General features: G+C 37.3%; 2 protein-coding genes across 3 annotated transcripts; one reads left to right on the top strand and one right to left on the bottom strand.

The window, feature by feature from the left end:
- Window positions 1–12,498: 12,498 nt before the first annotated feature.
- On the bottom strand, window positions 12,499–47,256 carry LOC123718171 (glutamate receptor ionotropic, kainate 2). 2 transcript variants are annotated; one of them, XR_006754932.1, is made up of 21 exons: window positions 47,118–47,256; window positions 42,132–42,244; window positions 39,632–39,793; window positions 36,587–36,718; window positions 34,739–34,870; window positions 33,822–33,985; window positions 32,913–32,966; window positions 31,260–31,421; window positions 30,848–30,991; window positions 29,056–29,268; window positions 28,156–28,359; window positions 27,166–27,270; window positions 25,558–25,694; window positions 24,425–24,548; window positions 22,788–22,985; window positions 21,910–22,110; window positions 20,576–20,759; window positions 18,310–18,437; window positions 17,158–17,265; window positions 15,845–15,983; window positions 12,499–13,002 (listed from the first exon to the last, which is right to left on the bottom strand). XR_006754932.1 is itself a non-coding variant. In XM_045674594.1 (20 exons), exons 2-20 carry the CDS (start codon window positions 42,202–42,204, stop codon window positions 15,936–15,938), a joined length of 2,673 nt encoding a protein of 890 aa, XP_045530550.1. In that variant the 5' UTR covers window positions 42,205–42,244; window positions 47,118–47,256; the 3' UTR covers window positions 15,794–15,935. The 2 variants fall into 2 exon arrangements, 1 of the variants encoding a protein (XP_045530550.1); XM_045674594.1 differs by lacking the exon at window positions 12,499–13,002 and having other exon boundaries at window positions 15,794–15,983.
- A 710-nt stretch (window positions 47,257–47,966) lies between these two features.
- LOC123718116 (complex I assembly factor ACAD9, mitochondrial) lies at window positions 47,967–57,996 on the top strand. Its single transcript, XM_045674508.1, has 9 exons — window positions 47,967–48,735; window positions 49,585–49,746; window positions 49,995–50,138; window positions 50,575–50,725; window positions 50,919–51,070; window positions 51,636–51,751; window positions 52,840–52,997; window positions 54,461–54,532; window positions 56,468–57,996. The coding sequence occupies exons 1-9, from the start codon at window positions 48,081–48,083 to the stop codon at window positions 56,679–56,681; spliced, it is 1,824 nt and encodes a 607-aa protein (XP_045530464.1). The 5' UTR covers window positions 47,967–48,080; the 3' UTR covers window positions 56,682–57,996.
- Window positions 57,997–72,089: the final 14,093 nt, after the last annotated feature.

Raw genomic sequence — 72,089 nt, 5'->3', positions numbered from 1 at the left:
CATGTCAGAAGTGGATCTTCTTCTTAAATGAATTACTACGAAGGTAAGAGCCCCAAAAGATGATCATGTACCAGTATATGATCACTCCATGTATTTGTATATCTGTATTCACACTGTATACGTTACGCGACAGTTCTAATACGTAAAGTACACATGTCAGAAGTGAAACTTCTTTGTAAATTAATTATTACTAATGTACAAGCCCCAATAGATGATCATGTACCAGTATATGATCACTCCATGTATTTGTATATCTATATTCACACTGTATACGTTACGCGACAGTTCTAATACGTAAAGTACACATGTCAGAAGTGAATCTTCTTCTTAAATGAATTACTACGAAGGTAAGAGCCCCAAAAGATGATCATGTACCAGTATATGATCACTCCATGTATTTGTATATCTGTATTCACACTGTATACGTTACGCGACAGTTCTAATACGTAAAGTACACATGTCAGAAGTGAAACTTCTTTGTAAATTAATTATTACTAATGTACAAGCCCCAATAGATGATCATGTACCAGTATATGATCACTCCATGTATTTGTATATCTATATTCACACTGTTTAAACACTGTATACGTTCTAATGATAATATAAATAATAATCTGCGTTTACTGCAAAAGACTACTCTAAAGTTCTAATATGTAACTACTAAACGAATACATCAACCAATAGAGTGTATTTCTCTCGATCTCCCTTTCTCACTCTCTCTCAATCGGTTTCAATCGCTATCTCCCTCTTCTTCGACAAAAACGCTGCAAACCTTCGTGACGTTTCCGTAGAAAATTTACCCTCATACGCCTAAAGAAGTTTCACTACAAAAATATATACTTAAAGCCTTCCTTATGGATCAATATATGGTATAAACAGTACTACTATTTCTTCGCTAGCTTCTGAGTTAAGCCCGTTCATACATCTGCGACTGAACGATTTTAATAACATAGGCGTCTAGTTTCTGACGTAGCAATCAATCCATTCGTTTAGTACAATATCTGTGGCACTTATCAGTTATCACTCAACAATATCGTTCGTATATTATATTTGTTTCTGTTTCTGTATTATGTTGTGTCTATATGCGACGATATTTACCACGGAGAGTTCAGAGGAGTTGTTCGGCTTTATACCAACAGCTGACATTCATCAGACATCGAGGACATGTCCGTTTCACAACTGAGCATTATTTAAGGCAGTTTCTCCACCACTATCTGGATCCAACTGCCCACTGGTGTAGTTTTATGCCAATTCAACTTGGGTACAAACCGCCCATGGACGCAATGACAGACGGCTCGTAAGCTCTACGACTCTAAGTCAAATTGGTTCAGAATTATTTCAGTAGTTAGCTGTTTATACAGTGATGGTAAAACTGCATACAACTTTATTCATATAGGTAAATAACTACACTTATAATCACCAGAAAAGAAGTTAAACTAATTGTAAATTTACATTTAATACCAGTTCGCAAGTCAAGGGCGTAGAGCTGGCAAAAGAACTGGCAAGAAACTCTCCGCCACTCTTATTAAGCGCTAAGTTTTGAGGCATACAATTACACTTGTTAGCTGTTTACACAGTGATGGTAAAAACTCCTTAAAAACGCTTAGTTGTGTCGGACGTCGGTGTAATTTCGTTTTCCTTGATGTTCGATGACTCACCTGCAGGTATTAATCCAAACTAATAAACTAGTAAATGTCTTATTTATTTATTTATTAAGGAACACCAACAGATTACATGTATACATTTTCTAATTAACAATATTGGGTTTTATTCTAGCATGGAATCTAATAATAGGTGTACACAACATTGACTCTAATAAATGATAGCGGACAGAGTTTACTTAAGTATTTGTATCTTTAAACATAAATAAATTGAAACGTGGAAAATATTACATGACTTATGACTGAGATGACTGAATTTTTTTCTTAAAACTAGGCAGTGAGTCATAATACACGTCAATACCATATCTACAATGTCTTGCCGTTATACATATATATATCTAGCAAATATCACTGTTCGGCTGTAGTTATCTCATATAGACAAACAAAAAAATAATATACCAACGATAATATTTATAAATAATAATGATAAGTGTGTGTGGCATTGTACTAAACGAATTGACTGAATATAATGTTTTATAATTTGTTAATTTTCAAGCCTTAGCTGTGTTGTTCCAAGCCGTACGGAAGTACGGAATAAGCAGTGATGGCTCAGTCATATAGCAAGAGTAGCAAATGCTACGGGCCTCGCGAATTTGGGGGCCCCGCTGTCCAACGTACCCGTAATCGTAATAAAAAAGTATTACATATTTTGCTTCACCACTGAAAAATCTAAAGCTACAATTTCGTCACGTTAATTTGTAAAAATAAGTAAGGTATTTTACAATATTTTAGCGTAATGTTCTAATGTTTTATTATACTCGATATAATGTCTAATAAATACCTTTCAAGTGGCAAGATTTTTTTTAAGAACATCTTTGTCATCTGACTTTGTTGAATGTTGAGCATGACTTGCTTAAACAAGTCTATATTGTAAGTGTTCAGTTTGCCGATTTCGGAACGGTTTTGTTTTATTCAATATCCTAAACTTGAGAATCTAAAGCAAACCAAGGGCCTCTTGATAGAATTGGCTACAGGCCCCGCGCTGGCTTAATCAGCCATTGGGTATAAGTTTAAGGAATTAAATATTATTTAAATACAAATGGTAACTTTCACCAGTATAATACTCGAAACAGAACCAATTTGAGTGTACGACCAACGAGGCTCCAGAAGATAAACCACTCCTTATATAGAAAAAGACTCCTAAGCGACATTAAAGAATTATCATTGAATAAATTCCTCAGCAAGGCGAGACGGTACTTCACTCCGGGCCACCGCTTGCAACTCTATAAAGCGCAAATTCGGCCCCACATGGAATACTGTTCTCACCTCTGGGCGGGGGCTCCCCAGTACCAGCTCCTTCCACTTGACCGTATCCAACGAAGAGCGGTTCGAATCGTCGATGACCAATCCCTCTCCGAGCGGCTCGATCCTTTGGCGTTGCGTAGAGATGTGGGGTCACTCTGCATCTTCTACCGCATTTACCATGGAGAGTGTTCAGTGGAGTTGTTCGGATTAATACCTGCACCTGAGTTTCATCATCGGACGTCGAGGCAGAATACAAAATTCCAACCGTATCACCTCGACGTCCGCCGTTCCACAAGGCAATTTTTGCCGCGCACCACCGCTATGTGGAACCAGCTGCCCATTGAAGTATTTCCGTACCAATTCGACTGAGGGTCCTTCAAGAAAAGAGCGTACAAATTCTTAAAAGGCCGGCAACGCACTCGCAAGCCCTCTGGCATTGAGAGTGTCCATAAGCGGCGGTATCACTTAACATCAGGTGAGCCTCCTGCCCGTTTGCCCCCTAATTTATTAAAATAAAAAAAATACACTTTTTGACGTCTACTGCTGGACATATGCCTCTATATTTCCAGTACGAGCGATTCCACGTGCCGAAAGATGTATTATTTATTTTATCTCTTTTTTTCTTCTCTATCAATTATCATACAAGGACAAATGTTTGAATAGCGTTTAACTATAGTGGAATGAATGCTTAGAGAAATTGTGTTATGTGGAATGTTTGTTTAGAGTGAATGTTTAGAGCAAAAAACATAATATTTTTAAAGGGATAAATTGGAATTTCGGTTTTTCATTATGTTTTAAAATCTTATTGTGATCCGATGACAATTTCTTCCTTAAAATTATCGTTTAAGTTTCTTGTAAGCAATTCAATTTTAGATATTAAAAATAAAAAATAAAAATGATGTATGTAGGGACTAAATTATAAGAATTTTAGAAAGGCTAATGCACAAAATAGGTCGTAGAGAGTGATTATCTTGTATATTATAATTACGCCCGCATCGTTGATAAAACATTTAAAATATATAAACAAATTTGCAAACACATTTTTATCAGTGTAATATGTATCGCTACGCATTCGTTTTGTTTCTGCTAATAAATGACGGTAAGGTTTTAAAAATAAACATTTTTTACACTTCTTTCACACACATAAAGATCTTAATTGCTTCTTTTGAAAAAAAAACACACCTACTGGGTAGGTTTGTACGTCTAAGTGTCTAGTCTAATATCATTTAAAACTAAAATCTAAAAAAACACAAATTTGTGATGCAGCTTTTTCTTTTATTACAAAAAGAGAAACCTTTTCATTCTGGGCTTCATATCTGTATCTGTTTCGTCTTTTTTGAATGACCAGTCTTTTGGGTGCTGCTTCCCTCACGATGTCTTTCATCACCGTACGACTGTGCACCTAGAAAGTCCATTGGTGTAGCGGTGGTTCAGCTACGATCTCAGAGAAGAGTGTTCACTTAGAGTCAAGGAAAGACCATGGTAATTCTGAAAAATCCGGCTCACCAGCTCTCCGTCATTGGAAAAAACCATGGTATGACTTGACATTAGGTGAACCTCCGGCCAAAAAAAACTACGCTTGCTTATAAAATAATAAATATACAATATACAGTGACGCTACAACCTTTTTAGGTGTGGGCATTATATAGGTAAGTAGATGACCTCCTGTGCCTGACACCATCGACTTGGTCTGAAGCTGGTTTCCTTACGATGTTTTCCTTGACCGTTATGTTAGCGCATAGAAAGTCCATTGGTGCAGAGCCAGCGTTCTACGACTTCATGGATGAGACTCGCACGCTGTAGCCTAGTCCAGCACTGGATACTGTTGCAATTTATATCTTGTTTTGTATTTCAGATATATTCGGAAATGCAATGTCAAGACAGAAACGGTTAGTTTAAGTATATATTATCATGTATTTGCCCTAAATAATATTTTATGTATTTTAAATAGTTATATTCCTCAATAAGATTTTTTAGATTATCCTTAGTCTATTTTGTGTTAACAAATGTTTCATTATATTTTGTTTCTTAATAATAATAATTAATTGCAAGAATATGATACAAAAATCGTGGTACAATAGTAATTTCGCATATTCTGCCACATAAATTGGCGCGCATTTTACATTATTAGTCATATTAAAATTAGTCTGTGGAACGCTACTATTAATTGTATATGTATATGTTGGTCATTTTTAATTTGAATTTAAGCTTTTTTTGTCAGTACATGGATTGATTATGAAAGAAGTCATACCAAAGTGATTTTCAAGTGAATTAATAAACTCTTTGTTTTTAAAATACATATTTTTGTAACACATTTGAGTTTCATTAATTGACTTCAGTGATGGTTTGGTGGTGTAGTAGCTATGAAGGAGTGACTGTGTCATACTTTTGTGAAAAAAGTATCAAAACATCAGCACAAGTGTATGAAAATACGATTCTTCAGAAGGCACTGAAGTCCCTTAACAACACCATGTTCAATAACCAAGAATGGTCCTTCCGGCAAGACTCGGCGCTGGGGCATAAAGCTCGGTCTACGCAGTCTTGGTTGGAAACGTACGTTTCCGACTCCATCAGAGCTGAAGACTAACCGTCATTTAATCCCGATCTTAATCCGCTGGATTATGATTTCAGTCAGTTTAACAGAGTACGGCTTGCTCTAAATGCCATGATAATTTGGACTCCCTAACACAATCCGTACGATTGGCAATGATTATTCCCATGGAAAGAGTGCGTCTTCTATTGATGGCCTCAACGTTTAAAGGACTGTATTGCAATGGAGATCAGTTCGAATAAGCTTTTTGTTTTAAATTGTTTTATATTTAAGTATTAAACCAATACACTGTAAAAGTAAAAAATGTTATTTGCAATAGAAAAAATATATTTTCTTTGTTTCAGTATTTATGGCAAGACTATATATATATATATGGGGCCGCGTCTTGTGTATGAACGCGATAAGCAACGGTTTTGATAAAATGCTTTTAACCAAATTTTGAAGCTTTAAGTTGGTTGAATATGTCTGTTTTCAATTAATGGTATATTTATTTATTAATTAACAGTTTGAAAGAAAACAATTTTTTAAAGGGATTAAATCTAAAATTAATTTTAAAATTATGTAAATAATTATAAGTTTATAATAATACAATAAAACAAATAGTTAACCAAAGACAATACTTTATTAACAGTTTATTAATTAAATGAAAAGGAAGGCAACTGGCGACCTTATCGCTTTCGAGCAATCTTTTCCAGGCAAGTGAGAAAAAAAATTGAAGCTACAAAAAATAATTATTTGATTAAAAAATAAAAGGCGGTTTATTTAGACAAGATGCCTTAACAGCAGTGTTTGTAGGAAGTCGATAACTAAATTTGTATGAAAATTATTATTGTCGACAAATTTTCATTTTTGACTTCATACACTACTGTTAAGGCATCTTGACAAAGCCTACAGCACTACTACCCGAAAGATACGGCTTTGGCTCTATGTACAGGTGTATCGTGGTCCAGAAGCAATCAACAGGTGGCGGTGACAGCAGTTCAGAGGACTCTGACAGGCGATCCAGTCACCGTTATTCAGACAGACGATATGAGCGATTCAACCGTGATTCGGAGGTATTTAACCTAAAAAATTAAAAATGCAAAAGATCGGAAACCAATATTTTTGACGTTAATGAATTCCGTGTTGAACAATTTGTTCTTGTTCCTTATCAATTCCACGTGTAATCATAAATTCAAGAAGGGGCGTACCAATTCACTCCGCTGGCTCTGCGACCTAAGGGAGTGTTCAAGTATTACGTAAAGAATTTTTCTCCTCTTGTAAAACGTTACGAGGTGGGGCGGGGACTGAATTACGCGTTATTGATAATATTATTTTCTACTTTCCAGTACATTACACCACATAATGGTAAGTTTTAGGTATAAAGAGTCGCTGGGGTTGGTCACGAAACGTTTTACTATTGGATACAGAAAACGTTACGGTGCGTTTCATGGGGGGGGTCAGGAATCTCCAAAAATTGCGTGACGTAATACTTGAACGCTCCTTAAAGTGAGAATCTTCGTTGTGGAACACATGGGCCAAGATCGGGCGGTGATGGAAGCCTGAGTCGTCTATAGTGGTGGGAGACCAATACGTCGGTCCAGGTCCGCTCAATATACAGAGTGGATGAGGATTAGCAGCAATTAAAAGCCAGCAATCGGGAGGTAGCACGTGGGTGTCTATGGGTGGCGTAATCAATGTCGCAGTAAAGTAGTTAAATCAGAGAGTTAATTGAATCTCTAGACAGTTAATTAAATGTCAATTCAATCAAGTCGCGAGCATTTTGTTGTAAATAATGCAGCGTCGAAAACGTTTAACTAACTATCTAACCGAAAGCCAGCGTGTTGATTAACAATGTAAAACAATTTTTTTTCCCGACGTTTCGCGTGCTTTTCAGCGTGCGTGGTCACGGTGACCACGCACCCAGCACGCACCACGCACGCAAGTTAGAATTATGTAAATAATTATAAGTTTTTAATATAGCATATATACATAGCTTTAATCCGTTAAAAAAGTGTTTTTCTTAATGTCTAAAAGCTATTTTAACAAAAGACAATACAATGTAAAACAAGACTCCGCCATGTTTATTTCATTTGTTATTGTTATTTCGGTGTGATGATGAAGAACTGAGAGCTTGGATATTCCGTGATTTGCTTTATTATAAATGGTTAGGTTAAGTTAGTCTCGTTGCCTAGGAACGTTTAGGAATATCGTTAAACGTTTCGTTCACTCACTTGTCTGACGGAACTTTAGCGACTTGATTGAATATCGATTTTTAATTAACTGTCTAGAGATGTAATTAACTCTCTGATTTAACTACTTAACTGCAACATCAGATAAGCTTCCTGTTCGCCCCGTATCCTTAATAGGTATATTACATAGTGAATAGTTCAGTGGCTATGTTAATATTGGTGAATCGTTTTTGACATCTGTCAGCTGTCAATTTTGTGTCTAAAGCATGATGTACATCGTAGTATGTTTGTATGCCCTATATATTTTACATTGAAAGTTTAAAATCTGAGCAAAAACGCTTAAGGGTATAACTTGGTTCGACTTAGTCGAAGAAAAGAGCGTACACATTCTTAAAGGGCCGGCAACGCACTCGAGGACGCTCTGTTACTGAGTATCCATGGGCGGTGGGTATTTCTGAACCAATTCAACTTAGGGTCGTTCAAGAATAGATAGTACCAATACTTCAAAGGCTGGTAACCCACTATTGGCTATGTGAGTGCCTATGGGCGGCGGTTTCACTTCACATCAGGTCAGCCTGTTTGCCTCTTATAAGATAAAAAAATCGACTTAGGGTCCTTTAAGAAAAGAGCCTACTAATTATTGAAAGGCCGGCAACACACTACGTGTGTACACTAGCACACTAGTGTACACACGTAAGTGAAACTTCTTTATGACCTTATTTTTCGAAAAACGATCTACTATATGAACTATAACTTTACAGAAATTGGTTGAATAAAGTTTAACAAAAGGCTTTTTATTATCATAGACATGAATACAAATAATACAATTATTTCATTTTACCTTATTACGAATAAGATTATTACAGAATGTCATTAATTGTAATAGATTTATTACTATCATTGTTATAGGATATATTTTTGTTATTAATGGCTTCGAATCAACCGTAGTAGGGACAAGAAAAGATGGCGCGTAACGGGAAAATGTGACGCGTAACCCAAAAATGTGACGGCATTATCTTCCAACGCCGATAAAGAAGTTTCACTTGAATCCTTATAAAGTTTTGCGCGTGCCCATAACTTTTTTGTTGACATACACGTTCTTCACGTAATTTCCTTCAACTTACGACTGGTTATTATTGCAGATACTCCCGCAACTCCTGAACTTCAAAATGCCGATAAAAAACATCCAGGAACTATTCAAAATAAGGAAATTCATTTAGATATAATAAAACAATTGAACACGTTATTTTTTTATTAAAAACTTTTACAATCACAAAACACCAAGCCACACCGAAAGTGATTTCTCAATTGTCATTGTCTAAACCTAGTCTGTGGCTCAAATTTCTGATGCAGAAGATGTGATGATGTTTCAGGAATTGTCAATCTAATAGGCAAGTAAGTGATCAGTCTCTTGTCAATCTAATAGGCAAGTGATAAGCCTCCTCTGCCTGACGCCATCGACTTTTTGGCTCTATGGCAAGGTTCCTCATGATATTTTGACGGGGTTGACAGAAAAGTTGATGACAACTGAAATACCAGCCTTCTCTTATTCATATAAAACAATTTAGAACGATTATTCGTGAGTAGACATTTATTTAATATCACATTTAAATGTTTTAAGAAACCGTTTAGCAAGCATAGCTGCATGGTCATGGTAATGTCATTGTGGTGACAGTTAACGCTAAAGTAAACTTTTAAAAAGACTTTTGACTAATAGATCCTTACATTTTACTGTGTCAAACTGCATGGTCAGGTAGGCTTTAGGTAATTACTGTAACTGACTTTAGTCAGTCAGAGGTATAAATGTTACCATGTCTCAAACTGCATGGTCAGGGCAGTGTCATAGCAGTGACAGCTAACTATTTAGGAAGGCCCTAGAACTGACTTTTAAAATTCAGACCATGTTTAACATGTCTCAAACTGCATGGTCTGGGTAGCGTAAATGTCATTGCAGTAAAAACTAACGCTTTAGGTAGGTACTACAACTGACTTTTAATTGATCGACTATATCTCAATAAATCTGAACCAATGATTGTATCTCATCCATGACCATGCAGGCTATAAATATAAAACAGGATAGATCTAATCCGAGACAACTGTAAATCAAAATAATTGAAATATATTGGGACAATGTGCAATGTCTGATAAGTACATAACATACATAGAGCATTATCAAAATATATAGGCCCAGCTCTAAGAGAAACCTTGGTTTCCTTAAACGTAGTCAAAGAACCTTTGTTGCCATGCTAACGATATCATTAAAACAGACCTCAAGAAGGCCATATTGTTAACCAAGCTTTTAGCTCCTGGGCATTAAATTACGAATTAAATCTGACACCCATATTAAAACCATACTACCGAATAGTTTTCGTGTAGTAAATGAATACTATAGAACCTGTGTTGGTATTGCCAAAGACATTGTATCTGTCGGAGCAATGACGTTAGTGTCAGCTGTCGTTGTCATTGTGTCACAGAGCTCTTAAATTATCAACATCAGGGTGTAATCAGTTTAAAACAGTTAATAGTTTGGCGGTTTTTCAATTTGCCAAATAAATGAAAAAAGGGTTGTCGAAGAGTTTATTACCAGTTCATCTCGTCCGTTCTACGCCCTTGATTTGAGAACTGGCGGTAAATGTAAAATTAGAAGCATTTAATGTATATTTCTTTATTGACGTTCATAAGTGTACCTATATGAATAAATGATTTAGAAATTCAATTTATAAAATATTAACCGATAAAAAGGCTTTCACGTTAATTTACGACCTCTGTGACATATGACACTGACAGCTGACACTATCGCCATTGCTCTGACATTAATAATAATGACATTACTGACATTAATAATAATGACTAGAGGCGGTCAAGTAGTTGTAGTTATCGTAATATTGACAAATCGAATAAATGACAATTGTTAATTTACGAACTCTGTGACAGCTGATACCAGCGCCATTGCTCCGACAGATGTTTTTGGCAACACTACAGGTTGTATAGTATTTTACTATACGAATACTATTCGATAGAGTGAGGTTAAGGTGCTATGTTAGAAATTTGGCACACTGTTTCTTTTAAAGTATAATTAGTCTAAGCAATTACTTATCAAAACCACTTAAAACATAACTTAAGTATAAACTTACTGGTAAACTTAATGTTGTACGCAAAATAACACTGTTCATTATTTGATGACTAAGATTCCTGCGCATCATTTTTTAATTCTAGTCCACAATCACCTGGTTCACTACGCATATTATAGTTACGATAACTTGGTTTAATTTGTAAATGTTTTCTTGATTTAACGGAACTTTCTGCTGTTAATAAGGAAACATATCTATTGCTTAATTATTGCTGTCCCTTCAAAAAAAATGAATCGCAAAGTGTGGTAGACCAAAACTCGAAGGATTTTTCCAATTCCAGTTATTCCTTGTACTCTCACGAAGGTATTTATGGAGAGAAAAATTAAAAAAAAAAGGTTTTTAATCCGGAGAACCGATGTCTATGGCGTAGCTAACATTCCATAGGATGGTATGCACTAGAAACTTACGATAAACTGGCAAAATATTAAAAATCTTATTATATTCATAAGTATTCTCAATAAAACCTTTTATTTTGTTAGAATTATGAATGTATGTTAGAAGGTTTTTATGTAGTTTTTTAAGACAGTTTTACCACCAGATGAAACCAGGTACCCACTGAAGTATGTCCGAATCAATAATTCATGGGTTTTTCAGAGCGTACCAATTATTTAGACCCATTTGCCTCCTCTTAGAGAAAACTTTGTACCAAAAAAATCTTGCATAATTAAAAAATAAACTGAAAGAAATAATGAATATTTTTTCGCTTTTTTTTTTACTAACACTCAAGGTGGAGTTAATAGTATATACAATTAATTATAAATATATATTACGCTTAACATACAATTCGCTTTAAATATAATATATTTGTGAAATGATCTATGAATATACAATATTTTTGAGAATCCATTTTAAAAGTATTGTACTTTTAAAAAACGGTCCAAAAACCTCGGTGTCTAAGTCACAACAGTATATATTTTAAAAATACAGATTGTATAATGAAAAAATTAAAACAGTTCGCAGAACAATTACATTGCCATAACTGTTTTAACAGATTAAGGTGTGTTATTTAAAAAAAAGTATATTTTTCCTTGACACTAATTTGCTACAAATGGCGGCAATTTTGTACGTCAATTGTCATGTTAAATATTGTACTTCACAGATCATAGATACGTATAAAATCTACAGTTTGTCAGTGTAATTTTAACACAGACTACGGCGAGCACACAGTACTCGTAAACGACAAAATGACATTTCAATTTTGACAGATAATCCAATTTATGTGTACTTAAATATTTCAATGCAAAACCAAGTCCAAGAAATCATTTACATATAGTGCAACAAAGTTATTACAGATAAGGTCTGAAGGGTACGTAGGCATAGACAATAGTCTATACAGTAGACAATATAGAGTATATTTTACATATAGTCTTCCTAAAGTATTTTGTCAATGCTCAGCACAGACAACAGATAGAATGACAAATATTAAATAAAGTATATTTGAATTACGGCAATATATAAACATACTTTTCTTGGCCAGCGGCTTAAATTGGCACTAACGTCGCCATTTTCGTTCGTACAATAAATAATTTAATTATCTACTAACATCTAAAAGAAATCCATCGAAAATGTATTTATTTGTATTCCTTGCATTATTGTAATTATAATAATGGCAAAGTTGTAATTATCGAACGATTCTGATTTCTGTGTATCTTAAAAGATATTATTAGTACAGATCCTACCTATCATATCAGTTGTTACTAACTTTGTGTCATATTTATACTAGATACTAGTATACATTTTTTTCTCAAGGCATTTCAGCAAATTATAAGTTAAGCCTTATAATGATTAATTTTTCTTTACTGGCAATACTAATATCCATGCCAGCGAGGTTACCGGCCAAGAAAAGTATTTGACACTGTACGTCCACAGCGTACAACGATTGTAATGCACAGACTATAAAAAATTAAAAAAATAGCCTGTGGCTTACAATAGGTCATCTGTATCGCTTCGCGCTTTTGGCGCCATTCATCTTTCATAGTTTTACAGTACAAACTCACTCATCTCATGTCTCTTTTTATCGCAGAGTCAACACAGTTTGTCAGAAAGAGACGAGCATACTTTAGTTATTGTATTGTCGAATATATGGAATTCCCTTCAAACCTTTTTTATCTATAGATTGAATTTTTATTAATAAAGGCTGTAAAATTACACTTTGGTAGTCTAAGCAAGTATTTGAACGTGTTTTTTTTCACGTGGTTCCTTTAGTACATAGGACGAAGTTCGCCTGAGGGTAGATGTTGAATCTGGAAGAGAGAAAATGTAACATAATTTTCACTATCCTATTGAAAGCTTTATTCCACTTAAAAAACAGCAAGAATGTCGTCTTCTCTTGTATAAAGTCCCACTCACACTCTAAGATAGAAATTTATTTATAGTTTGACAATTTGCTAGAGATGGAGGCCATTTTTGTATGTCAATTGTCAAATTAAATTATGCAAGTTACTATCCTATTATCTATCTTTTTATTATTATTAATTAACAATTAATTACTTAAGATCTGGAACGTGGTGTAATGGTTGCAGCCGCTTAGACATATCTTGTAAAATAAAAAAGTGCGTACGTACAAAGTACGCATGTCAGAAGTGACACTTCTTTGTAAATTAATGATTACCAAAAGCCTCAATAGACGATCGTGTGACAGTATATGATCACTCCTAGTATTTGTATATATTCAAACTGTATACGTTATACGACAGTTCTAATATGTAACTACTAAACGAATACATCAAACAATAGCATGTTTTTTTCTCGATCTCCCTTTCTCACTCTCTTTCAATTGCTCTCTCCCTTTTCTTCGACAAATGCTGCACATCTTGGTGATGTTTCCGTCAAAATTTTACACTCATGCGCCTAAAGAAGTTTCACTTCAAAGAAACTTGGCGATTGATTGACGGTATTGCAAGGGTTTAATTGACTGCCGCGACTTATTGTCGCTTTTACTATTTCACACCTCTTCATCATACAATACAAGGCAAACCCAACTATTCCAGATTCCTCGGTCTAATAAAAACTATTTACGTAACTCAGCCATGTATGTAGCTTTACATTATAACACAAATTACCAGCAAATAGACTTATTTAATGTGACTAAAAAATGCTTAAAAAAATATTAAAAAAAACTCTAGTACCTTTTATTAATAATGGCTTTGTTATTCTTCATTTATATTAAACAATTATTATAACGATCAATGAATCTTAGAACTTTTAATCTAGAATTTAGTATGAACATGAAAATGATTTTGAATTTGAATTTCCCATTACTAATCACATTTGTGCTCGATTAATGACCTTTAAATGGGAAAAAACTTTGACATACGAACAAGGTTACGGAACGAATCAAACTGGTATTTCTAGGTACCTCTGTAGATGTCGCAGTAATGTAGTTAAATCAAAGAGTTAATTGAATCTCTAGACAGTTAATTAAAAATCGATATTCAATCAAGTCGCTAAAGTTCCGTCAGACAAGTGAGTGAACGAAACGTTTAATGAGTTTCCTAAACGTTCCTAGGCAACGAGACTAACCTAACCTAACCATTTATAATAAAGCAAAACACGGAATTTCCAAGCTCTCAGTTCTTCATCATCTTGTTTTACATTGTTAATCAACACGCTGGCTTTCGGTCAGACAGTTAGTTAAACGTTTTCGACGCTGCTTTATTTGAATCAAAATCCTAGCGACTTGATGGAATATCGACATTTAATTAACTGTCTAGAGATTCAATTTTTTTTTATAGAACAGGGGGCAAGCGAGCAGGAGGCTCACCTGATGTTAAGCGATACCGCCGCCCATGGGCACTCTCAATGCCAGAGGGCTCGCGAGTGCGTTGCCAGCCTTTTAAGAATTGGTAAGCTCTTTTCTTGAAGGACCCTAATTCAAATTGGTAAGGTCTCTTAAGTGATACCGCCGCCCATGGACACTCTCAATGCCAGAGGGCTCGCGAGTGCGTTGCCGGCCTTTTAAGAATTGGTAAACTCTTTTCTTGAAGGACCCTAATTCAAATTGGTAAGGTCTCTTAAGTGATACCGCCGCCCATGGACACTCTCAATGCCAGAGGGCTCGCGAGTGCGTTGCCGGCCTTTTAAGAATTGGTAAGCTCTTTTCTTGAAGGACCCTAATTCAAATTGGTAAGGTCTCTTAAGTGATACCGCCGCCCATGGACACTCTCAATGCCAGAGGGCTCGCGAGTGCGTTGCCGGCCTTTTAAGAATTGGTAAGCTCTTTTCTTGAAGGAGCCTAATTCAAATTGGTAAGGTCTCTTAAGTGATACCGCCGCCCATGGACACTCTCAATGCCAGAGGGCTCGCGAGTGCGTTGCCGGCCTTTTAAGAATTGGTAAGCTCTTTTCTTGAAGGACCCTAATTCAAATTGGTAAGGTCTCTTAAGTGATACCGCCGCCCATGGACACTCTCAATGCCAGAGGGCTCGCGAGTGCGTTGCCGGCCTTTTAAGAATTGGTAAACTCTTTTCTTGAAGGACCCTAATTCAAATTGGTAAGGTCTCTTAAGTGATACCGCCGCCCATGGACACTCTCAATGCCAGAGGGCTCGCGAGTGCGTTGCCGGCCTTTTAAGAATTGGTAAGCTCTTTTCTTGAAGGAGCCTAATTCAAATTGGTAAGGTCTCTTAAGTGATACCGCCGCCCATGGACACCCTCAGTGCCAGGGGGCTCGCGAGTGCGTTGCCGGCCTTTTAAGAATTGGTAAGCTCTTTTCTTGAAGGAGCCTAATTCAAATTGGTAAGGTCTCTTAAGTGATACCGTCGCCCATGGACACTCTCAGTGCCAGGGGGCTCGCGAGTGCGTTGCCGGCCTTTTAAGAATTGGTAAGCTCCTTTCTTGAAGGAGCCTAAGTCGAATTGGTTAACTCTCTGATTTTACTTTACTGCGACAAATATATTAACAATGAATAAAAATATTTTGGATTAATGAACGTTTATTAAAATATCAAGGTATGAGTCAAGATGAGCAACATCTAAACAGCTTCTCAATTGAATTCGGTTTATAGTTGAAAGTACTAAAACACAGTTTAAAAAGTCGAAAGGCGGGGGAGCTATTGTTTATGAAGTACCAAGCTAGCATAAACTTACTGCAGTAAGCGGGCGGTCGCACGCATCGCGGCAGGGAGTGCGAGGGGCGGCGGGGGGAGGAGGGCGCGGACGCCCCCCTCCTCGCCCCGCGCTACGACCAGCGCAGTTCCTTTAGCTCCACAGTGCTTGACGCGTCTGCCTGAAATATATTCACCATATTACTGCTAGTACTACACGCTTCCGAGGAGGAAACGGCAAGGCCATCTGCTTGATGGAAGATCTATGTTCAGCTTTATATAGGAGACCAATGGGCAGGTGGCTCATCTGATGTTAAGTGAGGCCGCCCTCAATCACATTGCCAGAAGGCATTGCCGGCCTTTTAATGATTGGTACGCTCATTCCTTGAAGGACCATATATCGAACTGGTTCGGAACTTCAGTGAGCAGCTGGTTCCACATAGTGGCAAAGCTCTAAATTTTAACAGCTAAAGGTGCATAGACCAGCAGATCTCAAGAATAATATCATGTATAGATACTGGCAAACATCTTGAACAAATGTCCATGCCTGCGCAGAAGCAATTTTTAGGTATCAGCGCCCCCCCCCCTGTGATGTGTCAATCGCGTGATTGGTAAATTACTTGACATTTGTGTCCAGCGCTGTGTACGATGCGCAAACTTTCCCCCCTCCCTTGTTTAATGCTCAAGAAGTTTGCCGGTATCTGTATGTTTTATAACAATAAATCAGATTTGAATACTGTCTTCTCGCTTCACGCCTTGTCGCCTCTCAAAGCGGCGAAGACTTTCCAGCCCTTAATTATCGTGGTGATGCCCTGATACGATGAGCTTTGAGACAATCCCACCACCTTGAACCTCTGATCCTAGCAGGACTCCGTCTGTTACCTCAGGTCTTTCGGTGCAGAGTTCAAGTACTTATTTATATATAAACTATTTATGTGGTAGGATTTTTGGGTTCATATGCCTCTGTTTAGTTATCCAGTACAGCTTGTACACATATACACATACATTGTTTCGCAGTACAAGCAAGGCAAGCTGTTCCTTGTATAATTAAAAAAGAATCCCAAAATCTGATAAAAAAAACTCGAAGGATCAATTTGAGTATTTTTTCTATTTCTTGAACTTAATTTAATTGAGAATTTTTTGGACAGGAAAATTGCTCGAAAAATCCCTAAAAATGTTTTTTTATCCCGGAAAAGCGAACAGTCTGGATAGCATAGCAAAATATTCCATAAAATTGGTAAAATTACGTGGAAATCCCAGCTTAAGCGAAGTTTTTTAAATATTATCAAAATATAAAAACACTTAGTTTATAATCTAGACACTTTCTCAGTTATCTGTGGCTGAAAGAAATCAAACCTCATATCTAGCAGGTGCAGGTGGAACGTGAGTCGCCGGTGAACATCTGGAACAACCAGGCTTCAGTACGGTCCGCGAGGAGCCACCTCGCATCGCTGTACGCAACTCCTGAAAACATTATGAATGGTGATAGTGGTGGTGTAGATTGTAATTCTACCAAATAATCATACATTGTGCAAAGTATCCTAATATGGAATTCCTTACCAATTGATAGTAGACGAACTGAATCTCTAAATTTATTTAAAAATCTTCTTTTTGAAAGAAAATTATTTTTTTAACCGGATTGAAGCTATGTATTATTATTATAAACTTATAATTATTTAAATTATTCCGACGTTTCGCGTGCTTTACAGCGTGCGTCACGGTGACTGAAGACAAAAGGTGTTGAATGTCAAAGCATCACAGCTGTAGAGAAAGTTGTATTATCTGTATCTATTTTCCCGGAGTTGGTATCGACTAAATGATGAAGGGTTTTTGCAGAAATGACTCACGGTGTCCTCTGTTTTCGCGGATTGTTTGTCATGGAGTTGTCTTGAATTTAAAATTATGTAAATAATTATAAGTTTATAATAATAATACATAGCTTCAATCCGTTTAAAAAGTGTTTTCTTAATGTGTAAAAGCCATGTTAATAAAAGACAATACGACATGTATCTCGTTCGTAAATAAGTTTCTCATGTAAATAAAATTCCTTTAATTGTAATAGTTGGAATCATTACTAGTACAAATATTGTTAGAACAATCAAGTGGGGTCGTTTGGACAGTTCGTTCAGGGAACGCAGCACTGATTGAGGATTCAGTGGGAGCATTGTCGTGAAGAGGTTGGACCAAGTTGAGTCTAGAAGAAAATCTAAATTAAATTCGAGTCTTATGCTCGCACCTTGCGGGTGCGTTTAAGTATTACGTCACGCAATTTTTGCAGATTCTTGACCCCCCCCCCCCCCATGAAACGCCCCCTTAACGTTTTCTGTATCCAATAGTAAAGCGTTTCGTGACCACCCCCAGTGACTCTTTATACCCAAAACTTACCATAATGTGGTGTAAAGTACTGGAAAGTCAATAAAATTATCAATAACGCGTAATTCAATCCCCGCCCCGCATCGTAACGTTTTACAAGAGGACCCCCCCCCCCCAAATTCAAATATTGTATACCTGTCCCATCTCACTGCACAATGATTGTCGTCCCTGAGACGCTGTCTTTCTTGTGTTCCAACAAAACTCTAATATCGCCACAACTATAGCCAGGACCAGCCCACAAAGTAGGGTCACGAAGACACCGCCTATAAGAAAATCTTTTATTAAAAACAATATGCCATATTAACAAAATAAATAAACCCAGTGACGCTACAGCCTTGTGCGAAAACCAAAGTTCTAGCACTTGAAAGAGCTCAGAGAGCAATTATAACAATAATGTTACTGAAAAATAAAAGTTTTCCAACTAAAGAGTTGTACAAGTCTTGCAAACTACTGACCATACGCCAGCTCTATATTCTCCGTTGTGTCCTCAGGAGAGACGTAACCTCTCCACATACAACAGACACACCTCAAAAAAGGTACAAACATAATATAATAAGCTACACAATTTGCAAGACTACCTTTGCACGTAATCAATACAACAATCGCTCAGCTTATCTCTATAATAGTTTAAATAAAACCCTTAGCTTCCATAATCTTACATACAACAAATGTAAAACAACTTTAAACCATTGGCTCGGTACTCCCAACTACAACAAAACAGAAGCATTGTTAAATAATCTAATATAATTTTTCCTTAATCCATCTTTTCATGCAACACGCGCACACATTTGTTTCGTCTTTCACAAACACATTACATAGTCATCATAATATATTCATATATTTATTTTTTTATTTATTTCTTTTTAAAACCAATTGTGTTGGTTGATGAAACATTGTAAATTTAAAGAAGAGCGAAGCTTCCCTGTGACAGGTCTCTGACTTACTAGGGAGGCCTCAATCTGAATTCTATTGTACATATATCTGAATAAATAAAGTTTTTTTTTTATTTGAGATCTGGCCAGGCCTCAGGTGGCTCTATCAGTTTCATCATATGTCAATCTAATCGGCAAGTTGGTGATCTGTACCAGACGCCATCGACATCTAAGACAAGCCGGTTTCCTCATGATGTTTTCCTTTGGATTAGCGAATGTTAAATGCGCACATAGAAATTCCATTGGGGCAAATCCAGGGTTCTACGAACTCAGAGATGAGAGTTGCTGAAACCACTAGGCCAACAATGCATATATCTAATTCATTAATATTATATATTGTATTTTTGTCTATGATAGAGATTCACGTGCTACATCCAGGTCATATTCCAGCTGATAAAGTCGTAAGTTGAGTACACTGAATCCATATGGATTCTAGACCTAATATGTCTGAAAGAATTGGCACATAATTATTACATATACAATTTATAATATTAATTCGATTATATTACAAATTGTATTTTTTTGTATGATAGAGATTCACGTGCTACATCCAGGTCATATTCCAGCTGATAAAGTCGTAAGTTGAGTACACTGAATCCATATGGATTCTAGACCTAATATGTCTGAAAGAATTGGCACATAATTATTACATATACAATTTATAATATTAATTCGATTATATTACAAATTGTATTTTTTTGTATGATAGAGATTCACGTGCTACATCCAGGTCATATTCCAGCTGATAAAGTCGTAAGTTGAGTACACTGAATCCATATAGATTCTAGACCTAATATGTCTGAAAGAATTGGCACATAATTATTACATATACAATTTATAATATTAATTCGTTAATATTGTAAATTATATTTTTTTGTATTATAGAGATTCACGTGCTACATCCAGGTCATATTTCAGCTGATAAAGTCGTAAGTTGAGTACACTGAATCCATATGGATTCTAGACCTAATATGTCGGAAAGAATTGGCACATAGCCGGTAATTGGACGTATGACTACTGCTGTGCCATTTCTTCATCTCGAGAAAAGAGTTACCAACATACTAGGTTAGAGCACTTTGAAAGAGCACATAAGATGAAAGAGAAGATGACTGCCCCAACTTTTCAATATGTACCCTCTAGGCATAATCGCTCCAGGTCCCTCAGAATATCCATAGTTACTTCCCTCACACTTGTACCTTCTAGATACCCTAGGAATTCTCGTCCCAGGTCCCTCAGAATATCCATAGTTACTTCCCTCACACTTGTACCTTCTAGATACCCTAGGAATTCTCGTCCCAGGTCCCTCACAATGTCCATTGTTACCCTTTGAAACTAAATTTCCTTTATATTTTTTTAATTAATGTTAAAACATTAATTCAATATTAGGCATTAAATGCCTAATATTGTTAAAACTAATTTTCTTCAACAAATATGTCAAGCGTCAGAAGACAAGAGAATACAAAACTTACCAATATTCTGCACTCCAAGAGGGCTGGCCTTGCTGTCTTTTCCGTCTCTATTGCAGACGTCACCAGTGTTCTTCCACCACTTGTCATATAATATTTGTATCACCCCTTTCTCCTGAAGTTCCAGAATAGCTAAAGAGATCTTATCTCTCCAAGGGCTGCCTTTCCAAGTAGCTATTCCATAACCCTATTATAACATTTATATAATAATTATATTTAGCTACATCTTATTGACAGACAATTAGAAGGTTGGATCAAAGTAAGCAGATACATGAGGGGGCCGTTCAAGCATTACGTAAGCAGATTGACTGCAATTTATCCCCCCCCCCCACTCTTTCTCTTGACAGCAAAAGTAAGCAAAGCTCTCAAAAATAAAATCCTCGAAAATGCATTTCGTTTTTCTGTGTAAAAAAGTAAATAATTACTGTTCACGTAATCACCAAATAAGAAAATCAAAGATCCCCCTCCACCCTATAGTGCTTACGTAATACCTGAAAGGTCCCATGGCAGAGAGTGGCACAGTGCATACTGAGGGGGGTTTTGGAGGATGCCTTTGCCAAAGGGCACACAGATATTTATGATGAAAGAGATAGAGTTCTAAATGTGTATATGTGTTTAAATATCTGAAATAAATGAAATACCACTGTCAGGGAAAAGACCAAACAACCTTTTCCACCTTATTTCATTTTTTGCCGTCTTCAGCTACCCTATCAATCTCCTCCATCACTCTTTTGGTCTGGAAACTACTACGTCCAAGTTGTTAATAAAATCACCTTGGTTTAATCACCTAAAAAGTTTTTAAGTCCCAATCTTGTTGTACCGAGCAGAGTTAGCCTAGTCAGCGTGGAACTCTCATTCCTGAGGTCGTAGAACCCCGACTATGAATGTTCTTTCGAACGGTGAAGGAAGACTTCGTGAGGAAACCGGCTATACCCAAAAAATCGACGGGATATCACAAGCACAGGAGGGTGATCACCGACTTGCCTATTAGATTGACAAACCATGTGCACAGAAATCTGAGGCCCAGACCTAAAAAGTTGTAGCGTATGATGTATTATCCTGAAAATGAAAGTAGCCTGTAGCCGACGTTCCGCGGTCAGCGTGCGGAAAAAATTAAATTTAAAATTATGTAAAATAATTATAAATTTACAATAATTCAAATAGCTTTAATCCTGTAAAAAATTGTTTTCGTTGAATGTGTAAAAGCTGTGTTAACCAAAGACAACACTAGCCTGTACGTTACAATTTCGTGGTAGGAGTGAAACCGCTGTAGAAAAGAAGATACATTTTCGACCCATCTCCATTATAATATTGAAATTAAAGTCATAAATTCTCACCTTCGAGTCCAAGAGCCCACCGATTTGCGTCAAATTGCAGTCCCTCTGGACCCTGTGGTCCAACATGGTGGACTCCATTAGAAAGGCGTAGTTTCCCCCTAAAACCCGCCTGACCCCTTCTTCATAAGACGACACCAACGCGGGAGGAGTGGCTGATGACATATGCTGCCACATACGCTGGTAGATATCTATATTCGAGTCCTGGAAAGATTTATGCCATCAAAAACATAACTGTACAATACTAATAAGACCAGACACACAAATCAAAAGTCAAAGTCAAAAATAATTTATTCATTTAGGTAACGCAATGTAGTGTACATATATATGTACGTCAATAATGAAATACAAAATGCTTCTTTATTGCCAGTTCTTAAATCAGGGGCGTAGAACGGAAGAGAAGAACTGGCAATAAACTCTCCGCCACTCTTTTGTGTGTGTCCATTCGATTTTGTAAAAATAAAACCACGGATTATATATAGTACGACGAATATTATATCAAAAACCGTGTACTAATAATTTAGTTTGCTGCTGTGTGTATGGGTGGGTGTGGGTGTGTGTTGTGTGTGTGGGTGGGTGTGGGTGTGTAAGAGTGTGTGTGTACGTATGTATGTGTGTGTAGTCTTATAAGTACAGTCAGTAAATAAATGCCAAGGAATAGGATAATTTAAAGTCAAATTTATAAAAAGCTTTATTGATTAATTTACGTTTAACGAGTTGTTAATTTATTCAGTAATAACTATCTTATTTCGCTTGAGAGTTTTGTTGTAAAAACGAATACAATTTCCATATAAGAAGTGGTTTATCTTCTGGACCCTGGTTGGTATGCCCAAGTTGGCACCACAGACTACTACGCGAATGAATTTTGACACTGTACTTACCCGAAAGAACGTCATCGTCGAACCGCCATTCAAAGTGCCATACTGCACGCTGTTCTGTGCAGCCAAATCTGCCGCGCTTTGTATGGGCAACACGGTTCGTTCCACTGTGAGGAACGCAGCCAAATTGGCAGTGTATGAAGATAAGATTATCAGCGTGAAAAACCACCAAATACCACCAACTATACGGGTCGAGGTTGCCTGAAATATGGGCGAAATTGAACGAAAGAAATCTTTTAATTTCAATTGTAGAAACTTTTGATAAAATAGCAGTTGTTGAATGTTGGCATCAGTGTGACTCTCATTAAAGAGGTCGTAGCATCGAACCATTTTTTTAAAGGGATCTCATTGTTGGCCTTAAGGGCCTTTACAGCTCAGCTCGGGCTGTTTTGTCCCGCGGCTAGCAAAAGGGCGTCTCCTGTGAGACTCGAACCTCGGCTTGGGCCGTGGCGGGGTGGTCAATCGCCTCACGGGCAGGATGAAAGCTCACTGGAGTGAGCGAAGTACGCAGTAAAGGTTCACCGGTGAAGGCGATTTTTTACAGTAATCTGTGTTTGGCTATTTTTATTATTATTGGGCGGCTTTTAATCTATTGTTAGCTCAATTTATAGAATGTTCAATCGGAGGTCAGTCATTTTTCTAGAGGACACTTCGATACCGCGTTTTATAGACAAAGTAGTGCCATCTATGGATCAGTATTGGTACTACATTATTACGTTATCAAATTCACATTAATTATTATACGCCATCATTAATAGAATATTTTTTCCAAAAGTAGTAGTAGTATTAAGTCGATTTCAAAAACTAGTATCTATCTTTAAATGTTTTTCGTAAATTATAAACCTTGATACAGATGTTATTGCTATACAATTCCAGATTCATTTTTGTTCTCCTACTTCCTGTTGACTTAAAATATTAATACTTTTGTATAATTATACATATTAGAAGCCTAACGTTTAGGCCGAACGTGCCTCTCTATCGCTTGTTGCGCGCTCTCGCTTGCACGCTCGTCTCAGGCGGAATGTGACAATTGAGTCATGTTACGCTCGTCTCGGGCGGAACTTGACAATTGAATCATGTTACGCTCGTCTTCAGGCGGAATGTGACAATTGAGACATGATACGATCGTCTCAGACGGAATGTGACAATTGAGTCATGTTACGCTCGGCTCTGGCAGAATGTGACAATTGAGTCAAGTTACGTTCGGCTCAGGCGGAATGTGACAATTGAGTCATGTTACGCTCGTCTCGGGCGGAACTTGACAATTGAATCATGTTACGCTCGTCTTCAGGCGGAATGTGACAATTGAGACATGATACGATCGTCTCAGACGGAATGTGACAATTGAGTCATGTTACGCTCGGCTCTGGCAGAATGTGACAATTGGGTCAAGTTACGTTCGGCTCAGGCAGAATGTGGCAATTGAGTCATGTTACGCTAGGCTCAGGCGGAATGTGACAATTGAGTCATGTTACGCTAGGCTCAGGCGGAATGTGACAATTGAGTCATGTTACGTTCGGCTCAGGCGGAACGTGACAATGAATGCTTTTTCGTGCGTCGGCATACAGCAATTTATAAGACGTTATCACGTCAAAACCTGATGTATTATTTTGGAAAAAATACTACAAAGGGACACTTACTTTTGGATTCAGCCCCGAACCCTGCCTAAGAAATGTTCCTGTGATGAACCAAATGGAGTTGCAGACACTGAACTGATTTGTCAGCATTTTGGTTTCGTGTCCACATACGTGTGTACTACTCGACCTGAATAAATAAAAAAATGTGTGCGTGTATAAGTGTACACACGAAAGAAGCGAAACTTCTTTATGATCTTATTTTTCGAAAAATGATCTACTATATGCATCTTTACAGAAATCGGTTAAATAAAGTTAAATAAGATAAAGTTTACCAAAAGGCTTTTATTATCATAGACATGAATACAAATAATACAATTATTTCATTTTATCTTATTACTACTAAGATTATTACAGAATTTCATTAATTGTAAGAATTATTACTATCATTGTTAGCGTTATTATATATTTTAGTTATTAATGGCCGTGGTCGGGACACGAAAGAGATGACGCGTAACGGAATAATGTGACGCGTAACCGAAAAATGTGACGGTAAATATTTTACAACGCCGATAAAGAAGTTTTACTTCAAAAAGCCTTTTATTTCTTGCAAAATCAATAAATAACACGCATTTCTGTACAGTAATCCACCTATACCGGTTTTTGGTATAACGCGAGTTCCGTCCCCCGTATAACGCGGCAAGCGTTACTTTGGCAACAGTTTCAATTCTGTCGTAAAATTAAAATAATAACTATATTAAATTCGTGTCCCTAGTTTTGAATTGAATTTTTTATTCAGTTTTAATTTGTGTCGTACATCATTTGTAAGCTGTAGTATTAAGAAAATGATAAATACACTTGAACAAATTCTACTTTAGTCTTTAACACAGACTATATATATATACTATACTCTTTAAGGCTCACAGATTACTAATATAATGAATAACCGCCTGCTGTAAGCCAACCTCTAAACTTTACAGTAAATTTATAATAAATACTTTTATTTCATTTAAATAACTGTCAAGCAATACTTGTCGACATAAAAATGGACAGCAAATCCTCAATTGAGACAACGGTCACTGCACAGACTATATCCGTATACTCTTTGAAGTTGACAGATAGCTATTAGAATTAATGACAGTGTACATTTATTTATTCTGTGAAATAAATGTTTCCTTTATTAAAAATATACAACTTACCATTCGTAAGGCGAGAATCGGGCCATCACAAACAACGTGAACGATACTAATATATAGGCCGCCAAGACGTACAACCATATCTCAATAGCAAGTGGATTTAAAAAGCTAAAAAGTCGGGTTGGCTGCGATGACGGTACCTGGAATAAACTTAAAATTTCACTTTTAAATTTAATAAAAATTTTATGAATAAAATTGAATCATTTTTACTGAATCATCAAATGCATATACCAATCGAGTGCAAGAGATATGGCGTAAACGTACAATGAGCGTAACGGGACAATGATCGTAACTGGACAGTGAGCGTAACAGGACAATGAGACAATCCCCGTTAAAGACATAGCCTACTGAATGCTGTCTCCAACTTCTGACATCTTTATAAGTGAGCTCACAGCAATATTCTGTATCTCATGTATTCAATATTATATATTTTTCGACATTATCATATTGGCTCAGGTTATAGCGTACATTTTATTTACACATACTCTTTTATTGCGTAATTTTTAACCAGTATATATGTCACAGACAACCAGCTTAGTCAGCAATTCAATACCAGCCTCTTTGCTGAACAGCGCCGTTCAGCTTACGGCTTGAAAGAAAGGGCTTTACTTACGAAGAAAATAAAAAACAAATCTCTATTTAAGATCGCAATTACTTGGGCTAGAGGCTAAAGGCCATACTGGACTTTGCATGTGCGCATTTAACACATGAAACCATTGTAAGGAGATTAGACCTAAACAGTGTGTGTTACTGATTCTACTATTATAAGTATGCCATCAATTATAACGTACGTATAACCAATTGTCTACCAAACGTATTTTTATACAATGTATCGGCTTTATAGCATAATTTACCGGTTTTTATAGTTCACCAAAGATAGTGTGATTGTGAGGAAGGTTATATATCTCTATATATGTACTTTTTTTTTAATCCCTTTTAGTTTTGTCTTAACCAGTTTTTTTCCTGTTTAATTTTGACTCAACTTTTTTTTTCCTGTTTAGTTTTGTCTCAACAACTTTTGTTTTGTTCCAGTTTAGTTTTGTCTCAACAACTTTTTTTTGTTCCAGTTTAGTTTTGTCTCAACAACTTTTTTTTGTTCCAGTTTAGTTTTGTCTCTACAACTTTTGTTTTGTTCCAGTTTAGTTTTGTGTCAACAACTTTTTTTTGTTCCAGTTTAGTTTTGTCTCTACAACTTTGTTTTGTTCCAGTTTAGTTTTGTGTCAACAACTTTTTTTTCCTGTTTAGTTTTGTCTCAACAATTTTTTTTTCCTGTTTAGTTTTGTGTCAACAACTTTTTTTTTCCTGTTTAGTTTTGTGTCAACAACTTTTTTTCCTGTTTAGTTTTGTGTCAACAACTTTTTTTTCCTGTTTAGTTTTGGCTCAACAATGTGTAATATGTGCACGTCTTGCCTACCTTATCTACTTAAATACATTTTTTTCCCTTCTCACAGGGGTTGCCTAGAAGAGATCGCTTGAAAGCGATAAAGCCAACATTTATTACATAATTTTATTATAATCAATTTTTATATTGTAAAGCAATGGATGGATTATTTTACGGTTTTATGTAAATTGTCTAAAATACAAGGGTCATTGCTGAAGATATCTTCTAACCTTGAATAATATTCCTATTCCCAAGTTCATGAACGGTTTCGTGAAGTCAATGACAACTTCCCTGGCGTAGGATATCGTCATGGAAGCCACGGCGATGTCTGCTTTCTGAAATACACCATATATACAATAAATTCACCTGATGTAAAGTGATACCGCCCATGGATACTCAATATCAGAAAACTCGCGTGTGCGTTGCCGGCCTTTTATAAATTGGTACTTATAGAGCAGGGGCCTTATTTAATGTTACATGATACCGCCCATGGATACTCAATACCAGAGAACTCACGTGTGCGTTGCCGGCCTTTTATGAATTGGTACTTATAGAGCAGGGGCCTCAATTAATGTTAAGTGATACCGCCCATGGATACTCAATACCAGAGAACTCACGTGTGCGTTGCCGGCCTTTTATGAATTGGTACTTATAGAGCAGGGGCCTCAATTAATGTTAAGTGATACCGCCCATGGATACTCAATACCAGAGAACTCGCGTGTGCGTTACCGGCCTTTTATAAATTGGTACTTATAGAGCAGGGGCCTCAATTAATGTTAAGTGATACCGCCCATGGATACTCAATACCAGAGAACTCACGTGTGCGTTGCCGGCCTTTTATGAATTGGTACTTATAGAGCAGGGGCCTCAATTAATGTTAAGTGATACCGCCCATGGATACTCAATACCAGAGAACTCGCGTGTGCGTTACCGGCCTTTTATAAATTGGTACTTACAGAGCAGGGGCCTCATTTAATATTGAGTGATACTGCCGCTGTTAATGCCAGATGGCTCGCGAGTAAGTTGCCGGCCTTTGTTAATAAGTAACAACTCATAAGTTGGTACTTATAAAACAAAACGGGAAGTAGGCTCAACTGATAAGTGATGTCACCCATGGATGCTTAATGCCGGAGGGCTCGCAAGTGCGTTGCCGGCCTTTTAAAAGTTGGAATACACAAACATAATTTAGTCAAATGATATTTTACAAGTATTTTACTCACTCTATCAATTAGTTCTCTTACGATGCCATTCCACTGCCCCGTCTCCGGGTCCCATGCCCCATACATGTTATCCGGGACAAGTCTTAACCGGTAATCGAAGCCGGCTCTTGCTGCTACCCGGGCGAGTAGGTCGATACAAAAGCCCTCGAACCTGGCGTTGCCTTGAAGGTTCCAGCCTTCTTTCACCATCACGTATGGCTTCTCCTGAAATGAAGCCTGTAATGTCTCCGAACCCTCTGGTCGTGTATTCGAATGTGTATCGTACTAGACATATGTATGTCTCCAAGTAGCTGGTACGGTGAAGGTTTACTGTCTTAAGCCGGAGTCAGGAATAGAGTAACATAAGACAAGCCTAGTAGAATGTAAGCAGCCACTGGACTTTCATCTTTTAAAAGGAAGTTCTAAAGAAAATTCTAAATGTTTCCTCATGATGTCTTCCTTCACCGTATGAGCAAGTATAATTCGAGTACACTCGAATACACTCGGTATTCGGCAGGCGACCCAAGCCGGCAGCCTGAGCCGAGGTCCGAGTCTCGTAGGACAAAAAAACCTTAGACACTGAGGCCTTGAGACCAGTCAGTGGGAAAACTGTTCAAGGATCCTCCAAGTTCGAGGAACTGTTCACCATCCTTCCTCCAGAGAAGAATATAAGATTCCATTGATTATATTCAATAGAAAGAAACTTATTTCCTCTTGATGCCTTCCCTAAGTCAGTCTTTATTTTTGTATTATCATCAGGTTTAGACAAGTATGAAACTGCAGAACATTTCTTTATTCACGTCAGAACTAAAAGGGGCAGGAGGCTCTGATCTGAAACATAGGCAGCTACAGAACAGCACTGTTCTGCGACACGACGTGTTGTCTCGTCTTATAGCTACTCCTCCATTAGGATTTCCTTACCTCAACGGTGACCACTGTAAGCGTAACATTCGGCGGTGGATCCCGTCTGTACGCGGCCGGGTCTGTGACTTCCAGCCCTTCGTCGGGACTCCAGGTGCCAGACATGACCGTTCCTCCATCTTCTCCTCCCACCAGCCTCATTAGCTGAAGGTTGAAGGTGGTACGGACGCCATTTGTGAATTCTATGGGACCTGTGAGGCCGTGTGCTTGGACCTACAAAGTTTTTATTAAGTTGAAGACCTGGTGAACTTCGTATTTACATATATATTTGTGTCAAAACTTAACAATTTTCTTTTAAAGCAGACTTTTCCCCAGACGGATTTTTCCCAAGAACAGATTTTATTGATAAAATATATTGTCGCTCTTAGTATTTTTCTTTTCTAATCATAATAATAATTAAATATAATAAGTAACTGAAGACATCTTGACATGACTCCAAGTCTTCGTCGCTGTCTTCGCCGTATTCTGGGTATCCACTGGCTCGACAGGATCTCTAACGAGCAACTTTTGGAGCGCTGGTGAGTAGCCCCGACCAGCCAGCAGATCAAACGACGTAAGTGATAATGGACAGATCATAAACTCCGAAGAGATTCCAATCATATCCCAAGCAGGCGCTTGATTGGAACCCCCCTGAAAGCGTGGCCGTCCCAAGCAAGTCTGGCGTCGTAGCAGCTGAGGCAAGGAGAGCCAGAAAGCCAGTCTCAATGTGGACGCCCTCTGCCCCATCTAAGGCTTATAGGACTTTAAGTCAAAGTATCAAAAACTGTTCTGGGATCTTTTACTCTTACTGTTTTCTTAAATTAGGGTTGAGGAAGAGATCGCATGACAGCCATAAGGCCCACTTTACTAGCTCAAAGTTAATTATTAAGATTATTTAATTTCGTTAAAGCCTTTTTCATTCAGACTTATCTTACTTTCTCATCGTTGTCCCTTATTTAGAAGAAAATCAGTAGGATTTTCCAAATCCCCTCACCAACCTAGAAGTTCAGGTCCTCAAAGTCTATGCGAATATGTCAGTACTATCACTACTCATCCAGAGCTCGATTTGGTAGTGGATCAATTAATTAAAAGGCTTTAAGTGCCTCATACCTTCGCTGCTTTGCTGGTAATTTTTTGTAACATGTAGATAGGGGGGGGGGTCTTTGGTCTTCTCATTTGGCGATTACGTCATCAGTAATTATTTACTATTTTACACATATTACTCACACATAGTCTATGCTGGAAAACGAAAGAAAATCGCTTGTCTGTAAATTCGGTTTACTGACGATAGTTGAACTTGACAACGTCATAAGAAAATACTGATGATGGGTTGCTTTTTCAAAAGAAAATTTCAATATTATTTGTTTGATAGAGATTTTGAATGGATATAGAGAAGTAGGTAAATGGAAATCACAATTGATTTGATCAAGTTTAATTTATTTGTACGCATAAATACAATCGATTGTGCCTCTTTGTCGCTCGATCCGCGCTCTCGCTCGCACTTCAAGCCTTGAATGGAAGGCCTCAGAGCGAGGTAACGCTGTATGAGTCAGGTTTCAGCGTGCAGCCGGCTCCATCGAATTATAAGACGTTGTCACGTCAAAAAATGTATACGCTTATGTACTATTATTTTTCAGAGCTTTGGTTACTTTTGCTACTTTGGCTGAAAAGGGGGGGGGGGGGGGGATAAATCTCTGTAAATCTAATTACGTAATACTTGAACGGCCCCCTAACATTGTTTGAACTTTAATAAATATGAATCAAGTTGATTCAGCGCCTAACTACTTACACACACACACACACACACAAATACCTTATGTATATTCTGTAACAGCGTCGTGCCATGCGCCAAAGGCACCTCCGTATCACAGGAAACGTTCGTCTTTTGTTCATCCTTTGTCGACGCCAGCGCCAATGCCAGCACTTGCACTGCGTCGTATAGAAGCGCTGGATCAGTCTAGAATACACCCATACACTGGTAAAAAGATCGAGATTTTCGTCCTTCTTTTAATGGAATCCTTCTGTGGCTAAGGGCCGTTCAGCTCTGGCTGTTTTATCGTAATTCTGGCGGAATGGGAATTTTCACCGGGTAGTCCAAGGCAAGACTCGGACCTCGGCTTGAGCAGCCGCAGGGTCAAGCAGCTGAAGGGCAGGACGGAAGCTCACTGGATCTCACCCTGGTGAAAGCGGTTTTTTACCCTAATCTGATTTTGTTATATGCAAACCTTAATATATCCACCAGAGAGTATAGATGCTCCAATCGGATGGAACTTCTCCATCACTTGCAACGCGTCCTTCACTTTATCAGAGTCACGGTTCACGAGACGCCATCCACTCATGTTCACGCGATTGTAGTAGAAATCTTCCAGATCAAACAGTTCCATATCCTGTAAATTTAGTTCAATTGAAAAAATCTAATAAATAGGACGGCAACGGTGAAGCTTTCGAGCGATCTCTTCCAGGTAACCATGTGAGCAGAGAAACAAATAGAAAAGGTGTACAGGAATCAGTCAATAAAGTAATTAAAACGGATAGGTAAGCCTTTATATTTACGGCCTAAATTAATATTCAATCTCAATCCAATTTTAGCCATCTTAGATCGACAATTCAATCCATTTCTACAGAAAAGTATGCCAATATCCATAGATTCAGTTACCAATCTAACTTTTCAACCAATCCTTCAGAGGACCGATCAGAGAATGAAGATTGCCCTCTGTATAAAAAATAATGTTTTGCACATGCCAATAACGTATCTGTCGCTTTTTACAGTTGCTTAGATTGGCCAAATCAATCCCGGATCAGAGAAATTTATAGGGTTATGGCTTATGGATCGGGATTACGAGCATCCAACTTTATATTCATTAGTAAAATGTGTTCATTTTGGTCGTCCTCCAGTTCTAGTGATTTGGAAGTTTTAACGTAAGTTTAGCCATATCTAACAACGGCTACATCCTGCTTCGATATCGTACTAATGTGACAAAAACCATCGTCTGACAATAGAAATATCAGAGTTTAATGGCGTTCATATAACAATCATGGTGACGTGGAAGGAGAAGCGAGAGAGGTAAGACCAGCAAGTGATAGGCAGAGATCATGCATCTCCACTACGATCAGAGGATCTACTAAAGGGCTTTTTGTGCAGCCGATGGCCCCGTGGATGCATCTCAGAAATTTTAAAAAGTCAATGATACGCTTGGTATACATGGGATCAATCAACCCATGTGCAATTGAACATCGTCTCGCGTCTTTTGAACGGAGTCGATCATTTTCGGTCGGTGTAGTTTTCGCGTGTTCTTCTCAGTAATTTTCAGTAATTTCTCAGTAATGGCGCAGAGCCCATAAATTCTCGATCCGCCAATGACTACTGCCCTCTACCTCTCCTCAGGAATGTAGGAAGAGAATAATTTTGGAAAAAAGTTAACGCTCAAAAGTGCCTAGTACTGATAGTATATGACAATGAATGCTTGGATTATGAGGAAATGGTACGAGTAAATTTTATTGTTGCCCAAACACTTCCTTTGGGATTCCTTATATTTATTTATTTCTAGACGCTTGCTAACGCTGGACATCCTGATACCTGGATACAGTTTCATTCTGACAAGCACTTAATCATAACGAAGGGAACAAAAATGCCAAAAAAACTAAAGGAAAATTGATTTCAAAGTGTGTTATTAAAAAGTTCAATCTCGATATTGTGGACGTCACAACACCTTCTTCTAAGGCACAGATGGGATGCACAGATATCCTGAATTTAAATTCAGTCAAAAGGCTGGAGCAATCAACCTGAAACCATTCAAATCGGCCCAATCGTTTAAGAGGAGTACAGTGACATACACGTACAGTATAATTATACATATAAAGATATATTATATACTTACAAAAGATGTAAAAATATAGTGATAATTTTCGTTGTTCATTTGTAATTGGAGAATCTGTAAAGAAGTTTTTTTTTTTTAATTTTCTCACTCTGACTAACTCCATGGCTAGCGGCCGGACGGGATGCCGTTGATCCCTTGGAGGGGACAGGCTTTACGTGATGTTACTTGTGACACATCTCAGCCCCGTCTCACCCGTAACAGGCAACCACAGAGCAGGCGGAAAAAAAGGGCTCAAATATCAGTCTTTCCTCCAGCTTCGAACTTGTTCCCTTTGGAGTAGAGACTCTTGGGCCGTGTTCAAGTGAACAGCTTATTAAAGATTAAGGGAGCCAGGTAGATAGTACCGGTGACCTCAGAGCTGATGCTTTCCTTAACGAATAAGTATAGCAACGCGAGGAAATGCCAACCTTAAAGGTCTGTCACAGATCAAACCTTTTGAAGTTGAAGTTGAAGAACCTTTTGAAGAAAAAATTATCGTCACATTTTACTTCCATCTACTTATAACAAAAATATATACGATAACAATAATAGTAACAATTAAAGAAATTCTGTAATAATCTTAGTAGTAACAATTGCCATTTCTCCAACCAGGAGGCAAACGGGCTGGAGGCTCAACTGATGTCAAGTGATACTGTCGTCCATGGACACTTTACGAAAAGGGTCACAAGTCGGTCGGTCTTTTAAGAACTGGTACGCTCTCTTAAGGATCCTAAGGAGAATTGGTTCGGAAATACTTCAGTGGGCAGCTGGTTCCACATAGTGGTGATACGCGGCAGAAACTGCCTCGAAAAACGCTCAATTGTGGGACGGACGTCGAGGTGATACGGATGGTATTTACTGTACATTGGCTCCCACGTTCAAGGACTACATCAAAGGGAACCAAATGATTAATTAATAATAAAGACTTACAGCTCTAGCCAACTGCCGCAAATGCTTTGGATCTGTATCGACAATGATCCGGGAGATACCCTGCGCCTTGAGCTGCGCAAGCGCACGCCTGTACTCGTGTGACGTACACCGCACCGCGTACATGTCCCTACCATCGCTCGCCATTCGCAGCACGTTCAGTTCACCTGCATTATATTATAATGGTGGACCTCAGATTTCTGTATCTGTGTCATGATTTGTCAATCTAATAGGCAAGTAGGTTATCAACTCGATACATGTCGACTTGTTATGTCTAAAGCCGATTTCCTCACAATGTTCGAGCGAATAGAAAGTCCATTGGTGAACAGCCAGGGTTCTACGACCTCAGGGATGACAATTTTTACAAATATATATAAATCTCCTGTTACGATGTTTGTCCGCGATGGACTCCTAAACTACTTAACCGATTTTAAATTAAATTGGCACACCGTGAGCAGTATGGTCCAACTCAAGGATAGCTTAGATCTTTAATTATAGTCGCAATTTTATTTTATTGCAAATTATTTGTCTATAATTAATTGACAGTCACAATTATCTGTTAACTCCAAAAGATTCTAACAGATGTCGATACTTTTCGACTGTATTGAGTAAGTAATCAATAGATGGCACTGCTATGGTAAACCGACAAACGTGTCATATAAGCCACAATTCAATATCATGATTACCACGTGTTATTGAGGCTAAAGTATAAACTTTTTTGATTTTTGGTGTTAGCATAGCCAACCACGTGTTACTTAGACCGAAGTGTAAATCAAATTCAAATTATAGTGACGATAATACAGTGAAATTATTCTTTCGTGTCACGGTATTAAGGCTAACTAAAACCACATTATGGAGAAACGAAGTTCGCGGGGGAAGCTAGTATATATATATAATATAAATTATCGCTATTAACATACCAAATCCATAGTCTTCATAGATAATTCCCATCCTTGTCCAATTTAAATACGCTGAGAGGTCTGTAAATGCTACATCCAGAAGTTCCCTGGAGGGATATAAGTTCAGCGTGAACGATGTTGTGCTGTTAGACGCTGAAAATATATTTATGAAGTGAAAGTTTACTAATTTACCGTCACATTTTTCCATTGCGCGCCATCTTTTTCATGTCCCGACCACGGTTGATTCGAAGAGATTCGAAGCCATTAATAACAAAAATATATAATAACGACAATTAATGAAATTCTGTAATAATCTTAGTAGTAATAAGGTAAAATGAAATGAATTTTATTATTTGTATTCATGTCTATGATAATAAAAGCCTTATGTTAAACTTTATTTAACCAATTTCTGTAAAGTTACATATAGTAGATAATTTTTCGAAAAAATAAGGTCATTAAGAAGTTTATTGTGTACACTAGTACACGCACACATTTTTTTGTGATCCATCAACATCTGTCAATTTTTATTGACTCTGTATTTGCACCTTGATTTCGATGAGCACTCACAGTAAACAGTTTACAATTAATAAAGTTATTGTTTTTAAAGTTGGCCTGTAGTATATATGTAATACATGCCTCACTTTTATCGTCCATTAGCGGACTAGACAGACGTTGTCCTGTTTTAACTATGAATAATAATTTCGAATTGGTATAAATAGCTAAAAATGCTTTATGATATACAACATTCTTTGTTTGTTTTTCTATCCGACATATAAGTGGCTATGTGAAAAACATGGATTTTCAAGATTAATGCCACAAACAAGTAGCGACTGTAATTATTTTATATGTATTGTATCAATATAATAACTCAGACTAATTTTTCTTACATCCTCTTTGACAATATTTGCAACACGTATTCTGTCAATGTTATGTCAAACGCCATAAGGTTACATCAAAATAGTATAATTTATAATTTTCCGCGCAATTTTCTTAATTTTTTCTTTCATAACAACCTTCTCCTGACAATAACAAACGCAACAATTATTTAGCGAAATCGGTCCAGCCGTTCACGCGTTATGCCGTGACCAAGGGAAATAGGTATTAATTTTCATATATATAGATTACGAAACACATCTGCTCCGAACGATCTTCTGACTACACTTTCAATTGAATTGAAGTCCAACCAGTTGATTCAATATATATTGAGACAGATATGTTGACATTGGATCGCGATACTCATTGTGACTGTTTGACCAGAACAGCCACGAAAATGGTTAGAGCAATTAAGCACAAACCTCATAACTACCGTCCGAAGCTAGCTGAAATTTAGAAGCTCTTTATTTTAAGTGAGAATTGAAGACCACTCGATAATACAAAATCCCTAAAGAACTTTCTAGCAAAACGTGTATAAGCCGACTGGAACAGGCTTCCGGAAAGTCTAATTGATTTGAAATATTTTCAAAACAAGTTGAGTTACTCCAAATCCGTAAAATTATCATGCTGCTAGTATGTGACAAAAAAATGCTCAACCTGGATATCGGTGACGCTGAGGGACAAATAGTATGATGGGATGCCATAGAGGGAACACCAGATACAGTTCATAATAAACTCTCTTCTGTGTTAGAGGTATTTTTGACGTACAAGCACACCGCCCGCAGAATGTTTCAATTCGTAATCCAAATGTACGTAAGGAGTATCAACCCGGGTTGATATCTGAGTCACTGTAAGTCCAGCTTCGCAGTCTCTAAATGGTATTGTGTAGTCCAGTTGCCTTTGTTAGTTTGCTCTGTCTGCCCAGAGATCTTTAAGAAAGACATTCATCTCCTCTATTTCTCTGACTCTGAAGGTACAAAAACTGAGTTCACTTACGTGTAAAATAACTAGGATCTATTGTGAAGTGTGGTGTATGAAGTGAGTTACTCATTGCTGACAGAGTCGAGCCGAGCAGTGGTCCAGCGTTGCTGAATATAGCTACCGCGCCCGATTTTATCTGGATACAGGCTGCAAGAATAAACAGACAGTAATAAAAACAGCCCGAAACTTTGACTTCAGATTTCAAGTCTCATTTGCAGAAGGCTCGCAAGAGCCGGCCTTTCAAGAATTGGTACGCTCTTTTCTTGAAGAATCCTAAGTCGAATTGGTTCGGAAATACTTCAGTGGGCAGCTGGTTCCACTTGGTAGTACAAAAACTGCCTTAAGAAACGCTCAGTTGTGGAACGACAAACGTGGATTGCTAATTACAATTGTATAACTTAACTTTCTGAAATCTGTCACACGAACGAACTGGCTCCAACTGGCCAACTCACCATAGAAAAATAATAATAATAATTTGTTGCAAGAATATGGTACCAAAAAGGTGATACACAAGTTCGCATATTCTGCCACATACAATGGTGCACAAATTTGTCTTTAAAGGAGTTTTACATTATTAGTCATTAATTAAAATCTTATATAATTTGTATCGTACATCGAACGTTATTCAAATTATATCATCTAGTGCCTCACGCAAATAATCATTTATTGAGGAATAATTTTTTTTCCAAAAGTAATCCATTGATTTTAATAACTAGTCGGAAGATCTTTAATTCTTTTGGTAAATTATTGTAAACCTTAATAGCCATACAAAAGGTGTTTTTCCTAAACAGTTCCAGATTGATTTTTGGCACAGCCAATTTCTTCCCATGTCTACTTATTACTTCGACTTAAAATACGTATGGAACAGTATGTGAGATGGCTAAAACGCCACCATGTTCTAGAGATAGAAGACTGGCAGTAGCTCAAGGCAGCAGATGAGTAGATGCTACCAATGGGAAGCCACTCCACATGACAGCACCACAATAAATACGCTCATAGCCGCAGTAAGAAGAAATACTGTTGCACAATGGGAATACTTTCTGTCAGTCACGTCATTATTTTGAAGATTTTTGATTAAAAATTAAATTTTCCTCAACTCAAGTAGTGTACTTAGAAGGCGTTTTATATTAAAGAGTTGAGCGCCCTTGTTTGCATTCTATGAAGCCGGAAACACCTACTTCACGTGAAAGCCTACCGGAAGTGGGAATTTAAAATAAGAAAGCACAAATTGTGCAGCGCTGACTTAACTTTTAATATTATATCTTTTTGTGTTTATTTATTTTTTAATAACCGATGCAACAATATAAAAAGTGCGTGCGTACAAAGTACACATGTCAGAAGTGAAACTTCTTTGTAAATTAATTATGACTAAGGTAAAAGCCCCAAAAGATGATCATGTACCAGTATATGATCACTCCAGGTCTATATACACACTGTATACGTACTACTGATGATATTAATAAATAAAAAATCTGCGTTTACTGCACAAGACGTTATTCAACATAATTGCCATCTAAAGTTCTAATATGTAACTACCAAACGAATACATCAACCAACAGCGTTTAATTCCTCTCAATCTTCCTTTCTCACTCTCTCTCTTTGCTCTCACTCTCTTCGCTCTCTCCCTTTTCTTCGACAAAAACACTGCACATCTTCGTGACGTTTATCTTTTCGTAAATATTTGAACCTTTTTATATATGTTCCATCTTTGGCTATCTCTTTAGTACAATTGTTTTTCGTTATATATAACTTAAGTCAACTATAGGGAACGAGATTAATCTTTACTGGGATAGTAATCACGCAAGGCCCCGTTCCTTCAAACTTACATATTTAGATGTATTTAGTAACTTTTATTCATCTTTTCCTTTCGTAAATGTTTAAATCTTTTTGTATTTGTTCCATCTTTGGCTATATCTTTAGTACAATTGTTTTTCGTTATATATAACTTAAGTCAACTGTAAGGAACGAGATTAATATTTACTGGGATAATAATCACGCAAGGCCCCGTTCCTTCAAAGTTACATATTTAGATGTATTTAGTAACTTTTATTCATCTTTTTCCTTTCGTAAATGTTTGAACCTTTTTATATATGTTCCATCCTTGGCTATATCTTTAGTACAATTGTTTTTTGTTATATACTTAACCCTCTTAATCCTCTTGAAAGGCCAATCGGTAGAGGAAACAATAATTCAATTCCATAATTTTTATATAGATTTTGGATCTGTATCATTGTATCATTGATTAAATATAGCGTACAAATCGTGATCATTTTTGTCATGCCAATTAGGCCTACTCTTCACCATGTTTTCCTTCACCATACGAATGTTAGTTGGGACCAATACCTGCAGCTGAGTTTCATCCGTACCACCTCGATGTCCGTCATTCTACAACTGAGAGTTTCTTAAGCCAGTTTTGCCATCACTACGTATAACAAGCTACCCACTAAAATATTTCCGAACCAATTCAACTTAGGGTCCTTCAAGAAGCGTACCAATTCTTAAAAGGCCAACAACGCACTTACGAGCCTTCTGGCAATGTGAGTGTGGAGCCGTTCAAGTATTACGTAAGCAGATTTACAGCAATTTATCCCCCCCCACCCCCTCCCTCTCGTCATCAAAAGTGAGCAAAGCTCTCAGAAGTAAATGTGTATGTAATATGTGAAAAAAGTAAATAATTACTGTTGACGTAATCCCCAAATACGTCAATTAATAACGACCCCCCCCCCCCCCCCCCCCACCCCTTTAGTGCTTACGTAATACTTGAATGGCTCCAGTCCATGGGCGGCGGTATCACCTGTTACACAGGAATGAAAGTCCATTGGTGCAGCCCTCGAACGCACCAGGCGCGCCACTTTTTTCAACATCTGCCGGAAGCGCGTGAACCGTGGCTACACACTCAAAGCCAGAAGATTTGCAAGACCCTATCCACTAAACACCAAGCCGAGTCTCACAGGAGACGCCCTTGGGCTAATCTCGGGTAGAGACCAGCCCGAGCTGAGCTGTCTAGGAAGTTCATCAACAAAATTCCAAAAAACACTGACAAGACCAACTTATTGTTACCTTTCTTATACGCCCTGAACGTGTCCCTCGGAGTGATATATTGTATGTCGTACACCAAAGTTGATTCTGGTAATATACTCCTTTCTTTATTAACTCGGTAAATCGCGTACTTGAAAGCTAGCTCTGTGCTTCCACCTCGGGCATCTTCCGCGAAAATTGCTCCTGAAAAAAAACCGTGGGTTAGAACACTTAGACGTAGATAACGAAAACAATGATGGAATTGCCCGTTGTAAATAAAAATATGTGTGCGTGTACTAGTGTACACACGTAGGTAGTGAAACTACTTTAAGACCTTATTTTTCGAAAAATAATCTACTATATGCAACTTTACAGAAATTGGTTAAAGTTAAATTAGATAAAGTTTAACAAAAGGCTTTTATTATCATAGACATGAATACAAATAATACAATTATTTAATTTTACCTTATCACTACTAATATTATTACAGAATTTCATTAATTGTAATAGAACTATTACTATCATTGTTATCGTATATATTTTTGTTATTAATGGCTTCGAATCTCTTCGAATCAACCGTGGTAGGGACAAGAAAATGATGGCGCGTAACGGAAAAATGTGACGGTAAATTACTTCCAAGGCAAATAAAGAAGAAAAAATAATTTAAAAGGTTTGATCCCTGTGATAGACCTTTAACGTTGGCATTTCCTCATTGTGGTATTAGGTTCCTATTGCGATACTCATTCGTGAAGGTTAACACCACCTCTGGTCACCAATACTGTCTACCAGGCGACAACATAAATCTTTTTTTATAGTATTGTCTATTGTTAACATGGCTTTTACACATTAAGAAAACACTTTTTTCACCGGATTAAAGCTATTTGTATTATTATAAACTTATAATTATTTTACATACAACAAAACAATCCGCGAAAATATAGGACACCGTGAGTCATTTCTGCAAAAACCCGTCACCTTTAAGTCGATATCAACTCCGGCGAAATAAATACAGATAACACAACTTTCTCTACAGCTGTGATGCTTTGACATTCAACACCTTTTGTCTTCAGTCACCGTGACGCACGCTGTAAAGCACGCGAAACGTCGGAAAATTTAAATAATTATAAGTTTATAATAAACGGACTGAAGCTATGTTTTCTTAATATTTATTTATTATAATTTTAAAATATCACTGACTTGGTGTCCCGCAACTAACTATCGAACTGGCCTTCTCCGAAACACGTTTATTAAAAAAAATTAGTTACGGGCGTTAATTTTACGTGACATCGTCAATGTATATGAATTGAATTATCACAAAATTATCATTATTTTGTATATTGAACAAAATTGTTCAAAACATACAAAGAAACTTGCCTTTATATACCTTTATATCCAACACGGCTATGTGTGCCTGCATGCTCCACCACGATGTATACAAAAAATTGTTACGCTATGGCTATAAAACTGTTTAAACACATGTAATTCTTCCAAGGTGTGTTTATAGGGAGAGAATTTAGACCATAATATTTGACAACAGTTATAAATGACTTAACTCAATAATGTTAATGTTCTTATTATAAGACATTGTAAAAATTGATATGACATTTGCATGCTTTATATATGGCTGATTGTACGGATATTTGTAGTTGATCGATGTAATTGTACCACTATCTTGGCAAAGAAACGATTATTATATGAAGAATTCTCGTTAATTCAAAAAATTATTTTAACTGAGATTATGCAATGGCGCTAGCAACTCAGGCTCGTGCCTCTCTATCGCTTGTTGCGCGCTCTCGCTTGCACGCTCGGCTCAGGCGGAATGTGACAATTGAGTTATGTTACGCTCGGCTCAGGCGGAATGTGACAATTGAGTTATGTTACGCTCGGCTCGGGCGGAATGTGACAATTGAGTTATGTTACGCTCGGCTCAGGCGGAATGTGACAATTGAGTTATGTTACGCTCGGCTCAGGCGGAATGTGACAATTGAGTTATGTTACGCTCGGCTCAGGCGGAATGTGACAATTGAGTTATGTTACGCTCGGCTCAGGCGGAATGTGACAATTGAGTTATGTTACGCTCGGCTCAGGCGGAATGTGACAATTGAGTTATGTTACGCTCGGCTCAGGCGGAATGTGACAATTGAGTTATGTTACGCTCGGCTCGGGCGGAATGTGACAATTGAGTTATGTTACGCTCGGCTCAGGCGGAATGTGACAATTGAGTTATGTTACGCTCGGCTCGGGCGGAATGTGACAATTGAGTTATGTTACGCTCGGCTCAGGCGGAATGTGACAATTGAGTTATGTTACGCTCGGCTCAGGCGGAATGTGACAATTGAGTTATGTTACGCTCGGCTCGGGCGGAATGTGACAATTGAGTTATGTTACGCTCGGCTCAGGCGGAATGTGACAATTGAGTCATGTTACGCTCGTCTCAGGCGTAACGTGACAAAGAATGTTTTATCGTGCAGCCGGCGTTCATCGATCTATAAGTTACGTTGTCACCTTGTCCATGCATAAATGCACGTTCTAGAATACTCACCAATCTTAATAACAGGCGATAGACCGACAACCACATTGACCATCACCAGAATCGAACCCAGACACCTCCACATGATGTCTCCTCATCACAGCATCCAAGGATTTGTCCTCCACCTTAAAAAAAACAACAAAATCTTTATCAATGGAGATAAAGTTATAATTCAAGTGCGGGGATAGTTCTGTTCCTCAGAACCTTGGGAAAAAATGCATCATCAGACTGAATGCAAAATTTCACTCGTTCCACCTTGACGTCTGGCCTTCCACAACAGGCTCTTTTTAAGACCTGCCACGCACCACTTTATGGCCCTAGCTATTCCAGGTATTTGAATCGTTACATTCCATCAAGAATAGTGCCTTAAAGGCCAGCAACGCACTTGCATACGGGTGTGTGCATGGGCGGCGGGAAACACTTCACTGTAAGTGGCCCGCCTGCCAACATAAAAACAGAGTTTGATTGAAGAGATTTTAAATTCTACATAATAAGTAAGAAATTAATTAATTATAATATCTTAAATTAATCACTGTGTGGAAAGAAAACTTCTTTATCGGCTTTGGAAAAGAATTTAACCGTCACTTTTTTCCGTTACGCGGCCATTAATAACAAAAATATATAATAACGATAACGATGATAGTAATAATTCTATTACAATTAATGAAATTCTGTAATAATCTTTGTAGTAATAAGGTAAAATGAAATAATTGTATTATTTGTATTCATGTCTATGATAATAAAAGCCTTTTGTTAAACTTTATCTAATTTACCTTTAACCAATTTCTGTAAAGTTGTTTGTAATCTTATGTTTTTGGCAACGACATTATTATTATTATTTACTGTATACACTTCTTATTCAAGGATTATTTAATAATTTTAAAGACGATTCGATTAGTTTAATCTTAAACGATCGAAGCACGTTTCTCCCCTTCAAAAAAAGGCGTAAACTTTTCCTTAACTCGTCAAAATTTTCAATGACACTCCACGCGAGATCGTAGATAAACACATGCTCGCTTGAGGTCTGCGTCATCAAACACCTGGTGACTACGGTTTGCAATTTCATATCAAATATAATAAATAGAAAATCAGAACAAATTTAAAAAGTTCGATCCCCGTACTAGACTTGTAATGCTGGCACTTCCTTGCTGTATTACGGTGATTCGTTGAGCGAGTAAATGCAGCTCTGGGATCACAGATAACCAACCAACTATAATCTTTAATCTGTTCACTTGGACCTAAAAAAATATAAAATACACAAATCCCAGCTCCGGCTCTTTATGTCGTCCTATAACCTACATATGTCGTAATTGTATATTAGAAACAACGCAACACTTTTGACCTAAATTTTATTTTGTAATTCTCACTCTTTCACAGCTGATGCATTGTGCTTTGAGAAAGTTTTGCTTTAATCGCGAGATTACAACAGAACAGAACAAGCGATTGTTTAGCCACAGAACATTTATAATATAATTATAATAAATCACGATCCGGTTGCAATGCACCAGAAACATTTTTCTTTATTAACTGGAGGCAGGCAAGAGGCTCACCTGATGTACACACCGCCGTGGCATGGACACTCATGACAGACAGCTTGCGTAGCGAGTCTTTTTCAAAATTTGGACACACTTGAAGGATCCCAAGTCGAATTGGTTCGGAAATACTTCCACATAGTGCTACAAATATTGCCTGAAAGACGCTCAGTTATGGAACTATGGAAATAGAGGTGATACTGGTGGTATTTTGTATTTTGCCTCGGCGTCTAATGATGATACTGCAGCTGCCGGTATTAATCCGAACACCTCCTCTGAACACTCTCCATGCGGCAGAGGATGCAGAGAGTGCCCATATCCCGATCAAGCCGCTCAGAAGGTGACTGGTCGCCTACGATTCGAATCGCTCTTGGTTGAATACGGTCAAGTGGAAGGAGCTGGTACTGAGGAGCTGTGTACAAAATATCCATGTGGATATTTTGCACTTTATTGTCAAGTCATAAATAATTCGTAAGCTAAAAGCGAGTTAAGGTATGTTAAAAATCTAAATTTACATATATTTATGTTTTTATAAACAAGAATGCAAGCATGTACTCTAGGGCCAGGGAACTCCCGATTTTACGTGGTACGGGTGACCACAGAGCTGGTGCTTTCGTTAACGTAATACAGCGAGGAAATGCGGCCAGCGTTAAAGGTACACTGCCGAACGGACAAAACGTTTTAAACTTGTTTATTTTTATTATTGCTACGTAGGTTAAGAAAATTGTAAATACTATATAACTTCTAAATAGTTTTTAATTAAATATTAGGTCGTGGAAAAAGTTTTTGAAAAAAGGAGCAAGATCGGCATATCAGCAGTTACGACGTAGCTGAAGAACTGGGAATTGACCACAAAACAGAAGTCCCAAAATTTCTATAGCAATGGGATCCTGTCACTTCCTACGAGATAGCAAAAAGTTATCAAACAATATGGTACCTACATACTTTAAATAAATGTAAATAAAAATGTTTAGAACTGGCCAGTTAGAAACATTGCTAATGAAAACTTTTTGGATTTAAATTTTAGTACTCTTTGGTAAACTAATGTAGTATATTGCATTCGTTTGTCATTTGTTTTTGTGAATTGGCGGCAAATCTAAAACTCTTGTTACACGTGGAAATGAACCTAACGCGAGAAAATTTTCGGTCAACGATTTATTATGATTTTCGTTGTGGCCTTACTCAACAACAAAGCTATGAAAGGCTGCGATTAGCATTTCTTCATGAAGCCTCATCTCGTGTCACTATTTACAATTTGTTTAACGAGTTCAAGCGTGGACGTAGCAATCTCAATGATGATTCGCGTGAGGGACGTCCTTTAACAGCGACTACTGAAGATAACATCAGTGCTGTTCGACCATGAGCAAGATAAGAGAGTGACCTATCAGCAGATACGGGCAAGCCTTGGCATTGGTATGAGGCCAGTTCAAAAAATATTACACGAACATTTAGGCGTCAGGAAGCTTTGTACCAGATGGATTCCCGATACTTTAACCGACGACCAGAAACACCTTCGCATGGACTGGTGTCGCCAAATGCTAGATAAGTTCAACGACGGTGACTCAAATGCTGTATTTGACATCGTCACAGGTGATGAAAGCTGGATATACTGCTACGAATCCGAAACCAAAAGACAATCAGCTCAGTGAGTGTTTCCTTTCGAGGATCAGGTAACTAAAGTAAAGAAAGAATGAAGTCAAGGAAAAAAGATGATTGCCTCATTATTTGGTCGGAAAGGTCATTTCGCGATAGTTGTGCTAGAAGATGGAAGGACAATTACTGCAGACTGGCATGTCAATCGCTGGTTGCCTGTTGTCTTGAAAAAAAATCGACAGCCCTCGAAGCAGGATCCTCCTTCACCACGACAATGCTTCAGCGCACTCCGCAAAACGGACTGTTGAATATTTGACTATGGCAGGTGTCGAGATAATGAGTCATCCGCCATACAGTTCGGACCTGGCGGCCTGTGACTTTCATTTATACCCAAGAACTAAAGATAAAATTCGAGGTATTCGCTTTACGAGCCCTGAAGATGCGGTGAAAGCGTACGAAAATGCCATAGAAGAGAAGTAAGGAAGAATGGGCCCACTTCTTTTCTCAGTAGTTCCATCGAATGCGATAATGTGTAGAGAGGAACGGAGATTGCTTCGAAAAACAATAAAATTTGCAACTTTCTAAATTCAGCCGTTTTTCATTTTCTAAACATTTTCAGTGTTAGGTATTAAAAAGTGTTGTGGAATTATCGATGCGATGAAACTTTTTCCCCAACCTATTATATAACCAAAATGTATTACTTGTGTGAGTATGTGTGTGCGTGTGTGAGCTTAAAATTCCATTCCAGTCCAGAAAAGTCCAGGCTCGGATTTAGATTTACAATACCTATATTTTTGTGATACCCATGTACAATTATTGCTAGAGATTTCGCGACCTTGTTGACGGCCTTGTAAAAATTGGTAGACTCTTTTCTTGACTAGGTTCGGAAAATTTGCTTCAAAAAATCTTTTTTCCAATATTATATATATATAATTCTCATATCGGTTAAAAATTTATGTCAATACTATGTTACAGTTGACACAAATCTCTCAGGGCTTCACTTTAACCTACATTTTAAACTAAAAGACTTCGCTCCTATTTTTTTATTTCAGAATTTCCAAGCCAATTCGACTTAGGGTCCTTCAAAGAGCGTATCAATTCTTAAAAGGCCGGCAACGCACTCGCGAGCCCTCTGGTGTTCGAGGGCGGCGGTATAACTTAACATCAGATGATCCGCCTGCCTGTTCTATAAGTACCAATTTTTAAAAGGCCGGCAACGCAGCGAGCCCTCTGCAATTAAGAGTGTCCATGGGTGGTGATATCACTGGTAGGTATTTTAAAGGGTACTTTATACAAGAAATTTATTAGTTTTTTCTTAAAAATCCCACGATTTTATCCATCGAATTTATACAACTTGATGTATGTTTTATGTATATTTAGAATTACCTCACAAACTGATCGGACAAAATATATATTAAGGCGTATTTGAATTTGGTTCCAGGGGGAACATGCGGTAGGAGTTTCCAAAGGGGTCACAGCGCCCGCTAAGTCTCGAATATGAAACTCTATACTCCGTACTAAACGTAACAATTACGAATGATATAGATAATACAGAAACTAGTCGTTTATCTATTATGTTTTTATAACTATTTAGTTACGCGTATGCTCGAACAAAATGTATTCTTTACACAATTTCGTTAATTATACACAAATATTACTTTAAATTGTGCATTGTAATTTACGCCTTTATTTTAATAATGAAACGGTCTTGCTAATGGGCACGTTGTCACAGTTAACAAGAAACACTTCTGACGGCGATAATGGTAAAGATGCGCCTATCACAAATCCAATTATCAATATCCACTAATTAAACATCAATATCGTTGGCGCGTTTTGTAATTTCCAAAAAAATAACCTCAAACGTCAGACTCACCATCAAAAAAATCCTCGTTTATTGCAAAGAAACACAAATTTCATGTCACCAATGTGTACATTCTTACGATCTCCATAATAATGAATTTGTAATTATTTTTCACAAAAAACACATTTCGAACTAGAATCACGTCTCAAACACTATTTTTCATTGTAACAATCAATAAATTGTTAATTCTATATGAAAAATGCGATAATTTTTGCATATAATCGCTATGTTAAAGATACGGGCGTAACGTTTGCGGAAACGGGATATACTGATTATTTCATAGCAATACATAGCTGTAAATGTAAAATAACATAAATTTGTTAAAACAAAGAAAAATGGTCCTTATAATAACTAATAGTGAGTTAATATTGCGATCATCACAAGAGGGTGGTAAAATGTCACCCTCCAACTCCATAGGGTGTTAGAAGTAGGGATGTGCTTAATGTAACTCTGTTTGGAATTCTATTGTCCTATTCTATTGTCTACGTTTAATCGATTCTTGAAGTATTTCCGTAATAATTTTGTACGTTTTCTTTACATAACAAAATGTGTACTTGTGTTATCGATACCAAATCACTTGATTTATAATAAAAAATTGAATGCATATAAACTATTAATTATATTTATACATACATTCCAGATTCGTAACAAATATAAACAGGTCAATAATATACAGTCTTTTTTCTTGGCCCTGTGATTTTCAGCCTTATTAGTCAGTTAGCTATTACTAAATCCTCTTAAGTTTAAATAACTACAGCTCGATACTTTAATTCGATTAACTAAATAAAAGTAAAACCCCTTCTGACTATTTACTTCACTTGACAATTGACATTGTTGTGTTTTGAATTTATGAAAGTTATGTATTAACCTATAAAATAATAAAGTTAGATTTTAAAAAGATAAAATATTGATTAAAAAAACATTATCTAATAATTAAATACGCTTAAGAAGCAGTTTCATTTTGAAGTCAAAACAATGAATATCGCAAGGAAATTAACAACAATTCCTTATAATGTGCGGAAAACTTTTTACAGAAAATTCAAAATTTCAGCAATAAACAGTGATACAGTTGAAGCAACTCTGCCAAAAGAGCAAGAAGAGAAGTTTGATTTTGAAGACTTAAAGGTGTTTGAGCGCACAGAACGAAGAAGCGCCAAAATAGAGCCGTTTATGAAAGAAGTTTTCGTATCGAAATTTAACCGCGACTTACTCGCTTTTCCGGAAATTTTGACTAAAGAAGAGGACTTAGCCCTTGAAAACAGGATAGCATTCCTCAAAAAGTCATTTTCTAACGCGAACAGTACAAAAGAAGAACGTAAAAACACATTAAGACGAGCAAGTATGTACGCGGCCACTGTAAATCTTACTAAGAACGGTTTAGCTGCTAATTATACAGAACTAATACGCTATTTAGAAATAATAGGAGCTGATTTAGAATTAGGACAAGCTATAAGCGAGCATTGGGTTGGTGTGACAGCTCTTTCACAAGGTTTATCAGCAGATGACTATACAGATATTATTGATGAAATAGTGTCTGGTGATGATACAATTAGTATTTGTATTAAAGAGAGGATGTCTGATAGATTGGCTCAGCCAGACTTCAGGACCACAGCTGAAATTGATGAGAAAGGTTTGTTAAAATAGTTTTCTTCCAAGTTACAAAAACCCTTAGGTAAATTATGAATGCTGGGCTTGGTAAATCTATAATGAAAAGAAACATAACTTCTACTAATGAAGATCACTAATAAAATTAAAAGATTATATAGTTCTAAAATATTTATTGGGAAGGAATCAAGAAAATTATTTTCATACTTGGGCAAGTTAGGGTGTAAAAGTTCTTTGTGAAAACATTTTGGTATGAACTTTAATGTTATATCCAAAAATAAACATTGTGTTTTAGTTTATATAATATCATATAAGGTATGCTTGCTTAAATAGTACTAGCGTTGATATTTTCTATCTAAAATTACAGTTAAAAAAATGATGTTGTGTCCAATACCTTGATATTCTTTGTTTAGGTTGTCTTCCTTAAAATGCCCATAACTATTTGTCTTCAATAAAATTTAATAAGACTTATTAACTTTTAATGTCAGTCAGTGACGTTTTTATTCATATACATCTCTTGTTAATTGTATTTAGGCTGAAAAACAGCATATTGTTTAGATTTTATTATGTTGAAAAAATTACTAAAACAGCTTTCTCTAAAAATAAAGCAAATATGTTGCTAGCTAAACTACTTACTAGCTAATGCAAGGGTTATGATTCAGGAGTTTCCCGTCTGGGGATAGGGTATCTCGCCAAATTCTTAATTCTTATTAAAGTTAACTATATAGGCTTGTACTAATATTGTGACATCTGTGTATAAAATAATTATAGCATAAAATAAAGCTATGAGTTTCCCAAAAATGGTACGACCATGTGGTGAAAGGTGTGTTAGTACTTAACTATTATTACATTTTATCAAATTTGTGATTTTCAGGTGTTTGGAGAATAAATGGGGAGAAAATTCAAATGAACAAAACTGGTTATATTCTTGTTTTGGCCATAACAGAGGGCACCACACTAAAAGCATTTCTTGTCCGACCTGGAGCAGAAGGAATAAGTTATAAGGACAATTTTATTACATTCTCCAATACGCCTGGTACGTATTGTGATTTTAACATAACAATTCATTTGAAATTTACCCGCTTTCATGCCAGCAAAGTTTCTTGCAAGCAAATCCTTGTTTTATGCCCTAAATTTGAGAACTATTTTTTTTACTAACACATTCATACCAAAGTGGCGTAATAAAATATACTTTAAGATATTTTGTAAAAATAATGCTATGTCGGGAACGGTTAAAAAGAGTTGTGTTAAAGATTTTAAGTTAATATGTGCAATTCATTACAGTTTTAGAATTGAACATTGCAAACGAAGCAATTCTAAGTCAGACATTAGGTACTAATCGCTTGCACACAGCAACACTGTGCAGGACTAGCTTACAACAGGCAACACAGGCTTGTATAGAGTATATTCGTCCACGGTTTATAAATGGTAAGTAATGTAGAAGATATGTTCTTGTTTTAATATTTTTGAACATTTCTACAAATCCCTTACAAATATTTTATTTTTTTATATCTCTGCCAAATGATTTGGATTTGTGGTTTCAACTACGGGGAACTTTTTTTTAAGATAGTAATAAGCAAACGAAAGCAAAGTTGCCTTAATAATAATAAAAAGAATAAAATAATAGTGAATTGCTGGTCTGTTTTTCTTCTTGGGAAGACCACTACTGTGTATCGAGGCAACTACTCAAAAAGAATTCCCAGTCTGAGAATTTGACCTAAAGCGATTCTCATCCCTGAGATCTCAACCGATTCTCGGTTGTACACATGGATTTTCTATGTGCTCATTTAACTAGGGAACCACGGAAGGCTTAGGGTGAGGGGTGTTGCACTATTTTTTTAAATTTTCAATTTGTACTTTACAGGCAAGCCGCTATCAGAATTATCAACAATCAGATCGACTATCGGTGAAGCTGTGTTATATATATACGCGATTGAAAGCGCCGAGTACTTCACAGCTGGTCTACTCGATGGCTTTATGGAACCTGATGCTGAACTGGAGATGGCTATGTGCAGGTAAAATGTTTTTTTTTTTATTTACATCATTTGTATAGGATCTAGTCACGGATAAATAGTTTGATATTATTATAAATTTAATTTTTATATCTTTGTAAAAATCATTTGTAATTGTAAAAATTATTTGTAAATGTAAAAATAATATAAATAGGTTAATTTTATCAACAATAAATTATTGATATTATTTTTTCAGAAATTTTATATCGCATCACGGGCAGCGTGTGCTGCTAAAACTTCTGGCGATACCAGGAGTCGAGAAGCAGAAAGACTGTCTCCGACTGCTGGAAAATATGAGGTCATTAACCCTTCGAGGGGAGAACGTCGAAGAAGTTAATATGTTTATAGGTTAAAAAATCTTATTATGTTTATATATGACCTATATTTAAAAGGCCGGTAACGCAATTGCGATCCTTCTATTGTTTAGGGTGTCCATGGGCGGTATGTAATTTCGAACCAATTCGACTTAGTAAAAGAAAAGCGCGTGCCAATATTAAAAAGGCCGGCAACACACTCGCGATCCTTCTGTGATTTAGGGTGTCCATGCGGTAGGTATTTCCGAACCAAATTGACTTAGGAGAACAAAAGAGCTTACCCATATTTAAAAGGCCGGCAACGCACTTGCGAACCCTCTGTCATTTAGGGTGTCCATGAGCGGTAGGTATTTCCGAACCAATTTGACTAAGTAGAACAAAAGAGCGTACCTAGCAATTTTTAAAAGGCTGCCAACGCACTTGCGAACCTGAGAGTTACTATTCATGCTTACTTAACATCAGGTGAACCTGCCCGTTTGCCATCTGTTCCATAAAAATGGCAATCGTGAGGAAACCAGCCTTAGACCCAAAAGGCTGATCCTTCGGCTATTGGAGAAATGATCACTGAGGCCCAGGTCTAAAGTTTTAAAACGTTTCAGCGTTGCACGGACTCCACCACGCCACCAAAACAATGGCTGATGAGATTAAGAAGATAAGGAATCCATTTTTTAATCCAACTTTCGTGTTCCAGAAGATTATTTCCAACAGGCATCAGGTGAGTGATGATTTAAAAAAAACTGAGCGCTACAACCTTTTTAGGTCTGGGCGTCAGGTTTCTGTATCTGTTTCATGATTTGTCAATCTAATAGGCAAGTAGGTGATCAGCTGTGCCTGACACTTTTTTCTGATCCTTAAATTAAAAATCTCGGAGTAACTTTAACAATCTCAAAATAAAATCTCGGAGTTATATTAGCAATCTATGAGTAACTTTAACAATCTCAAAATAAAATCTCGGAGTTATATTAGCAATCTCTGAGTAACATTAACAATCTCAAAATAAAATCTCGGAGTTATATTAGCAATCTCTAAGTAACTTTAACAATCTCAAAATAAAATCTCGGAGTTATATTAGCAATCTCTGAGTAACTTTAACAATCTCAAAATAAAATCTCAGAGTTATATTAGCAATCTATGAGTAACTTTAACAATCTCAAAATAAAATCTCGGAGTTATATTAGCAATCTCTGAGTAACTTTAACAATCTCAAAATAAAATCTCAGAGTTATATTAGCAATCTATGAGTAACTTTAACAATCTCAAAATAAAATCTCGGAGTTATATTAGCAATCTATGAGTAACTTTAACAATCTCAAAATAAAATCTCGGAGTTATATTAGCAATCTATGAGTAACTTTAACAATCTCAAAATAAAATCTCGGAGTTATATTAGCAATCTATGAGTAACTTTAACAATCTCAAAATAAAATCTCGGAGTTATATTAGCAATCTATGAGTAACTTTAACAATCTCAAAATAAAATCTCGGAGTTATATTAGCAATCTATGAGTAACTTTAACAATCTCAAAATAAAATCTCGGAGTTATATTAGCAATCTCTGAGTAACATTAACAATCTCAAAATAAAATCTCGGAGTTATATTAGCAATCTCTGAATAACGTATTATTTGTATTTATGTCTATGATAATAAAAGAAGTTTATTAAACTTTGTCTAATTTAACTTTATTTAACCGATTTCTGTAAAGATGCGTATAGTAGATCATTTTTCGAAAAATAAGGTCATAAAGAAGTTTCACTTCTTTCGTGTGTACACTAGTACACGCATACATTTGATATAATTAACAGGAGAAAGACGATCCTAAACTGGATTTATACTTGTCCGAACACCTTCACCCGAGTCTGAAGCCACCATCAGAGAGCCTGGAGTATTGTGTCAAACGCATGCGCTTCGTCACTGAGGCCATTATGTCGAGGCATGGCTTGGAAGTCGCAATTGCATACACGTAAGTGCAATCACTAATAATAATAATACATTTAATGAAAGCTCTACATAATACTTCTTAGCTGTATTAATTTGTTTTGTATTCTTTAATGATATGTATTAAAAAATATATTCTGTTATTTAAAAAAATTAATTATTTCCATTTGGTTTATCTATTAATTAGTGATTTTTATTACAAATTATAAACTGTTTATTACTTTAAAAAATGATACTTCTCATTTGTATTGTATTAAGGTACTTCAATGTTTTAATTAATGGTGTGTATTAAAAATTGTAATACTTCCAATCTGTATTGTATTACGATTATTAATAATTTTTTTTAGACTGTGTTTATAAATTATTTTTAAAATGTAGAAAAGATTTTATACTTCTCTTTTGTATTGTATTAAAGCATCGTTTCTTAACTATTTTTAAGTCGCGTCCCACGAAAAGGCCAAAAATTTACGTAAAAGTATTGCCACCCCGTCATTCTAAAATTACAATAATATGTACATAGCCTGCTATTTTAAACGAATCTTTTGAACCTATATGTAGTTTGTATTTGTTATTTTCAATATACCCCCTTTTAAAACCCCCCCCCCCCCCCCCCCCCCCAAGGGTCGCGACGCTTGAGTAACGATGTATTAAAGTAATTAATTAATACTTCTCATGTTTGTATAAAGGTAATAAATTAATGCTGTGTATAAAAAATATAGACTGTATTAGTGGGGATTTTTGACAAGATTAATAAAAATCAATATTTAATTTTGACATATTTTACACAGATTACATTCAATAATACGTGGATAACACTGAAAATGTTTAGAACTAGCCAGTTAGAAACATTGCTAATAAAAACTTTTTGAATTTCAATTTTAGAATTCTTTGGTAACCTAATGTAGTATATTGCATTCATTTGTCATTTGTATTTGTGATTTGGCGGCAAATCCAAAACTCTTATTACACGTGAAAATGAACCTAACGCGAGAAAATTTTCGGTCAATGATTTATTATGAGTTTCGTTGTGGTCTTACTCAAGAACAAAGCTATGATAGGCTGCGATTAGCATTTCTTCATGAAGCCTCATCTCTTGCCACGATTTACAATTGGTTTAACGAGTTCAAGCGTGGACGTAGCAATCTCAATGATGATCCGCGTGAGGGACGTCCTTTAACAGCGACTACCGAAGATAACATCAGTGCTGTTCGAGTAGAGGAAGATAAGAGAGTGACCTATCAGCAGATACGGGCAAGCCATAGAAGAGACCCCTAAGGAAGAATGGGCCCACTGCTTTTCTCAGTGGTTCCATCGAATGCGATGATGTGTAGGGAGGAACGGAGATTGCTTCGAAAAACAATAAAAGTATTGGCAACTTTCTACATTCAGCCATTTTTCATTTTCTAAACATTTTCAGTGTTACCTAGGTAATTTATATTTCATGGTTTGGTGCGTATTTGATTTTTAATTAATTAATTATTTGTTCAGGGAGTTGAATCGGTTCGCTGAAGCTGCAACTGAAATATTGGTGTGTTCTGCTGTCCTGGCGAGAGCTTCCAGGTATGTTAATTTTCATTAATTTGACTGATAATGATACTATATGATTCATGTTTAGTACTAATGAGATGAAGGATGATGGCCAGTTCGTTCTTAACGGGATCCCCCTCGACCAGTATAACCCTTACTGGCTCTAAGGTACCAGTAAAGATTTTTGGAATAGAATTTTACTGTTGGCCTGAAGGGTCTTGAGAGGGATTTTACGCGTCTCCTGCGAGACTGGGACCTCGATTCGGGGTGTGGTGAATCGCCTGAAGGGCAGGACGGAAGCTCACTGGACCTCGCCTTCCCTGGTGAAGATGGACTTTACCCTTATATCAGATAAGCTGTTGCTAGGTATATTATATACCTACCAACAGGTAATGGGTTTAAGCCTGGTGTGTGGACGCCAACATCATCCATTGGACTGTACTAGGGAGCTCCAGGTCTTGATGGAGATCGATGTTCCTAACGTAGAAGCCCGCCTGTAGCTGTTGGTTATGGGAGTCGGCACAATGTGCGAAGGTCATGCATGGTCGGACACCGTGTCATAATGTGTCTAAGGGAGATGGGACTTTTATTTAGGAGGAAATTGAGACGAGAGGACAAAAAAGGTGTCTACCTGCAAGCGGTGGCTATGTGATTACGGAAGTGCTGCTATCGAGCCTGACCTTTTCTTTCTACGGGATGGCTTGGGATACGAGGTTGGGCGAGAGCACCAGGGTTGGCCCTGCCAAGGAGAACTGCGACGCTCTTCTTCGAAGCCTCATTTCCGATACCATTTGCCTAGCGACATACTTGTCGTGTCCACGATGACACCCTCTTTGTGGGTGGTATAGGAAGCGGTGTCATCGGCATAAAGGGATGGTGACTCAGGTCGGGTAGTTGCAGGTATATATGCTTTGTTGGAGATACTTCGCTACCGCGTTTTAACTTGTGACGTCATCAGCTAAATCCTCATTTAAAGTGCCCTCATTATCTTGCAAGATTATTGTGGAGGAACGATGGTGGACTGTGCCTCCTTTAAGAGAGAATGCTCAACAAGGGCCTCCGGGCCAGTCAGTTGTCGTCTTCCTCGCTTTCACCCACGGGTGGCGCCGGGTACAACGTCGGGGTGGCCTTTGTGTCGGGCCTAGAGCTGCCCCTGACCTGTAAGTGCTGTGGAGCATCCTCGCTCTGTCAGCGCTCGTTTATGCTGGCGTTGGTAAAGTCGAAATGTCGTAGTTTATATATATATTTTTTAAGGGAATCTCCCTGTTGGCCTTAAGGGCCTTTACATCTCAGCTCGGGCTGTTTTGGCGAGCGTAACTCGGCCAGAATGGCGATTTATCCCGCGGCTAGCGCAAGGGAGTCCTCCTGTGAGACTCGAACCTCGGCTTGGGCCGTCGCGGGGTGCTCTCCTGAAGGGCAGGACTGAAGCTCACTGGAGTGAGCGAAGTGCAAAGTAAAGGTCCTCGCCTTCCCGGTGAAGGCGGTTTTTTACCCTAATCTGTGTATTTTTATTATTATAGGCCGCGCGGGCGGCTTTTATTGTAGTTTATCAATGTTGCTTTCTTCCGCGTTTGTACCCCCGCGGGTGGCGCCGGGAGCCCCGTTACGCTCAAGAGCTTGCGGGGGGTATCTGTTCGCGCCCCGCTCAACGGCGGAGCGGTCTTTGTGTTGGGCCTGGAGCGGCCCTAGGTCTCGTAGGTGCTGTGGAGCATCCTCGCTCTCGCAGCACTCGCTGGTGTAGATGTTTGTCAATGGGGCTGGGAAGCCCCCGCGACGGCGGTAACTTTTAGTTTATATGTGGGTTGTAAGGTATATATGCTTTGATGGAAATACTTCGATAGCGCGTTTTATCGTGTGACGTCATCGCAGTTTGTAAGCCCAGATTGTAGATGTCGCTACACTAACTTAACTAAGAAATAACTAATAACATATGATTATTTTTAAACTAATTTAAATTACTCTTTTCAGATCTTACTGTATCGGACTGAGAAATGCGGAGAACGAAATGAAGTTGGCAGCGTGTTATGTCGAAATGTCTAAAGCTAGGGTCAAAACTCTTTTATCTGAAATTATTGATGGGGAGTACCTCAATTTAGACCATTTTCGGGTGCAATTTGGTCGGAAATATCTGGATACGAACGAAAATTTGACGGAGAAGCCTACTGCTAGGGTGTTTTGGTAGAGAAATTAATAAAAGTAGTCGTCATTTAAAAATTTATTAAAGCGCCATCTATCGAACGTAACTGTAAACTTTAGATACTTAGATTTACAGATACCCAGGTTACAAGGATTGGGAAATCAAATTTGAATCTAGTTTCAAGAGTTGTGAAACCATTTGTCTGCATTTTGACATTTGACAGCGCTCAAGACTGGGTTTTGACGTTAGATATAAATATGAGCTGGAAACGTTTCAACGCCATCTCTGATAGATATTGTGAAATTTAGTTATTCAGATATTAGTAATAAATATATTACAATAATGGTTTTTCAATTATATACAGTTATCCCTCTTATAACACAGTTACGCGTTGTAGGAGTATTACCGCATAACGCGCTTATATAACCCCATGCAACGTGAAATTCCCGCGTTATGTTAAAGAATATCCGTGTTAGGGAGCGTTCAAGTATTACGTAACGAATTTTGGGGGGGTGGGGATGGTAACCTCTTGTAAAGATGTGGGGCGGGGATTGAATAACGCGTTATTGATAATATTATTTTCGACTTTCCAGTAGTTTACATCACATAATGGTAACTTTTAGGCATAAAGAGTCACTGGGGGTGGTCACGAAACGTTTTACTATTGTATACAGAAACGTTACGGTTCTTATCATGGGGGGGGGATAATCTCCAAAAATTGCGTGTCGTAATACTTGAACGCTCAAAGTACTTAAATCGCGTAATATGAAAACGCGATATAATGGGTTTACTTGGGTTGTCTTTAGCGCCATCTATCAAGTTGTATTGTAAATTAAAACATCAGGAATGTACAATAAAGTATCAGATATCATATAAAATCATAACTGCAACGCCATCTTTCGAGTTTATTTGTAAACTAAACTCCTACATTATTCATTAGAATTTTTTTAAGTTATATTATAAATTACTGGTTTATAATAAATATATTAGCATAAAAAACTTTGTACTTTGTTCATATTGTGTATATTGTCTTCAGCGCCATCTATTGGATATTTAAATCATAAAATACATACAATAACTTTCGATCCATTCGAACTTAGTACCTAGAGAGCGCATTTCATAACCCAATTGTACTATTTACGCTATCAAAATATGTTTTTAGTAACAAAAGTAGCTTAAATGGAATGTTTATTAAAAATTGCTGACCAATCAATAATCCAACAGATTTTTCTCTTTACTTTAATCAAGTATATCCTATAAATCTACAATATAACATTTACACGTTTTAAAAATACGAAGTTTTAATAAGATTATAAGTTTTATTTGAATTGTCAACATTTTGGTATTTTGCACTTAGCTGCATTTGCATGCCCCTGAGGGGCATTATTAGAAATAAAGAGTATTTTAGTTATTTGTTAATAAAAAAATATAAATTTGTTTTATTTAATTTCTCTGTAATAAACAAGTCAGTCAATTGACTGTGTACTTATTTTTCCTTGTCTCACGTTACTGATAAATAATACGACTATAAACTGGGATATATATACGTAATCTTGCCATAAATACTGAAACAAAGTAAAAAAAAATCGACTGCAAATAACATTTATTACTTTTACAGTGTATTAGTTTTATACATAAATATAAAACAATTTAAAATATAAAACTTTCCAAGAGAAAATCCTTCATTGCCAATCGTACGGATTGTGTTAGGGACTCCAAATTATCATGGCGTTTAGAGCAAGCCGTACTCTGTTAAACTGAATGAAATCATAATCCAGCGGATTAAGATCGGGATTAAATGACGGTTAGTCTTCAGCTCTGATGGAGTCGGAAACGTACGTTTCCAACCAAGACTGCGTAGACCGAGCTTTATGCCCCAGCGCCGAGTCTTGCCGGAAGACCATTGAATGGTTGAACCTCGTCCGCGTTTCGACGACTGAGCGTTTTTCAAGGCATTTTTAGCCGTGCACCACCACTATGTGGAACAAGCTGCCCACTGATGACTGTAACAATTCTTAAAAGGCCGGCAACGCACCCACGAGCACTCTGGCGTTGAGAGTGTCCATGGGCGGTATCCCTTAACATCAGATGAGCCTCCTGTCGGTTTGCTCCGTTCTAATAAAAAAAATGGTGTTTAAGGGGCTACTTTCTCTAACTTGTGGCGTCGTTTTGATACCTTTTTCATAAAAGTATTTTTTTTTTGAGAATGGAATCTCGCTGTTGGCCTTAAGGGCCTTTACAGCTCAGCTCGGGCTGTTTTGGCGAGCGTAGCTCGGCCAGAATGGCGTTTTATCCCGCGGCTAGCGCAAGGGAGTCCTCCTGTGAGACTCGAACCTCGGCTTGGGCCGTCGCGGGGTGGTCAATCGCCTGAAGGGCAGGACGGAAGCTCACTGTAGGGAGCTCCAGGTCGTGGTGGAGGTCGACGTTTCTCACATAGAAGGGCGCACCGGTCGAGATTCTCATGAATCGCGACTGAAGCACCTGTAGGCGGTGGATATGGGAGGGGGCACAATGCGCAAAGACTACGCTAGCGTATGTCAAGCACGGACGGATGCAGGCCTTGTTCAGGGTGACCTTGTGTCTGAGAGACATGTGACTCCTTTTATTTAGGAGGAAATGGAGGCGAAAGAGGACAAAATAGGCCTTTTTGCGAACGGCGGCTATATGCTTCCGGAAAGCTCTTTAAAGCTTTGAGCTTATATACGGTCAAATTGTTTGTTAAAATGTTGGTCACTTGTAAAAAAAACTCGTCGATAAACAGAAAAAATTATGACCAATCTTTGCGTATCGCTTCAGTAGTTGTTTCGGTTTTACCACACTATTATTTTAAAAATATCAGTTAAGACATGAGTATGTCTCTTATTGGCTACAAGTCCTAAGTCATCTTTTAAACGACGCGACATGGTTGTAGGTGTTAGCCTAATCTCCCGAAAATCTTTTGGTTACAGCAGGATTTCTTCGAATTCTTTCCCTTACTGCTTTGAGCACCTTTTCGTACGAACACTACGTGGACGGCTAGATCTTTTTCCGTCACAAACTCTCGTTGGGTCTCGTTGGGTCTCGTTGTATCTATTTATAGCTCGGTACACAAGCATTTTACTAATACCAAGCCTATGGAGAGTTTTAAATTGCAATTGCTCCATAGGATGCGATTTGGTTCTCTTTATCATGACACTCCATTTTAATATCGCAATATATTCTATAATGTATTGGCGCCATATTAGAATACCAAATAAACAATGATATAAAAATGTCAGATTCTAAATTGAAATCTAATATTTTGTTAATTTTCAATTGTAACAGTTTTTATGGCCAGACATATATATATTAAATAATTTCTCAAAAAAACGGAAGAATAAACATATACATTTAATAAGTAATTGTCAAATTGATTCAATTGAAATTGAAATGCGCGCCAATAAATTTTGAGTCGAAAGTGACAAAATGGCGGTCTGAGTTGAAGGTCACGAAATTTACTCACGTCTTCAAGTAGCTTTATAGTTCCTGCCAAAAAAGGCAACGCGTAAAACGAAACCACGTGAGGGACGACCAATCGCTTTTAATAAGGATTTTAAAGCAGGGATTGTCATTGAAACGCAGAATTACGATCGCAATGTGGATTAGAAATAATTTTAGATCGATCGAGTATCAGTCCGGTCATTAGGCGGTAGACAATATTCTTTATGCGGATAAACAAAGTGCGTCAGCTTTTCTTCGTTTGTATTTCTTTTGGTTGTAAATATACAGTATTTACAATATTATTAACCTACATAATAATAATTAAAAATTGATAAATATAAAATTAAAACGAATTGAAAAAGCCCCTTCTGCTTTGTACCTTTAACGCTGGCAACATTTCCTCGCTGTATTGCGATACTTATTCCGAAGGAAGCACCAGCTCTGGAGTCACCGGTACTATCTACCGAGTGCCAACTTAAATCTTTAATAAGCCTCCGTGCTCTTGTAACCCAGAGGACGAGGAAAGACTTATATTTGAAACGTTCATTATTTTCCGCCTACTCTGTGCTTTTTTGGATCCCATACCAAACCCTTCTCAACCCAAATTTTTACCTTTTTTATTTTTCCCTCATTATTTAAGTGTTGGATATCATTTGTTTAGTCTTATAATGTATTAATAGTGAATAAATAAACACTATATGTATTTACTACGACGCAGTAGCGTAAATAAAACATAGAACTATCAATGAATGTGTATAATAAACATATAGACACAATGTATTCTTTGTTGATTATAAAAACGATATGTAGCGATGTTATACTTTTTAGTAGACATTTATCACTCATCGACATTTACGAAAACATTTCCCAAGAATGTTATTGTAAGTATTACATTAATTTTAATATAAATTAAAAGGTTTAAGGCATTAAGAGTGTCCATGGGCGATATCACTTAACATCAGGTGAGCCTCCTGCCCGTTTGCCCCCTGTTATTTTAGTACCAATTCAGAAAAGGCCGGCAACGCACTCGCGAGCACTCCGGCATTGAGTGTCCATGGGCAGCGGTATCACTTAACATCAGGTGAGCCTCCTGCCCGTTTGTCTTAGTAGGTACTACTATATATTTTACTGATTTTTTTTATAGTGACGCCCTACAACGAAGTTCTCCATTACTATTGTTGGTTCTATCGATGCATAAGAATGGTGCTGATGCATTCTGGGACGTTGGGACCAGCACACCATTCCCCTTACGTCTTGACAAGTTGGGTCGCACCAGCTTCTTCCGATGGCAGAAAGCGGAGTCAACGTATATGGCGTTCTCGAAACCAATTCTGGACTGGAATGACGAATATAATAGGTTTAGGCTGAGGGTCGTGGCTGGGATTTCTATTGGTAATTAGAAGACTGCTTTGTTATTTTTCCCTTTTAAAGTTCTATTGGTGACTCTTGCTGACTTGTCCACGGCCTTTGTTCAGACTGAATGCACTCACACTACGATGGACGTCCGATAGTCTAGAGTTTCTATAGTATTTTTTCTGTACAGTGTCAGAAACACGTTCTTATTGCTGGTGTCCTTTGGATTTCTCTTTTCATTTAACGGGGTTGTGGCGAATATTAATGCCACTCAACCAGCGTCAGTAATTTCGGACACGGGCGCGATATGTGGAGCCTGCAGCCAGTCGCAACGTGAGCAGCGGACCAATTTTGCCAGATCACGGGAGTTCCCCCTAGATTTAGGGGTTTCTCAACAGAGTTAGGGCAAGAATAGGAGGAAAGGAAACTGTATTTGGGGTGTTCTTTAAATTTCCCCTAAAAATCCCCCCAATACGATGTATTTGTTATATAACTATTATAACTATATAACTATTATAACTATTATATATCACGTTCCTGATTTTGGAACAAAATTGAAGTACGAACACATCGTATTCGTATCGTTATCCTTACTAATTGTATATATTCGTTTAACCAAAACCCGAATAAAACTTGAACCTGTCAATCCATTTTCTATTTACTTTGCGTAATGCCTTTCATTTCCCAACAATCCCAACGTGACCGCCGCAAAAGAATCACGCTATGTTCTATGCCCCCATCCACTTGGTGAGGGCATGGTCGGGGATTTTCTCACCACTGCAGCGCGACTGTAGCGCTGCAGCGGACTCTGGACAAATTGCGAAATTAACTATCAAACGTAGAAGCTGTGCGCGCGAATACGATTTACTCCTTGCATCTTATAATTCCTCCCTTCATTCATTTCGCTTTTAACTTTGTTCCTTCTGTGCTAATTTCAATATAAGTATTTAAGACCTTAAGATGATTCTTTTTCCTTCTTACTGTCTAGCCTTGAAACTTTTATTATATGGTGTTCGCCAAGCAGCTATAGGGTCTACGGGCATAAGGCTTACTGATGTTAAGTGATAGCGCATGGATATCTTCAATGCCAGAAGGTTGATAGCCTTTTAAGATGTGGTACGCTCTTTTCTTGAAGGGCCCCCAAGTCGAATTGGTTTGATGATTTCGTACGGGCGTGAATAAAGGGACAATCGATTCCTGAACAATTATTGTAAGTATAAGAATTAACTGTGTTAGGATTGTTTGAAACGTTGGAACTGTTAGAAGTTCTTGGTTTTGATTACCTGCAGCTGAGTTTTATCATCGGACTTCGAGACAGAATACAAAATTCTACTCTTATTACGGCGTCCAAAGTTGACGCCGACTGAGCAGTTTTAAGGCATGGCCAAGTACCAGCTGCCCACTGATGTGTTTCCTTCCTTCAAGAAAAGAGCGTACCAATCCTTTATAGGCCGCACTGGAGAGCCTTCTGCTAAAGTCGAAATCATTTATTCATATAGGTAACACAATGTACACTTATGAACGTCAAAAAAGAAATACACAAATTCAAATTTTACATTTACTGCCAGTTCTCTAATCTCCGACGTAGAACAAAGAGAAGAACTGGCAAAAAACTCTCCGCCACTCTTTTTAATCGCCAAGATATTTTTTCTACAAAACTTTTGTAAGCTGCAACCATTACACCATGTTCCACATGATATCTTAAGTAATTAATAATAATACAATAAATTAAAAACAAAGATTTGTCTCAGATTGTCAAAGATCCTCTATCAGCAACAGGCATGGTGAAATAGGACTTACATTCTCGTGGGAACAACACGCAAATATATAGTCTGGCAATATGAGTGTCAATGGGTGGTATCACTTAACATTTGGTGAGCTTCCTGCTCATATGCACCCTGTTGAAACGACAAGACTCTTCTTTTTCAACACCTCTCTTCTACCAAGGGAACCAATTTCTAACTACCATATGTCCAAAGCTACTTGGAAGTCTTCCAGCCGCTTTATTACTTTCTTTTGTCAACTATGGACGCTGCTTCTGGGTACTTCCCTGGACGACCTCCAATTGCTTAAAAAGGAATATACTCCACCTATCCACTAAAATGGTTGCCTATGAGCTGCGATGACTGCCCTTTGGGGGTTACTTACTCGAGTTTCTCCCCCTATGCTGTATATAGAAAATTTAGGTATTAAATTAAGCTCTATTTTCAGACATGACCCCACTCTCAACTGCTGCAATACTCAACAATCGAATATTGCTGACGTCTGCCAATTTCCTGATGCCTCACATACACAGGCAGACAGACCTTCGTATCTGGGCTTTAGGGAAAACTGGGTATTACAACACACCCTATCGTTACCGAGTTTGGCGGGTCTGGCGTTTATTCAGCGCAAGCGCGAATCCCGAACACCAGCACGGGCCGAGGGGAGAACACACCCCGCGACACGATGTGGCGATTATCTTCACCCGGGATCAGATGTTCGTGTTCTGGAAGCCGTCCAACGCTGAACAGTATCCGTACCAGGCATGGCTGATCTATCCTCACTGGTCGATAATTAACACAAAAACTGATAATGATAAACTTCTCTTCGCTGGGTCAGGCTACGAGTATATGGAACACGTTCGGGAGAACTACAAAATATTCTTCGCCCTCCCCAATGAAGAAGATATTGTTGACTGTTCGAAATATATACCCAAGTTTTGGGGAAAGTTTATATGCTTCAAGAATGTAATGAGGTTCTCTGGGGTACAGAACGGTGGTCCACTATTGCTAGGGTCGCATCTTCTTGGGGTTGGTTGCTTCGAGATACGCGTCAATGAGGATAGGATCCTTGTGTTCACCGATTTGAGATACTACGTCCATATTATACGACAAGTGGCAGAACTCAAGGCCCATCAGTATTATGAATATGCGTATCCCCAGTGGGGGATTTATTATGGATACTTTGGTTCTATATATGGGAACTCTCCCAGAATTCCCGAAATCTACACTCCGTGGTGGGTGAGAATAGATCACCTTGGCTAATCCGTAGTGTATAAGATGTTGAATAAATTATTAAAAAAACACTTTATTGTTGATATCAACCCACACAAAACATCTAAACTCGAATTTATTACATTCCAACATTTCATTTGCATGTAATAACTTTGATATCTTGGAGGGGACGGGCCTTGTTATGGGATAATAATTATATCTTTGGTACATAAATGGTGGTACTATATAAAGTTGGCATATTCTGCCACACATTGCGTGCAAAATGTGCAAAGGAATATATAGAAGTTTCATTATGAGTCATATCATTATAGTACATCAGAGTTTCACGCAAATTAATAGAATATTTTTTACAAAAGTAGTACATATGAATATTGATTTCGAATTTGTATAATTAACTAAACATGCTTTATGATATACAACATTATTTATTTGTTTTTCTGGCGCGTATATAAATAGTTTTGTTGGCATTCCGACATGGGAACAGGCGAAAACATGCATTTTCAAACCACAAATAATTGGCGACTGTAATTATGTATTTTGTCAATATAATAACTACGATCGAATCATTTCTTTTATACGAGAATCATTTTTCTTACATCGTAACAAAAGTCATGATTGCTTAATATGGTGGTTAAGTATTCTTAAATTTTCTTTATTAATTTCTTCTTTCATAAGAACCTTTTCCTGACAATAACAAACACAACAAAGAAAGAATTAGCGAAATCGGTCCAGCCGTTCAGGCGTGATGCCGTGACCAAGGGGAATGGGGATTCATTTATATATTTATATAGATTAAACTGGTTTTATTATTATTCATTTATTTATAAGCAATCTTACAGCTAACACATATCCAAATTATAAAAAAAAACACATAGACAAATACAAAGCCAAAACAGATTGATAAACAAAATATTAGGTCCTTAAATATGAAATTGGCGTTTTGTATAGGAGGAACAAAAAGTCGAATATTTTTAAATATAGTATATTTAATTAATCAAAGTATGAACCATTGTTTTCTATGCACTTTTGCCATCTCATAGGTAGTTCATTGATCCCTTTACTAAAAAAAAAACAGTCGCACGGGAATCAATACAATCTGTGAAGTCGATTTGGGCGGTCCATCTCCCCATCAGAGTTAAATTTTTTCCCTTGCAAGAAGTTGTCTAAATTTCGAAAAAAATGGTAATCTGTTGGAGCAAGGTCCGGGGAGTACGGAGGATGTCTTAGACATTCCAATTGAAGCTCTTCTAATTTGGTAGCCGTCTGTTGTGCAGTGTGTGGTCTAGCGTTGTCGTGAAGTAGCAGTGGCGTGGAGCGATTGACCAGCCTAGGTTGTTTAGCCGCTAGCTTTTCCATCATGGTTTGCAACTGCTGACAATAGACATCAGCCGTAATAGTCTGGGCAGATTTGACAAAATTGCAATGAACAATACCGGCACTAGTCCACCAAACGCTTACAAGTAACTTTTTTGGGGTTAATTTTCGCTTGGGGCAGGATTTGGCTGGCTGGCCAGGATCCAACCAGCGCTGAGCGCTTCCGATTATCGTAAAGAATCCATTTTTCATCACAGGTAATGATTCGGTTTAAATACCTTCATTATTGTGTCGGTTCAGTAATGTAACGCAGCAGTCGACGCGCGTTTGCCGGTTTGCTTCAGTCAATTCGTGAGGTACCCACCTTTCAAGCTTTTTAATCTTCCCAATTTGCTTCAAGTGAATTAAAACAGTTTTATCACTAACACCGCAGCCTGCAGCTAACTCGGACGTGGTTTGCGATGGATCCACTTCCACAATAGCCTTCAATACTTCATTATCAACTTGGGTCTCGGGCCGTCCACGGGGCTTGTTCTGCAGGTCGAAATTTCCAGAACGAAAACGTTGGAACCAAAAACGAACTGTGTTTTCTTTTGCAACATGACCGCCATACACATCATTCACCCTTCGAGTCGTTTCCGCAGCACTAGTGCCACGGCGGAACTCGTACTCGTAAATAATGCGATACTTTAAGTTTTCCATTTTGTAAAATGAGTGACGCAAACAGAAAAAAACAAATGAATGATGGTCATCGAAGCACAAATACATGAGCTACAGCGAAATAGCTGTACAAATTTGAATTTGGAATTCCTTTCCAAAGAGGAGAACTTCGTGATTAAAGTGGCCAGTACGAAATACGCCAATTTCATATGTAAGGACCTAATATACGAAACAGAACATATACGTCCATTACATTAAAATATATAAAAAACTGAAAATATATAAATAAAGACTTTTTAAGACTGGTAAGGTGAAACATATCCTCATCTTAATTAGTGTCATAGTCAACATAAGCGAAATATATAACATAGTCTTTTGAAACAACATTTCAGTATCTTTTGAAAACTATCTATATTAAAAATAAAGATGTAAAGCTAGTCACACACATTCCATGGACTAAAAAATCCGAACACATCTAACAGACGTTTTGTATATACGCCAAAACGTAGGACTGTGTTTGGCCAACGCTTCTTTGCATTTTAGGGCCTCTTCCTTTAAAACAAAATCTCCCAATAAATTCTGATATAGTCAAACATAACCCTATGTGGGTTAATTAGTTATATATAATAACATAAATACACTAGCCGAATTGGATTTTGAATCTACAGAGGCCTTCGTAGGTCTTGGCATAACACAGCGCAGGCTTATAACCATTCTCAAATACATTCACACACACCCATTCACATACTCACATCATTCACGCTCAATATCTGTTTTTGATTAGGTGTGTTTAATTAGTTGTAAAATTAAAAGTACTTTGCTCAAAATATCTGTTTTAAACATACCATATACAACTGAATTCACCAACCAGATCAAGTGAAAGACTCATCCTCGAAACTGTACATAAGAGAGGCGCTGGACAGAAACTGGTGGAACCAGATAGTCCACTCCCGATGCTTCCTTGCTGACCACGTCAGACATGAGCTGCCGATTAAAGAGATTTACCACTGATCTAGTTACCCACGACAACATCTACTGAATTCACCATGGAGAGTGTTCAGTGGATTTGTTCGGAGTAATCTATTTCATCCTGCAGAAGAGCAATCTAAGCAGAAGCATTCGTGCAATCTATAATATAAAATTTAGGGAATCTCTGAAAGATATATTCAAGGAAATAAATATACCTTTCCCTCGCAATATATTTATAAAAATATTATGTATGTATACAAAAATAGTGATAACTATACTAGATTAGAACATAAGCACAATGATCATTAGATAAATTCAATTAATCAATAAAGCTTTTTATAAATTTGACGTATACTTAAATGATCCTAATCCTTGGGATTGAATTGCTCCAGTTCAAACAATTTGTATGACTCAATACTTTGCGATTAAAAAGAGTGGCGGAGAGTTTCTTGCCAGTTCTTCTTACCCGCTCTACGCCCTTGACTTGCGAATGTAAATTTACAATTAATTTCTTGTTTAGCTATATGAATAAATGACTACATACTACTATATGAATGAGAAACTTTTGACTTTGGGTTTATAATAATACATCCCAGAAACGATTCTAGATAGTAATTCTCATATGTTGCACTATGATAAACTTTGTATCGAAATTGTATTCGTTTTTGCAAATTAAAGAATTATCACTGATCTGCACAACCCTCGTAAAACGTTAATTAATCAATTAGCTTTTTATAAATTTGACGAATACTTTAATAATCCTTAATCATTTAAGTGTTCGTCAAATTCGTCAGTTCAAACTATTTCTATGACACAAAACTTGCCGATTAAAAAGATTGGCGGAGAGTTTCTTGCCAGTTCTTCTTGCCCGCTCTACGCCCTTGACTTGCGAATGTAAATTTACAATTAATTTCACTTCTTTTTGACGTTCATAAGTGTACTTGAATAAAGATATTTTGAGTTTGAGTTTGTTAATACTCGGAACAAACGCAGGCTGTAATTCTTTTTTTGGGAAAAGGGATACTCTTCTTTAATAATATCCCAGAGGCTCTTTTATCTCTGCCTTTCAATAAATTTAAGAAATGTATTAAAAAATTGTCTAGTTGGTTAAAGGACCTGGACAGTGCTGGACAGGCTACTTCTAATTAATTTGTGATATTTGTTTTTCAATAAGTGTTGTTTCATGATTTGCTGTTTTAAAAGAGTACCGAGAACTTTTTACGTCGGCTTTTTCGGCCTACACCCTTATGACGAATAAGTGATACCTGTATCTTATTATGTTCCATAATAAACATATTTTATTTTAATACCTGCAGCTGAGTTTCATCATCAGACGCAGGCACAAAATACCATCCGTATCATCTCGGCGTCTGTCGTTCCACAACTGAGCGTTTCTTAAGGCAGATTTTGAGCCACGCTTTTCTATGTGGAACCGTTAATTCGACTTACAGTTTTGCGGGCTTTCTGGCAGTGTGTGTCCGTAGGCGGCGGCTAGCGAGAGATGATGTTTGTCACAACGTATTTGTCATGAATAAAGTTTTTATTATTATAAACTAACACGGAAGAGTAAACAATGTATTGTATAATAAACATAAGTTTAAACAATGAAGATTGACATTTTATATAAAAAGAAATTCTTCAGTGAGTTGCCATTTAGTAGTTGGAAAGGTAGTGAATATGTTTTTGTAAGTATTTTGTTACTTATTAATCGACTTTACGAAATATATAATATATATGCGAAGCGAATTTTTGAAGTGAAACTTCTTTAGGTTGGAAAAAATTTACCGTCACATTTTACGGTTACGTTTAACATTATTCCGTTACGACCCATCTTTTAGTTGTCCGTACCACGTTCGATTCGAATATACTCGAAGCCAATAACAAAAATATATAATAACGATAACAATGATAGTAATAATTCCATTACAATTCATGAAATTCTGTAATAATATTAGTAGTAATATAGTAAAATGAAATAATTGTATTATTTTTATTCATGTCTATGATAATAAAAGCCTTTTGTTAAACTTTATCTAATTTAACTTTATTTATCAATTTCTGTAAAATTGTATATAGTAGATCGTTTTTCGAAAAATAAGGTCATAAAGAAGTTTCACTTCTTACGTGTGGACACATGTTTTTTCATCATTTCGAGATAAAATATCCTGGACATGAATGTAATAATAATAATAAACAGCACAAATATAAGAGTTTTTCTTACAACTTCCATGTTGTACCCTTTTGAGTAGAGACTCTTGGGCCGTGGGGTTCAAGTGCAAAGACGCTAATTAATGATTTAAGTTTGCGCCTGGTACATAGCACCGGTGTCCCCAGAGCTGGTGCTTTCCTCGCCCAACGAATATGTATGGCAATACAGCGAGGAAATGCTTCCAGCGTTAAAGGAACACTGCCACAGGGACCAAACTAACTAATTACTATGTAGGTTAAGATAATTGTAAATACTGTATATTTGATAATAATTAATAATAATAACAGAACGTTACGCAAGGCTTTAGCATGCGACTCTCATTTGTATCTTAGGTTTTGTGTGTTTTTGTATTTGCATGTTGTTCCCACGAGAATGTAAGTGCGTGCTTCTATTTCACCATGCCTGCTGTCATGTGGAACATGGTGTTATTTATGGTTGCAGCTCCTTACATACGTTGTGTAATATAAAAAAAAACTTGGCGATTAAAAAGAGTGGCGGAGAATTTATTACCAGTTCTTCTCTACCATTCTACGCTCTTGATTTGAGAACTGGCAGTAAATGTGAAATTGGAAGCATTTAATGTATATTTCTTTTTTATTGACATTTATAAGTGTACATTGTGTTACCTACATGAATAAATGATTTTTGACTTTGACTTTGGGTTCAAAACCAGGTTGTGCAGAAATGTCTATGTATGTCCACATTCTAGACTAGCTCGTTCTGTAAGGAAACTTTAGATTTAGCGGTATTTGAGTCACAGATGGCTGATCACTATTAGATTGACAAATCATGAAACAGATACAGAACGCTGGGGCCCACACCTAAAACGGTTGTAGCGTCACTGATGTGTTATGTACTTTCCCATTATATTAACAATTTGGTAAACGACAATATCATTCTATATTTTTAGATTAATCCTCTCGCTAGGTGTGCGTATGAGTGAAGCGTTCTGGGACGTTGGGACCAGCACACCATACCCCTTACGTCTTGACAAGTTGGGTCGCACCAGCTTCTTCCGTTGGCAGAAAGCGGAGTCAACGTATATGGCGTTCTCAAAAGGAAATATTGACTGGAACGATGAATATAATAGATTTCGTTTGAGCGTCGTCGCTGGAATTTCTATAGGTTTATATTTCTCCATATTGTAAGAGGAAAATTGCCTGCTGCAATAAAAATAACAAAACACATCTAAATATGTAGCTTTGAAGTGACTGGACATTACTCAAAAGGAGATATTGACTAGCCCACTAAATATTTATCTCGTTGCCTACAGTTGACTTAAGTTATATACAACCAAAACATATATAGCCAAAGACTCAATACATTCTGATCTCTAAGATATATATAATCTATTTTTTGAGAGCAGTGTTGACTTGGCTCAGCGTGCGACTCTCATTACTAAGATCGAACCTTAGCTGTGCACCAATGGACTAGACTGATCACCTACTTGCCTCACAAAACAAACGATCACGAAACAGATGTATAAATCTGCAGCCCAGACCTAAAAGGTTCTAGGGCCTCTCGTTTTTTAATTGTAATTTACGACAGCCGAAGATCACGGCAAATTTAGCACTATAATACTTATAAATATGTGTTTTCATTTCAGACGCAACTCCTCTGTCCACAGCTGCAATATTAAACCAACGTATTTTGCTGACATCCGCCAACTTCCTCATCCCCTACCTCCACAGACAGATGGACCTTCGCATCTGGGCTTTGGGCAGACTTGGCTATTACAACACACCATACCGTTACCGCGTCTGGCGTGTCTGGCGTATCTTCGCACCCAGCGCGAATCCCGAACACCAGCACGGTCCCAAAGGAGAGCATACACCCAGACACGACATCGCTATTATATTCAGCCTGGATCGTATGTTCGTCTACTGGAAACCGTCGCAAACTTCACAGTATCCTTATCAAACGTTTCTAATCCAGCCGCATTGGACAATCATCAACACACAGGTAGAAGAAGAGGACAAACTCCTCTTCGCCGGCTCGGGCTATGAATATATGGAGCACGTTCGGGAGAACTACAAAATCTTCTTCGCGTTGCCAAAAGAGGAGCACATTGTCGATTGTTCTAAATACCTACCGAAATTCTGGGGAAAGTTTATATGCTTCAAGAATGTAATGAGGTTTTCTGGGGTACAGAACGGTGGTCCACTATTGCTAGGGTCGCATCTTCTTGGGGTTGGTTGCTTCGAGATACGCGTCAATGAGGATAGGATCCTTGTGTTCACCGATTTGAGATACTATGTGCACATTATTAAACAAGTAGCGGAACTGAATTCCCATCAGTATTATGAATACGCATATCCCCAGTGGGGGGTTGACTATGGATACTTTGGTTCTATATACGGGAACGCTCCCAGAATTCCGAAGCTGTATACGCCGTGGTGGGTCAAGGTGGATCATCTTGGCTAACATTTCGTAACTCAAGAAGAGAATTGATGCAAAACCCGAAAGACTTAATAATTTATTTAAATATAAATA

This window comes from Pieris brassicae, chromosome 14 (assembly GCF_905147105.1).
Source record: "Pieris brassicae chromosome 14, ilPieBrab1.1, whole genome shotgun sequence".
Taxonomy (NCBI): domain Eukaryota; kingdom Metazoa; phylum Arthropoda; class Insecta; order Lepidoptera; family Pieridae; genus Pieris; species Pieris brassicae.
The sequence above is the reverse complement of the archived record's forward strand: the minus strand, read 5'-3'. Positions and strand labels throughout refer to the sequence as shown.

What these genes read in the sequence shown, in the direction of transcription:
- LOC123718171 (XM_045674594.1), bottom strand. Translation starts at nt 42,204, where the DNA reads ATGTGGAGGTGTCTGGGTTCGATTCTGGTGATGGTCAATGTGGTTGTC. An exon ending in TGCGGCAGTTGGCTAGAGCT is followed by an intron (nt 32,967 to 33,821) that starts GTAAGTCTTTAT and finishes ACTTCTTTACAG; the next exon opens with ATTCTCCAATTACAAATGAA. An exon ending in TAAGAGAACTAATTGATAGA is followed by an intron (nt 27,271 to 28,155) that starts GTGAGTAAAATA and finishes GGTGTATTTCAG; the next exon opens with AAAGCAGACATCGCCGTGGC.
- LOC123718116 (XM_045674508.1), top strand. Translation starts at nt 48,081, where the DNA reads ATGAATATCGCAAGGAAATTAACAACAATTCCTTATAATGTGCGGAAA. An exon ending in AGCTGAAATTGATGAGAAAG is followed by an intron (nt 48,736 to 49,584) that starts GTTTGTTAAAAT and finishes TGTGATTTTCAG; the next exon opens with GTGTTTGGAGAATAAATGGG. An exon ending in AGAAGTTAATATGTTTATAG is followed by an intron (nt 51,071 to 51,635) that starts GTTAAAAAATCT and finishes AAAACGTTTCAG; the next exon opens with CGTTGCACGGACTCCACCAC.